Source organism: Ailuropoda melanoleuca, chromosome 6, assembly GCF_002007445.2.
Source record: "Ailuropoda melanoleuca isolate Jingjing chromosome 6, ASM200744v2, whole genome shotgun sequence".
NCBI lineage: Eukaryota > Metazoa > Chordata > Mammalia > Carnivora > Ursidae > Ailuropoda > Ailuropoda melanoleuca.
Window position 1 is genome coordinate 78449671 of NC_048223.1, and position 67665 is coordinate 78517335.

Sequence of the window (67665 nt, forward strand, 5' to 3'; positions counted from 1 at the left end):
TCCTAGTTCTTATGTTCCATAGATGAGAGAAATCATATGATAATTGTCTTTCTCTGCTTGACTTATTTCACTTAGCATTATCTCCTCCAGTGCCGTCCATGTTGCAGCAAATGTTGAGAATTCGTTCTTTCTGATAGCTGAGTAATATTCCATTGTATATATGGACCACAGCTTCTTAATCCAGTCATCTGTTGAAGGGCATCTCGGCTCCTTCCATGATTTGGCTATTGTGGACAATGCAGCTATGAACATTGGGGTGCATATGGCCCTTCTCTTTACTACGTCTGTATCTTTGGGGTAAACACCCAGTAGTGCAATGGCTGGGTCATAGGGTAGTTCAATTTTTAACTTTTTAAGGGACCTCCACACTGTTTTCCAGAGTGGCTGTACCAACTTGCATTCCCACCAACAATGTAGGAGGGATCCCCTTTCTCCACATCCTCTCCAACAATTGTTGTTTCTTGCCTTGTCTATCTTTGCCATTCTAACTGGCGTAAGGTGGTATCTCAGTGTGGTTTTGATTTGAATTTCCCTGATGGCTAATGATTTTGAACATTTTTTCATGTGTCTGTTAGCCATTTGTATGTCTTCATTGGAAAAGTGTCTGTTCATATCTTCTGCCCATTTTTTGATTTGTTTATTTGTTTCTCGTGTATTGAGTTTGAGAAGTTCTTTGTAGATCTTGGATACCAGTCTTTTATCTGTAGTGTCATTTGCAAATATATTCTTCCATTCTGTGGGCTGCCTCTTAGTTTTTTTTACTGTTATCTTGGCTGTGCAGAAGCTTTTTATCTTGATGAAGTCCCGTAAGTTCATTTTATCTTTTGTTTCTCTTGCTTTTGGAGATGTGTCATGAAAAAGGTTGCTTTGTTGCCCTCTAGAATCTTGTTCTACTGTAAATAAACTACCCTAAGTCTTCAGCTTCACCGCTAAATGCTCTTTCACTCTTCTCACCTTAGCAAAAAAGGACATTTACCCACAGATGTTCCGTCTTCCCGGAGGGAAGCCTGCTCATTCTCCCATGCCCTTTTGTACTCAAGGGCTGGACCTGGGGATGGGAAGGTGATCACTTTTCTTACTCCTCCACCCTCCTATAAAATCACCCTCCTATAAAATTACTTCCATCATCAGTTCTACCATCCTCTACTTGTTATCCTTTATGACCAGCTTCCTGGTTACTCCCCCGTATTCCCTGAGGACTTTGGCACCTGACTCCCAGTTTTCCTCTCTACCTCTTATCGTAGCAACATCCTGGTGACTTCAGTATCCCCGCCAGTAACTTGTGTCTATCCCACCATTGTGTACTGAATGTGTGCAGGGCAGTTAGCTCCAACATCCTAGCCTCACCTGTCATCTTGACCTCCTCAACTCCAGTGAACTTCACTTCCACTCCACCCTTTCATGGATATTCACTCATGGATGCTCAACTGCTATACCTCGCATCTCAATGCCCCACATTCTAACTATAACCACAGCTTACAGTCCTCTCTCTCTCATCTCAAGATGTGTTTGTTTCAATCACATGAAGATTCCTAGTCCTCAGCCCCAGCACTGTCCTTAGACCTGGGCAAGGGGGCCCTCCCACCCTGGGCCTCATACTTTAGAGGGCCCCACCCAAACCCTTCTCAGATTGTGCCTGTTCCAATGGGGTGAGGAGTCTGTAGGGCCAAAGAAACATGCCCACACGCTGACCCTCTCCATACCTGGCCCAAACTCTCGATATAGAAGATCTGTCTTCCCCACTGAAACAGTTCTGAGCTTGTTTCTGGGGCCTGCACAGATTTCCTTCCCAGAGTCCTTTCTCTTGAGCATGGATTGAACTGCCAGTGACACACCCCTAAGCCCACGCAGTGGTCAAGGAGTATGTGTATGTGAGGGGGGATGGAGTGGATGTGTGGGTCGGGATGTAGCCCTCGCATTGTAGGACAGAGCCTGGGGCAGGAAAAGAGGGAATGTGAATCTCGAGCTGTCTTGCCCTATGTGACCTCATCTGGCACAGGCAGCAAGAGGACTGAGTCCTAATAGGGAAACCTTCAAAATTTGCCTGGCTGGATTTCAGAACTGCTATGGACTATGGTGTATGTCCTGTTTCCCCCCTTTTTGACCAGGGGTGCCTTTAGCAGTTATCCTGTGCCTATCCTACCCCATGCGTGTTGGATGTATGTATGTGTTAGGGGACAGACAGCTTGTCTGTTTAGTTCATAGGTCTTCAGATCAAGAGGAACTGTACTGGAGTTGCTGTACTTAAGGAAATACACCCAAGAAGCCTCTTGCTGATACTATAAAGGCTGGAGGTTGGGGGGGGGTCTTGGGAGGGAATTAATATGTTTTCCATGTAGGATAAATGCAAATAATGTGACCAGATTGTGTAATTTAAAATATATCCACAAATTCTTTGACACTCCTTTCAAAACATGGAGCCTAATTTCTTTCCTCTTGAGCATGGACTGGTTTTAATAACTCCTAACAAACAGAATAGGGCAGAAATGACAGTGTGATTTCTTTCTTTTTTTTTTTTTTTTAAGATTTTATTTTTTTATTTGACAGAGAGAGAGCACAAGGAGGGGGAGCAGCAGGCAGAGGGAGAAGAGAAGCGGGGAGCCTGATGTGGGGCTCGATCCCAGGACTCTGGGATCATGACCTGAGCCGAAGGCAGACGCTTAACAAATGAGCCACCCAGGCGCCCCGACATTGTGATTTCTGAGCCTGGATCATATAAGAAATTGAGGCTTTGGTCTCTCTCTCTCGGATCACCTGCTCTGGGAGAAACCAACTGCCATGTCATGAGGACACTCAAGCAGCCATAGGGAGAGATGCACACGATGAAGAACTGAGGCCTCTTGCCAAGAGCCGCGTGAGGCAGCCATCTTGGAAGCTATCCTATAGCACAGCCAGCCGTGCAGACGACTGTCGCCCCAGCTAACATCTGGACTGCAACCTTGGTGGGAGGCCCTGAGCTACAGCCACCCCCTGGGCCAATTTTTAAGCCACAGAAACTTTCAGATAATAAAATGTTTGTTGTTTTAAGATATTAAAAGCTTCCACTCACGCTCTCCCCCTTTGGCTTCCAGGAAGGTGCTTCCTCCTGAATTTGCTTTTAGTCTCCCGGCCAGTTGGCTTGCCCCTGGAATACCAATACTCCTAAAGGCTTCTACTATTTTTACTGCTATCTCACCTTTTATTGACTTTAATCACACCCATGGATAGTCATAATTAAAACTTAAAATTTCATGCCAGTGTCTCCTGCCCTTTCCCGTAGGCTTTATAATTGTCCACTGGACAACTCCATTTAGATGTGGCCCCTGGCTCCTCATACTTATCTGAAATGGAATCATACTCTTTCCTCTGACTTCCTCATCCTCCATCCTCACACCTGTCCCTCTTCCTGTAGTCCTTAAAACACTGGGTGGAACCTCTGAACTTCCAGTTCCTCAGGTCAGAAATGTTGTTTCCAGCGTTCCTAGAGTCCTCTTCACTTGCTGCTTTTAGGACCTTCAGAATTTGACTCCACCCAACATCTTTAGACTAATCTCTCAACTTTTCCTACAGGTTTTTCCAGCTTTACTTAATTACTTGAAGTTTCCAAATGTTTCTTGCCCCTTGAACCATGTGTGGCTTTGCATATGCCTTTTTCTAGAATTTTGCTTTTCCAGCCCTTGACCTATTTGCTTTTTAATTTTGTAAGTCCTCCTTTCAGACTTTAGGGCAAGTGTCTTCTCAGTCTGACAATGCCCACAAATCTCTGTGTTTGCATTTAGCACTGTATTTGCAATTCCTGAATTCCCCATCTTTTGTTGTGGGACAGTTTTCCATGGAGTTTCTATGTGTCTTGTGACTGCTTTTATCCCAAACTATCTTTTCAAGATGTCTGCATAGCAAACAGCCTTGGAAGGCAGAGAAATGTCTTTCTCTGGGGGCAGAGGGCAGATTTTATTTACTGAGAAGTATGTCTCATACATATACACATAGTGTGCACAGCTTCTATATAGGATGCTCTGAATCACCCCTGTGGACAGAGAGGGCAAGGGGAACTAATTCAAACATGAACCTTATGTTGCCTGCCACGATACAAATAATAAAGTCCTTTGTCTCTGGCCTTCGAGTCTCATGTCTTCTGCCCGCATTTATGAGCCTATGAAATTATGGCAGACTAACCTGTTAGATTAACTTGGAAGAAGGGTAAAATCTTGGACCCTCCAGAGCTCTTGACACCTCTACACACACTGGACTGTAAGTGCCTTGAGAGAAGCAAGTGCTGTTGAGTGAACTCTGCTTTCCCCGTGGGTGACACAGGATAGTTAGTTGCTCTGTAAGTGCTGGCTGCTACTGATGTTGTTCTGAAGGGCTTTGATGTTTTGGGGGGTTTTGTTGTTGTTGTGTTTTTGTTTTTGAGAGAGAGAGCGTGCGCGCAAGCCAGTGCACATGCGAGCAGGGCAGGGGCAGAGGGTGAGGGAGAGGGAGAGGAAGAGAGAGAATCCTAAGCAGGCTCCATGCCCAGCTCGGAGTCCGGAGTCTGATGTGGGTCTCGATCTCACCACCCTGAGATCATGACCTGAGCCAAAATCAAGAGTCTAACGCTTAACCAAGTGGCCACCCAGGTGCCCCCAAAGGGCTGCTTAACTGAGCCTCCTAGGCACCTCAAAAGAGCTTTGAATGAAAGCACTAGAATATATTTACTGAATCCAACTTTGAAGTAAATTGCCATCATTCTCCTGGTTATTAGGTATTGTGTACATTCCTTGTGTTCCTAGAGGCTAAAGCCTCAGATCTGTGTTTTGTGGCAAAGTAAAATTCTCTGGGGGATAAAAATGCTACAGATAGTTCACAGTGTGAATAACCGCTAGGCAGGTAATGGAGGTAACTGAGCACAGACTAGGTTTTCCAGGAAGGTGGTGTGTTATGCTTTATCTAGGACGAGACATCAGTCTCTGCCATCAGCTTCACAAAAGCGAACACAGTCGGAGCCAACCAGTTCTAGCGCAGCGGGACTGATTTCAACTCAACCTGTCTGAGCTTGAATGAAGGAATTAATCAGTGTTTCTGTTGCCAGAGCAGAGACTCTTCCTTTGCTAATCCCTTGCAGGAGTAGTTCCTACAATGACCAGGCAAGATTGCTGGCTGGGTTTGCACATGGGAGGGAGTCCACCAGGATGCTCCTTTAATCTGGGTTCGCCTTGTGGAAGTCTATCTAGTTATCGTCTGGTTTAGGAGAAAGGTGGAAACGCCGCAGCATTTGAGTAGAGGTGGATTTCTGAGCCAGAGGAGATGGGGGTTGGGGTAGGTTTTGCTCATTGTGTGTGGCTGAATGGCTATTAAAAACCACTTCGTCTCATTTAAACGTGTCGTTTTATTGATGAGGGAACTGCGATACTGTGAAGATAAAATGCTGAGATTGGAGATTGATTCCGGAGCTTCAGTTGATCCTATTTCTCATTAGACGGCTCGTCCCCCCCCGCCCTTAGCTTCCTCACTTTTCGCGCACACTCAAGGAACTCGAGTGCAACATTCTAATGCCTGGTCAGCAAGACTCCTAAATTTTCTAGCAGGCTTGACTCATCAAGACAACTCCGGCTGGGCGAGCGTGCAAAGCGGCATGATCCTCTAAACCCGGAGGCGGCAGAAGAGGAGCCCTAAGGCGAGAAGCGAGGAAAAGGGGCGGGGCACCCCGAGGCAGGCTCAAGTTTGCTCTGGGAGAGGCACCCCAGGAGAGTCTCTCCGGCGGAATCGGGCTCAGCCTGGCAATTACACCTCGGTGGGAGGTGGACGAAGGAAGCAAGTGCGCGTGGGGCTGGAGGTGGCGCCCCCGTGCCGCGTTCGCTCTCCCTGGGCCTGCAGAGAGAGTCTTTCAGAAGCGCATGCTGCGCGTGCTCAGCGTACACCGGGTAACGCTCAGCTGACTCCTTCCAGATGCCCCGTACGAAGACTGTCTCCGCAGAGTACGATAGCCACAGCTGAGAAGGGTAGCCGGAGAGTTTACGTGACCCCTGTGGTGCGCAGCCGCGCCCAGTGGCGCCGGGCCCCGCTCGGGCACGCGCCTGACGCCCCACCCCACCCGTGAGGAGCGCGCGCGGGGGCCTCCGCCCCATCCCCCGCACGCGCAGTCCCTACCGCGCTGCCTCCGCCGTTCCCCGCCCCCTCGCCTCTGGGGCTGCCCTCATCGCTGCCTGACCCGAGGTCCAGCAGCTTCTGCCTTTCCGGCCCCCGCCGAAGAAGAATAGCAGCCCACGCCGGGGGTGGGGGTGCCTTCGGTCCTCGTGGCCGTTCTGAAGCAGGTTGGGGTGGGCAGCGGGCGGCGTTGCGGGGGCCGGCGCGGCGGACAGCCGCGGGGGCATCGGCGGGGTCCTGGCGGGGGGAGGACAGGGTTGCGGCGGGCGGAACGGTGTCTCCTTCACTTCGCCCTCCAGCCGGGGTAGCTACCGCCCGACCCTGAGCGAGCCCAGCGGCCTCAGCTGCGAGCCGAGCGGCGGTAGCGGCCCCTCTCAGGAGACCACCAGGTACGCTGCGCCCGCGTCCCTTGACTGCTTAGGCCCCGGCGGCCAAGCAGGACGCCTGAACCAGACTCGGGGTCGGCCCGGGCTCCCTAAGATGGCCGCGCTGCCCCGCGGCTCCTCGCCTGTCTGTGTGTGAGACCCCCTTCTGGTCCCTTGACCTGCTTCTCTCCCCCGCTGATCGCTCTTCTTGTCCCTTCCGCAGATCACCTCTTCCTGTGGCCTCGCCATGGCGACCTACGGACAGAGCTGCGCGCGGCGTAAGTAGAGCCGAGATCTTTGCGGGATGGGGCGGGGTTGGCTGGACAGTCGAAGACTGTCGACCAGAAAACCGCAACTTCTTTCCCCTAATCTTTCCAGGGACTTGGAAGTTCCCCCCTTTCGGTAGTCACTTTGCGGTCTGACCCTCTCCCTCTGCGGAGGAGGTGCTGGACTGCGGGTTTTCGGATGGAGGGTCTAGGCAAGGGGAGTTGGTCTTTGGCCTTATTCACCTTTAGTTCCAGGACGTGCTTTTGACGAACTCAGAAGCAAAAAGTTACCTCGGCCTTTGGAGGATTGGGTCACTCTTTTAGAGGAAGTAGTAACCCCCTTTGTGAGAGCGCAAGGTCATTACATGTGCTCCTAAGGGCGTGGACGTGCTCTGTAGAATGAATGAGCTGGTGTAACCACCTCAGATTGCTTGCCCTTAAGCCGAGTAGCATTGGCCGAGGACTTGAGAGTCATATTAATATGCTCGAAGTGCCATTTGATATTTAGTTGATGTAGACACTAGTGAAACCTAGATGATCGTGTTTTTTTCTAAGTTCCAGCATTTAAATGACCAGAGTGTTAATTACCTTTCTTTTTCCACTCCAGAATGTTGGTTTAAGAACTCATTGAGGATACTAAGAGTGGTATTAGGGGAGAGGGCCTTGTCTTAGGTGTTGCTTTTATGTCATTTGGTTAAATCAGCCCATTCCAGTGAATTTTGGATATTATCTGTGATATGTGTGTATAGATATATCTATGTGTATGTGTTTGATCCTTTGTACTAGTTGGGTCCTAAGAAGTGAGAGGCTGTTGGTAAATTTAGCAATAGAAAGTCTGTTTTTTGTGTTTTGGAAGGAATCTCCCAAGTTTGTGTAGCCACCTATGGTGTTTATACATTTTAGAAATAAATCTTTATTGGTAATATCTCACGGATCATTGAAGTATAGTTTTACTGTAGCTCCTGGTAGTATCAAAAATGTCTTAAACAAGTTGGACTGCTTGAATTTAAGGATAGCAGTGGGTCATAATCTAGTTCCTGGACAGAAAGTGGAAGAACAGGAAGGTTAACACTGGAATGTTTCTTCCCGCTAGCAATGTGTATTCCTCCATCGTATGCTGACCTTGGCAAAGCTGCCAGAGATATTTTCAACAAAGGATTTGGTAAGAATTTTTTTTTTCTTTCAGAACAAAAGTGAAAATGTGTTTGGATTGCTTGGGGAAATAAAAATTTTTTTCAAATTGTAAATATCTTGGTGTATTCATTTATGAGATACATTTTAGATAGAATTTCTGTTAAAATAGTACTGTAATAATCCACATCTCCCTTTAGCTCAGTTTCCTCCAGTTTTTTCAAACTGTATTTTAAGGATTTTACCTGTAAGAAAAAAACTGTGCTTTCATTTCCTTCAGATATAGCTTAGGCCTTGGTTGACTAGAATTACGTATTACTGTTTTGCTTTTGTGGTGACTCCTAGTGGGTTATGAGTTTTTTTAAATGAATTTGGGTTTTCTTCTTGCAGGTTTTATTCCATATAAACCTCCTCCACTTATGGTTATTTCCCTAGTTATTTAGATTATTAATCCCAAAGGAAGTTACCTTTGTGGGATAATTGTTTTAAATGGCTGTATTATAATAAACTATTGGCTGTTCTGAGATTTAAGTTGAGTTGATTTTCTGATCTGATATTTAGGTTTTAAAATGGCTTGAAAGCAAAATTTTTTGTGCCAGATATGCACCAGAACACTAGGCAAAGCTGCATAGAGATAGATGTTCTATGCTATGTATGTTAGTTTGTATAGGATAATTAAATTTTTTCCATTTAAATATGTTTATCAATCCACATTTTTATGCCCCTCTGAATATATGAAGTCTTACTGTTTTTTGTGTTTTTTTTTTTAATGTGTTGTCAGCTATTGGTATGCGTCTTTTATACAAAGGAATCATTCTGTTATTCTTTGCTCTCTACTTGAAGGTTTTGGGTTGGTGAAACTGGATGTGAAAACAAAGTCATGCAGTGGTGTGGTGAGTGTTAGATATCTCATAAATTCTGATGAGCCTTTACATAATTTTTCAACCCATAAAAGAGTCACCACTGAAAAATGTCTACTCATTTTATCTTGAAGAAGCAGAAGTTAATTTTATTTTAAGGGATTTGCATGAAACTTGATTTACTTGGGCTTTGGATATGATTTCTGATTTTCAGGTGGTCTTTTGCCATATTACTGTGTACACACAAGGAACGCAGAAAAGACTGGTTGTTTGGATTGTTTACTCTGTAAGATTACAAGCTTGAAATAAGGGAGCCTGTTACACTCTTTTGTAATCCTTACTTTTTATGCCTATTAAGCATTGTGAGTTCTTGGCATAAAAATACTCAGTAACTCTTAATTGGAGTGTCCTAATCATTTCTAGAAAGGGCATATTCTAGCCGCCTTCTCTGGAAGATTTCCATGTGAATTTTGTGAATTTAGAGAGTCCTGATTTGAGTATTTTTAAAGATGTTAATATTTTGGTATTCGGATGTCTTAATTCTGCCTAACTCAAAGGAAGTAAAATAAAATTTAATTTTGTGTAATTTTTTTTCTTCAAAAATTTTTTGAGACTGGGTATAGTGTGTGAATATTGAATATTGCTGGTTATATTTTGGTTCTTGCTGTAATTGTTAACTCCCTCAGTGCATATAACTGATACTTATTAAAATTATTCATGTTGTAGTTTTTTAATGCCCAGACTTGGATTTCTGGGGCTTTATATTGGTCATATCTGTCGTTTGGCTTCTTTGGTCTGGAAGGAAGCCTGAGTATATTCACTGTGGTTGAGCGACTTAATTGTACAAGGTACAGAGCAGTGACTTAGTGTTTGTTTTTTGTGTTCCCACTCTTAACCTCTTGAGGTCCCTTATAAACACTCGCTCTGCACTAGTTGAGACATGAAAGGCCTTCCAAAAAAAGGGATACTCAATCATTGTGTTTAAAAAGCTTATTACTTGCTGGTTGGAGATACAAAATAAATTTTAAACAGGGGAACACTGAAAGAAGCATATCTAGTACTAGTTTGGTTAATCAAAGTCTTTGTTGGAGAGAAAAGACTTTTTTTTTGTGGACAGGGTTAAAAGTTTTTTGGAATTAGGTTTAAGATCATGAAGGATGTATATGATCTGGATTCCATATAGTTTTTTTGATTTCTTTTTAATGTATATCTCAGCGTGGTACTGATCTTGAAGTATGTACCTGGCCCCAAATAAATCCTATTAACAGCCGGTTCTGTTTTCTCACCTAAACTGCAGAGTTGTCCAGTTCATTCCAGAATGTAGAAGCCAGAGTATTTGGTGATGGAGTGAAGGGTGTAAGCTTGGCCAGTGGTGTCATCTGGCCCAATTCTGGTCCCACTGTGTGATCTTGATTTTGTGTCTTGAGGATTCCTTGGGTGTATATAGGCTGGCTTATAATCTATAGGTGGTAGGGGGTTGGGCCTCAAGAGTCATTAATCATTGTCATTCAGGATTAAAAATACCTACTTCTACACATTTCCTATTCCAAGTATCTGCTAGAAGAACATGCTCCGTATGTATTGTTTTAATAATGCTTTTCTTTTGTATAGAGCACAGGAAAATGTACAGAGCTTTCACAGTGCCAGTCCAATTTAATCCTCCAGAGGTAGATTTTGTTATTACACTTGAGGAAACTGAGACCCAGAAGAGTTAAGCATCTTCCTCAGTGTTATTCATTTAGCAAATGACAGCCAGAACTGGATGCCAGGACTCCTCTAATTTTATATCCAGCATTTTTTCCTAACATAATCCGGTGCTTTTTAATATGGGCATTGAATGCCAAGCTTTGACTTGAAATTCCTGTTTAAGTGTCTTATTTCAGGAGATTGAGTCTGTCTCACTGCAGAGCAATAGTTATTCAAATGTTCTATTTTCTAAGTGAAGGATGATTGGCCTTTTCTCCTATTAATACAGTTTTTGATATTTTTTTCACTCTTGCAGGCATCACAATTTGAGGTTGAGTTCTCTTCTCTATTAGTTCGGATCAGCTGTCTGTTTAGATTTGCCTTATCAGTGGGCCAAAGTATGTGGCCATCATTATCAGACAAATTGTGAATCAGAATGCTCAAATGGTATTTTACTCTTTTGTCTTGGAAGTTTGCCTGTCTATCTACCAAGCTCTGAAAGGTTATTAGATTTCTAGATGTTCTGTAGCAGATTTTAAATTTCAGTAAGCCCTCCATGTTATGCCTTTTTCACTTGCTGTGCAATTAGGGACTGGCAAGTTACTTGTATTTGCTATAAACATAAGATTATATAATGTACTTCAAATTGATACCTGTATTAAATAGATTTTTTCCTACTGATATTATCTGTTGTACTTAATATAGTTTACATTATGCATCATATAAATCAGCTGTAGAGTAAATCTCCTATAATTCCCTTTCCCTACTTTTTTTCTTTTTAAATGAGAATGTGAAAGATGGTTGGGGAGGTATGAAATCTGGTGAAGACTCTTCTCTCAGAAAAACAGAATATTGGGGTTACCAAAGTTTGTAAATCTTTTTTCATGACATGAACTCCTATAGTGGGGTGCTTTCCCTTTTAAGAATTTTCAGGAAACGGATGCCTTGTGGCTCAGTGGGTTGAGCATCTGCCTTTGGCTCAGATCATGATCCTTGGGTCCTGGGCAGGGAAGCCTGCTTCTTCCTCTTCTCGCTCCCCACTCGTGCTCTCTCTTGCTCTCAGATAGATAGATAGATAGATAAATAAAGTCTAAAAAAAAAAATTTTTTTTCAGGAAACATTTCCTAATAGTGTGTCAGTTATTATGAATGCTCATTTTAGTGATGGGGGTCTGTGATTAACAATACTGACCTTTAACAGTGTTTTATTTAATATCAGGCAGATTGGATACAGTACTAAAATGTTCGTTCCTCCCCTCTCCCATCCTGATTCTGGAATTCCAAATAAAATCACCTTAGTGGAAGTTTCCTTAAAATAGTTTGTTGAGAATTAGATACAGATTAACTTGTCATTGATTGGTTGAAAATGTAAGTATGTGTAAATAAGGTAGCAGCTAGTAGTAACTGACAGGCTCATTTGTTGTTCTTGTACATACAGTAGCAGAGTGTATTAGTATTTGGGAAACTAGAAAAAAGGATTAGTAAAATTACTGTTTCAGTGGGTTTTTTGTGTAAGTTAGGCAGTGATTCTTCTAGGCTTACAAGAAAGTTCATGAAGTCATTTATTGTCTTATTAGGAATTCTCAACGTCTGGTTCATCTAATACGGACACTGGTAAAGTTACTGGAACCTTGGAGACCAAATATAAATGGTGTGAGTATGGTCTGACTTTCACAGAAAAATGGAACACTGATAACACCCTGGGAACAGAAATCGCAATTGAAGACCAGGTACCTTTTGAACATGTATTCTAGTATGAGTTTGTTTTTGTATTTCAGAAAGGAAATAAAGCTGAAAACAAATTCTTTTTCTTTCAAAATAGATTTGTCAAGGTTTGAAACTGACATTTGATACCACCTTTTCACCAAACACGGGGTAAGCATGGACAGACATTTTTGTTTGCTTTAAATTTCGTTTTTATCTTTAAGTAATCTCTACACCCAATATGCGGCTCGAACTCATGACCCTGAGATCAAGAGCCACATGCTCTGCCAACTGAGCCAGCCAGGTGCCCCTTTGTCTGCTTTAAGTTTAAAAGCATTTCTCTCGTTTCTTTAGGAAAGATGCACATTTACTGGTTGATAGCTTACTTAACTGCCTGTGGTGGTGAATTTCTCTTTCTGCCTTTGGAGTGTCATGAGTACTATGGTTGCTATTGTTGGCTTCCCTTCAGATACTTGTCTCTTTTCATTGTGGACTAACTTGGGTAACTAACATGTCTCTAATAGGCTTTTGTGACTGACGTCCTGCAAAAGCAGTCTTCTCATGGTGGTAGAAGTCCAGTAACCCCCTGTGCCCTTGTTTTTTAGCTCATTGAGCTATATTTTCTTTACTTTTTAGGATTATGCCACTGCTTTTACTCCCCCAGTTATACTGCAGTTCATAAATCTGTTTTGTGCCCTTTGTGCAGAAGTTATGTATGTAAATTTTTCCCACTGGCATCAGTTTTAAGTCAGTTTGTTCTTTTTCCAGAAAGAAAAGTGGTAAAATCAAGTCTTCTTACAAGAGGGAGTGTATAAACCTTGGTTGTGATGTTGACTTTGATTTTGCTGGACCTGCAATCCATGGTTCAGCTGTCTTTGGTTACGAGGGCTGGCTTGCTGGGTACCAGATGACTTTTGACAGTGCCAAATCAAAGCTGACAAGAAATAACTTTGCAGTGGGCTACAGGACTGGGGACTTCCAACTACACACTAATGTGTGAGTATTTCTTTTCTGGGATTATTGTGATGTATGACCTGGAGATGATATTGATGTCACCTGTCATCTCTTAGGAATCTAGGTACAATCTAAAGGATTTCTCTTAACACAAATAGATCATCATCCTTGGGCATTTCTGGGCACCTCTCAAATATATAGTAAAAAATGTTAGTCTGACTTTTGTTGCTGAGAGAGTAAATGTTTATTTTATATGAGGCTTGATGTGCTTTAGATTTTTAGTAAAGGCTAAGATGTTACCAAATTGCCAGTGTGTTTATTTGACTTAATTGTGATATGAGGTACTGAGTTGGTGGGATTGCCTAAAGTGTCTGGTGTTTTTACCTAACCCAAATTAGATGTATATGTGAAAATGACTTAAGAATTTTTTTCCCTTATAAAATAAAGGATTGGTAAATAACGAAGTACAAAGAAGAAAACCAAAATTTCTCATGATCCCACCACCTATATACTCTTTGTTGTTAATGTTTGGGAGTTTCATCTTTGTGTGTGTGTGTGTGTGTGTGTGTAAATAAAATACATACCAGTCTGGTTTATAACTCTTTCCTACCTTAATACATTTTAATAATTTTACTATAGCATTATGTATTCTACAACATGATTGTTAGTGGCTGTATGGTAATTCTACTGGATGGATGTATCATGATTTATATGACCTCTTATTTTGGGGCATAGGTTGGGATATAAAGACCTTTTAAAAGTTTTCAGTGGAATACTATGGCCCATGTGAGCAATGCCTTTTATTTAACTATAATGCTACAATATCAACCTAGTGCCATAGACATTACATTGTCTGTTCTAGATTTACAAATTTAAAATATCTTATAGGAATGATGGGACAGAATTTGGAGGGTCAATTTATCAAAAAGTATGTGAAGATCTTGACACTTCAGTAAACCTTGCTTGGACATCAGGTACCAACAGCACTCGCTTTGGCATTGCAGCCAAATACCAGTTGGATCCCACTGCTTCCATTTCTGTGAGTACTGCTGTGGGCTTACAATGGGGTTTCGTTGTGGGAATTCATCTTTTGGTATATTGAATTGTGCTGAAAATTTGAACTTTGGTTCACCCATTCCCTAGTTTACTCACAGATCGGGATTAGAATTTGTAAGGCTGCATGCATTTTCTGTGGAGGCAGTGTTTGATATCCAGGTCACAAGAGTTTGTTTAACCTTAAAAGCTACTCAATTAGTGTAGATAATAACCCTGAGCTCCAAGCCTGTCTAAGCCCAGGGAAGCCATTGTTTCAGGCCCTAGGCCAGGAGTAATGGTATTTTAATTGTTACTTTGTCTTTCTATGTGGAATAATAATACTTTGTTACTTTGACTTTGTCTTTAGGGTTTACAAAATATCTTTTAGATTTGATCTTAGAGGTTGGTGGTGCAAATGCCATTTTGCAGGTGGAGATACCAGAACTTGGAAGAAAAAGGACTTGGATCTCTGCTAGGGAAGGAGAGCGGGGGAAAGGGGGGAGAGCCAGGATTGGGCTTGCATGTCTTTTGATTTCCCTCCTGTCTAGGGTGACCAGCTAGTTCATCCTGCTTTGCCTGGGACTATTCCAGCCTTAGCATTAAAAGTCCTGCACCCCAGGGACTCCCTCCCACCCATCCTGGGTTCGTTGGGGCTGGATGGACACTCTACTCCTGTCCTTGGGTTTTTTTGCTACTTCTTCCTTCAGTCATAGTGGGTTTGGGGTAGGAGGGAGCACAGCCTCTGGCAGTGTGAGGCACTGGCTCTAGTTTCAGGCATAGCCACAGCTGTTCTGTGTGTCAGTCTTACAGGTCAGGCACTTGCCTGTACTGTATGTACTGGGAATGAAAGAAAGTTAAACCTTCCACAAGAGTTATTTCTGTTACATAAAGTGATTCATTCCTGAGAACAATGTTTTTGATAATTTGGGCAGTTAAGCTTTTAGCCCCATTCTTATTTTATGTTAGCATCTGTAATCAGAGAGCACGAGAGGCATCCGGAATGCTTTTCCCATTGGCAAGGCAGTGATTAATTTATTTTTCCCTTCTCTGTTTCTGATTGCATTGTTGCAGTGAAAACCTTAGGATTCATGCAGTACATTACTCCCTGGTAGCTACATCGCTGTTCTCTTCAAGTGTATGTCTACGGCAGCAGCACGGATTTCATGCCAGCCAGTGTAGTGCTCTCATAGCCTAAAATGGGAAGGCAACTTTGTATCTGTGTGCCATTGAGTGACTTCTGAGGATGTGTTTGGAAATGTATCTAGCATTTCCCGTCTAAGTTGTGCTGCTGTGCCCCCAATTAAGCATCACCCCCAAAGTATTGCTTAATGTCCCATCAGTTTTGTGGTTTATTTCTGTTCTAAAATAGGTGAAACTTGTATCCAGTTGTTTGAGGCTCTTAATCTGTTGGGCACAACGTGTTCACTAGTGGGGCATTTCTTCCTTAGACTAATAGCTCACGTGGTCATTGGTGGCTTCTGAAGACTTGGCTTTACTGCCATGTGAACACAGGTGCTGTTTATGTGACTCCTGCTTATAGTTACGTATTTCTCTCTCTGGACTGTTTCGATGTTACACATTGTAAAAGAGTGAAGGCATCAAATAATTTCCAAATCTGTTTTGATCCCAGAGGCTGTCACCTTTTTACTACCAAGAACATTGTGTCCTACTGACAGCATAATAGGGAAACCTGCAGGGGCTTTGTCTCTGCATTCAAAAAAATTTTTTACAGCTGTTATTGCATTTTATTTTAGGCAAAAGTCAACAACTCTAGTTTAATTGGAGTGGGCTACACTCAGACTCTGAGGCCTGGTGAGTATCTTGATAAGTAGGATTGGTGTTTTAAAAATTATTTTTCATTTCTCAGCTTCTTACTTTGTAAACCTTTCAGAGAGTACAATGAACACGTTTACCTTCTGCCACAATTTTTTAAATTCTTTTTTTCTTTTTCTGGGCTGTTTGGAAGTTGCAGCTATCCTGATACTTCCTTAAATGCTTCGGCATGTGTCTGCGTGGAAATAAGAACGTTCTGATCTCCTGCATAACCATAATAACATTATCACACCTAAGAAAGTTAATAACTTACTCCATATTATTTACTATCTATTCTGTCATCACTTTCCTCACTTGTACCTGAAATGCCTTGTAGTAATGTTTATTTCTCTAATCAAGGTTCACTGCTTTCATTGTTTGGTCTCTATAGTCTCATTTATTTTATGTGTATTTTGAGCCTTGTATTTTCTAGAGCAGTACTGATCAGAGTTCAGTGTATGTGAATCACCTGGGGACTCTTGCTAAAATGCACATTCTGATCCAGTAGATCTGGGGTGAAGAGTTCTGTCTTTCTAACGAGCTCTTAGGTGATGCCAGCATCAACTGGTTCTTGCCACCATTTGAATAGCAAGTTCTAAAGCACTTGGAACTCCCCCCCCCCCTTTCAAATAGGGATATTCCCCCAGACTTCTGTTTTGGCCTTTTTGAAACCTAAAGAAAAGACTGGTATGAAGAACACCTGTATACCCTTCCCCACATTCACTAACATCTACCACATTTGTTTTCTCTCTCCATGTCTGCATGCATAATTCCTTTTTCCATATTCCCCTTTCAGTTATTTAAATGTATGTTTTACGGACATGTAAACACATCTACCTAACACACACATCCCAAGAGTAAGACATTTTTCTTCACAACTATAGCACTGTCACAGCTAAGGAAATTACCATTAGTTGAGCAATACGAATATGTAGTCTGTTCAGTTTCCCCCACTTGTCTCTTCATTGTAGTTGTCATGGTCCAATTATGATTGTCTTTTAGTGTCTTATAGTCTGGATAGTGTTTTGAACGTTGCTATATTTTCTAGAGCACTTTGAACTTTATCAATAACATTTTTAATGCTCTGTGACTTGATCCCTTAATCTAGGATGGGACTACTTGAGTTCTCTCTGGTATCTCTGGGACTCCCAAGTGCCCTCTGGTGGCTGGCAGTAGTAGGTCGTCTGACATGCTGAGGGAGGGACAGGCAGGCTCTGGGGTGATTATTAAAGACTGCAGACTCTTGAGGTGTTTCAGGCAAATCATGGTTGCCTGCTTTTGTTCACAGGTGTCAAGCTAACACTGTCTGCTCTGGTAGACGGGAAGAGCATTAATGCTGGAGGCCACAAACTTGGGCTTGCCCTGGAGTTGGAAGCTTAATCCAGCTGAAAGAAACCTCTGGGAATGGATATCAGAAGATTTGGCCTTAATATATTTCCAGTGTGACCAGCAGGCTTTTTTTCCCCCCCAAGAAGGCGATCAAAACAGGATGATCTAAACAAGAGCTGTATTTTAAATATTTAGACAGTTACTTGTTAGCTGGTTTCTAGTTGAATTGGTTATCTATCTAGTTACCAATGCTGCAGTCATGCAGTCATCTATACATTATTTAAATGTATTTAACTGTTAAATGCGCTACCCACCAATAATGAAATAGACCTTTATGAAAACTGTGCAGTTGTGTGCATGTTTGTTTTTATGTTCCTATTAACACTGAAAATTGCCATTGAACAAGATGGATCAGTGGAAGTTTTAAGATGAGGTTAAAATTTTTTTGTTAAATTCAGCCATCATTAGAATTACTTTTGGTATCACCAAACATTACAGATTATGAATAAAAACAAGTATACATAACTAATGACTCCCAAGTATTTGCAGAGTTTAAACATTTGCCAGGGTCAGATCTCCCTTGTATCTAGCTAGTACATTACTTTTCTGGTGAGCATTTTGCTTTTTACCTAAATCTGTGCCATAAAGTCCTCTGTGTCCCTAAAGTAACTCCGTGAACTTTTTGGACTACAATAAAGAGGATATATGCCTTTATATCTTCAGTTTATAAATTTGTCCAGAATTCCATTGGCTCATTGTTGATCCCAAGAGGGGCTGGAGAGGAAGTAATGAAGAAAGGAAAATGAAGGGGTGATGCTGACGGCTGTATACACACACCATACCCCTGTGAGCTATTGCTGTGGGAAGTGAACGAGGCCCTAGGTGGGATGGGACGAGGTATAGGCAAATGGAGTGAGGTGTCAGGAACCAGAGGGACTGTGAGAAGGGAGTATATGTGCCTCCGTGAGAGGTCATTAGTGGTTCCTTTCTAGGCAGACACTGGCTGAAAGGGTTGGGTCTAAGTGTGAGACCAGAGCAGTGCCTTCAGGTTTTGTGGCCACGGGCCTTCATCTGCATTTGGGCTGAATGACAGAAATTAATAGATGATTCTGATTGGAAAAGTAGGAAAGAGCAAGTGTTTCTGATGGGAGAAGATAGTTTGAAGGATGTGATGAAAGGTTAGAAAAGGGAGAGCCTTGTTCAACACATTTATACTACTAGACCTGAGGTACCCGTTGGAAGCCTGAGAGAAGGAAATGTGGTACTTTGAGACTCATCACCCAAAAAAGTGATAACATGCTGAAAATTTCCAGGTCAGAAAGAATCTGATGAGAGATCAGAAAAGCAAGCTTTCCACACTGTGGCGATAAAAAGGCTCCTTATGATCTCACTGTTTGTGCTAAGGGGACTGGCAGGAATAGCCTCTGTGAGTAAGACACATGATTTAATGGCAGACAGTTGGAATTTGAGCCAGTTTGCTTGAGTCAGGATCTTTTGCTGGGTCAAACAGGGAAAGATGTCTGCAAGTTAGGTGTGAAAGCACATCTGCTTTTAGGATACTTAAGAGAGGTGTGAGGTAGACCAGTAGACATCTCTGAAACTCTGCTTGGTGGGGAGCAGCTGGTCATAGGCCTGTGACTCCTGAAGCCCCCTGGATGGCCTGCCTCACAGCTAACAGGTGGCCTTCCCTCAGTGTGGCTAGAGATTACCTGGTCAGGTTCTCAGGACTGGGGTGTGGCACAAGTGACTTACCAGTTGGTCAAAGATATATTTAAGAGTAAACTGAACGTATTTACCCAGGTGCATCCTAATAACGTTTTTAACATGTGGAAGAGAGAAGGTTGGTTCAAACCAGGGCCCTGAGGGTTGCATAAAATGCCAGGTATGTTTCAGGAGGTGTAGGAATGTGGAAGTTGCCAGTTGTGGCCGCCTCTGGCCTTGTTTCTAATAGTCTCCAGCCTTCTAGCACCCAGGCCTAGCCCAGTGGTGGAAATCTAATTGTATTCTAGGCCCATGCAGATAGTGGAAAAACACAATATTCGCACCTGATCTTCGTCTGTGGCGCGGCGATAGGATCTTCCTGTGGGATTGGGATTAGGGAGGCCCAAGTGAGAGAACTGAAGCACCTGGCTCCCTGTCCACCACCTCCCATAGATGCTGATGTGGGAAAGCCTAATTTTATATTCCTCTTCCCGTGCAGAGCTTTTTAAAAACTGCCATACTGATGGTCTTCTACCTCTAGGCCTACTTCACACGTTTCTGGCCAGTGATCACACCCAGTCCCTCACCTTCCTCCAGGACTTCAGGGGGAGGACAGGATATACACTCCAACCTTGAGGTCCTCAGGTCTAAGTCAAGTGGCCTGGTTCTCAGAGGTGATGTCCACTGAGCAGAGCCTCCACTGCAGAGGTGAGGTTGAGCTGCCAGTTCTGTGAAAACATGGGCAAACAGAACTGTCATAACCTATGAAAGTGCCCAGTGGCAAGCCTGGTCTGCTCCAAGGCCGGTTTCCTGTTGTCAGACTCCAGATAGGGTTTCCAGTCACAGCTTCACCAAACAAGACCTTCACTCGCCCCTCCTAGGAAGTGAAGTAGGAGGGAGACCAAGGGGTGGGCGCTGTATGCAGCAGCCAGCCCTCAGATCCTGTGGAGTGGAGGCAGACCTTAGGAGCTGGGGTCCTGTATGTGGCCAGGTCAATGAAAACTGTGGAGGCTCCTCCTCAGGCTATAGACCTGGTGCCAAGTGGCCCTTAGGACTGTGCCAGGGAGGGGATGACATCTGTGACCTCAAGGCCCCCTTCTGCTTTAGAACCTACCAGTGCAGGGCCTTCCCTCCCTCCCTCACTTTAGCACAACATACGGAGGCTCAGATGATTGTGTCCCAGGCCCCACTTTATTGTCGAATTTAAAACTCAGGGTTGATGTCTGAGGTTCCCAGGTCCCCTCCCTAGAGGCCATCCGCTGGAGGCCAGCCCTAGATCTTGAAGGCTAAGGTGAGGCCGTCGCCCAGAGGCAGGAGGCTGATGTGGACCCTGGCGTCCCGCAAGATGCGCTCGTTCAGGTTTCGCACGCACTGAGCCTCGGTGTCCCGAGGTTGAGGCTGTAACACCTCTCCGCGCCACAGGACCTGTGGAGGGGCGGGGCATCATGGGGGGTGCAGGGCCGAGGGGGAGGTGCCTAAGCAAGGGGCGGGGCGAGAGTGGGAGACCAAGGACCCCAGGTGGGGAAAGCCTAGGGGACTACATGCGTGCACTGGGCGGGGCTTTGTGGCATGGGGGCAGGGCAAAGGGAGGAGCCGAGTGAAAAGAACGGAGACCCAGCCCCGGCGGTTTTTTCTTCTCCCCCCTAGTCTATCCCTTACCCTGAGGACCGCGAGGACGCCTCCGGGGCGCAGCAGCTGCAGGCACCGCTCGTAGTAGGCGGTGCAGTTCTCCTTGTCTGCGTCCACCACCGCCACGTCGAAGGTGCCGGCCTCGCCCGCGGCCAGGAGCTCATCTTGCGGGGGAGGGGGGCAGATGCGTATGAGTTAGCTGCCCTAGTGGTCCGAAGCCCCTGCCCGGGCGCTGTGACCATTCAGGGACTTTGGCCTGGAGGGGCGCCCTGCCACCCAGCATGTGGCTGAATGGCCAGGAGGCCAGGAGGCAGGGGGCTGTCACTGCCCCAAGCCCACCCAGCGACCTGGTCACTAGCTCGCGCCCAGTGGCCCCACTTGGAAATGGCGCCAAGGCCCTTTCCACTCCGTTGCTCACCCAGGGTCTCCAGGGCGGGCTTCAACCGAAGGTCGATCTTGTGCTCCTCCTCAGCCTGCGGAAGGAGTGGGGTCAGAGCCAGCAAGGCCCTTCTGGAGCTGAGAATGGCCAGGCTCCAAGGGCCTGATGAGGGCCTCAACTGTTTGGGACGCTCACCTGCCTCCACAGGGGCCGCCCCAGCTCCGGGGGCCCCGGGTTCACCTCACAGGTTACCACGCGCCCGGCCGGGGGCAGCGCCAAGGCCAATGCTAGGGCTGAGTAGCCTGTGAAAGTACCTGGGGGCAAGGGACATGGACAGGCTCAGGCCAGAGTCGGGAGACATCCCGGTGACTTTGGTCCCCAGTGATCCCGGCCGTGCGCCCTACCCAGGTCCAGCGCCTTCTTGGCCTTAATGAGCCGCGCCAGGTTGGCCAGAAGCTGGGCCTGCTCACAGGTCATCATGGAATCTCCCTGCGGCTGCTCCAGGGTCAGCTGTGTCGCGGTGGTGGAGGGGAGAGGGTCGCGCCAGCACTGCCAGTCACCCAGCTCCTCCCCGGGTCTACAACCCCCTCCAGGTGCGCGGCCGTGGGCGTGGTCTCCGGGACGGGCCCTCAGGGAACGCCCTCCGCGCCCAGCCAGCTGTGTCCCGGAAGTCCCGAGAACGCCATGGCCCAGCCCAAGGTCACACAACCACGTGGGACCCGCTGGGTCCGAGGTGGGCGCCTTTCCCCGCCCCTGGCCCTGCTGACCAGCCGCAGGCTCCGCAGCGCCGGGTGCTCCCGCATGGAGCGGCTCAGCAGATACTGCCACAGGGGGCTGTCTTCAGGGGGCAGCAGGCGCTTCTCTCGCCGGGATCGCCAGGGATGGCACCGTCTCCCTGCCGGGGAGGGGTCATGGGTCAGGGCCTGGGACTCCGGGGCGCCAGGGCTGAGCTTCAGCCACACCCAGCCTCGCGGAGTTCCGGGCTCGACTCCCGCACCTGCCCCGCCTGCGGGGTTCTGCGAGGGGACCGCAGGCCCCGCCCTACTCACCCAGGAAGAGGCCGGTGGCGAAGGCGGCGCCCAGCGCGGCTGAGCCCAGGGCCAGCGCGGCGGGCACAGAGAGCCGGGGTGCGGGCTGGATCATGGTGCGGCCAGGAGGCAGCGACGTACAGGTCGCTTAGCTGGGGCTCCTGGGCCCGCACTGGGACCTGCCTGCTCTCTAGTCTCCGCCCTGTCCCGGCGCTGCCTGTGGAGGTGCGGTCTCGGACGCCATCTGGCGACCGCACAGCTTTACTGCAAGCCCCGCTAGAACGAGACTGGCGCCATCTGGTGGCTGCACTTGGAACTACGCCCGGAGAGGGGCGCTAGCCCTGCATGTGGTGTCCGGGGCTTCCCTGCCCGCTCCTGAGGTCTACGGTCCTGGGTCAGGGAGGAGGAATTTGATGCCCCTCCTGGGTATGCCTCTTACCGCTGCTGTTTCTGCTGGGACCCTGGGGCGTATGTGGGTGGGTCCTTGGTATAACAGGGTAGTAATGAGTACAACGTGATAGAAATGACAGGAGCTCTGAGAGGGACTGAGAGAATTAGGGGAGGCTTTTGGGGGGAGGTGAGTAAGGGTATCTGGTTGAAGGAACGAAGGACCTGGTTTGGGGACAAAACCAGAGGTGGGGCGTGGGAGTCCTGAGACTGGTCTCGTTGATGGAGCTCTGAGACAAGGTTCCTGAGACAAGGAGCCAGATATGGGTGTGAGCTCTTGGGGCCATCATTCTCAGCCTCAGTTTCCTTTGTGTAAAGCAGGAACCACATTCTTACCACAAATGGCACCAGATCCCACAACTTGGCACACAGTAGGTGCTCAAGAAACGGCAGCATTGGAGTGGAGACATTTGGGTAAGGAAAGTGATGGAAGGGCAGGCGAGGTCCGCTCGCAGGGCTGTTGCGCAGGGACACTATCCAGTGAGCATTGGTGGGACACTTACTGTGACACAAAGTGCGGAAGGGGAAAGAAACTGCTGGCGCCTATTCGTAGAGAAGCTGCATTCGGGGAGCATAGCACACACAAAAATGGGGCAACTCCACTTTCACAATTTCCTCTTCTGCAAAATGGGGTTATTAATGCCCTCCCCCCCGGGGGGGCATTAATGAATGAAATGAGAAAATCCAAGCGAAGGACTTACATAGAGCTGGCCCTTAGTGGGCTATACCTGTTACATTGCAAAGGAGTCAAAGTCCAAAGGGCAGACGGTCATCCGACTGCTGCTCAAGGTCCCACAATCCATCTAGTGTCCAGACCAGAGCACCCGGGCCTGCCCAGGGGAGGCCACGCGCGAGGCCCCCAGACTCTGAGGCCCGGAGACAGGTTTGTCGAGGTTTGGGGGTGGTCGGTGAGCCCGCGGCGCGTCTGAGGCCGAGGATCAGAGCGAGCTGGACAGAAACTGAAGCACAGCACTGACCCGCGCTGGGAGGCCCGCCGGAGGAGGCCCAGTCCGGCGGAGCCTCCGGGAGCCGAGAACGTCTAGAGTCAGACACACGGGCGGGACTAACCGGGGCGCGGGGTGGAGCCTGCCGTCCGGGGCTGGGCTGGGTGCTGCCGGGTGGGCCTGCGGCCGCGGTCCTAGCTCCTCCCAGTTCCCCGCGGCCCGGCCGGCGCCCTGCTCCGAGGAGAAGCGCCTGCTTCCTTACTGGGTGGCCCAGTAAATGTTTCTCTGACCTGTAAGTCTCATTCCCCAGAGTAAGGGCTGAGGCTGCTGGTCTCTCCCGGCGCTGAGCACACAGCAAACGCTAAATAATTGCTCTCTGAATAGTATGTTGGAGCTGCGTCGGGCTCCTTGCTGCCTGAGCTGCCGGTGCAGTCAACACAGTAACCGGAGGGGCCTTCTACTGAGCGCCCGGCGTTCTAGCCAGCCTGCCTGTGAGGCTGGGATAGGATTCCCATTTTCCAGAGGAGGAAACCAAAGCTCAGAGAGGCCCCCTCTGCACGCTGACTCCGTGCACCCGGACCCCGCGGGAGCCGGACTCCCGAGCAGCGCTTTCCCCGCAGCTCTGCTGGGCTCCCTGCGCAAGGCCCGCGGGCATGGGGGCCCTGGGTTCAGCTTGGGCCGCGGACCAGCCCTTTCTCCCCTGTCTGGGGGCCCGGATTCCGGCCGGCCCCCAGCTCACACCCGAACCTCCCTCCCCGAGCCCGGCTTCAGGCGAGAGCCCTGGAGAGGGGGTGGGGGCGGGGCGGGCAGGGAGGGGAGGCATGTCACCATATATCCCCGTCAGATTAAAAAACTAATTTGAAAAGATTAATGTATTCCATTCTTGTTACGCTGGCTCTGATACCTCTGGGCCCGCGGCCGCTCTGCCTCCTGATTATTGAATTTTTATGGCCTGGTAATTAATTGCAGATTCCCTGTTTTGTTCTATTTCTTTTTCTCTGACATTTTAATTTCAACAAAAAGCAGTGGTCTCCATGCAGGTTCTCTCTGGAGATCCTAATGGTCTATAAAACAGAATGACTTATAGACGTGGCACCCACTTCAGTTGGCGAGCGATTGTTTGAAACCTTGCTGATCACGCAAAATTTAATTTTTCCACCTCCCTCCCCCCTTTGCTACTCATTTCTTGTCTCTCGTGCTGCAGCACCAGTGTCTCCGCTCACAAGGAAGGGAGCAAAGCGTTGTCCCAGGATCCCACAGCGCCTTTTCCAGAGGGCTGAAAACAGTCGGTTCTGCTGCTTTTCCTCAGAGGTGCCCCTGTGGGGGTGGGGGAGGGGGGAGCTGGGCCTCCCCAAAGGGCCCTGTGGATGTGGGCAGCTTCCCCCAGGGGCAGGAGGAGCTGGGGAAGGGGAAGACCATTTCTACCTCTCTCAGTTGCCTTTTTGGTCAAATGTAGGTCAAATGCCCCACTAGGCACCGAGGAACCCTCAGGCTCAGGGGGGCAGAGACCATGGGAGCCCCTTCATGCCTTTAGGTCCATGCCGGGAAGGGAGGGCTGTGACTCCTGGCAAATTCTTAGCCAAACCAGGCCATTGGAAACAGCTGGCCACAAAATGGGTTTGGAAGAGGCCCCTGAATTTCTATCCTGGTACTCCCAAATTCTACTTCTCCTTCCTGCTAACATCGCAGAGGCTGGGTCTTCTCCCCCAGGGTCCCCCAGGGCTGCTGAGGGCAGGAGCAGAAGACTAGGGTCATAGAGTCCAGTGAGGCCTAAGGGATTAGAATGGGGAAGTGTTCACGGGCTGCACAGGTAGGTGAGGGGAGACAGTAGGGGGCAGTGGCGACTGTGGCGCTCCAAAGCTCACTCCCCATCCACAGGCATGGCAGCCGCTTGGCTGAGGCCTATGCCGCCATATGGGAAGATGGGTGCAGTGTGGCCAGAGCTGCAAGAAAGGTTGAAATCTGGCCGGTAATATGAAACCATAATTTTAAACATTTGGATGACTTTTTTTTTTTTTAGCCCTGCATCAGCCAAACTGACTAACTCTTTGATCTCTGTGCCCAAGGGACCACTGTTTCCTCTGAATGGGAGCATGGATCAGAGAAGTTAAGACATAGCTAGAGTGGAGTCTGTTGGGGCTGGCTGACTCTTCTGCCCTGCCCCCACCTCAGGAATCCTCTTCCTACCTGTGGGCCCTCCATCCCATTCCTACACTCCATGGGCTCTCCCAGAGACACCTTTGACTCTCTCCAGGTCTTGCCTCCGTAGGCCTCTCCAAACAGAAACTTGCTGCCTGAAGTCTGACCCCAGCTGGGGGAGAGGATGGCATCTGTTAACCTAAGCCTTCGGAGTGGGGGGCGGTTCCTGACTCCAAGGACTCTGGGGGGTGTTCTGGGCCGAGCAGGTGGATGCAGATAGACCATGAGTTAGGGGCTTCTGGGGCTCCTCAGACAAGCTGGGAGGCTGGAGAGCCATGGCCTGCCTGTGCCTCCACTGAGCTGAGAGGCTACAGAGCGGGTGCGGGCGAGGTCCCAGCCTCCGGTGCCCCTGCTCCCTTACCTGGACAGGCCGAGTGGCCACGTGACGGCATGGGCTCTAGAATCAGGCGGCCTTGGGGTCTGTCATCAGTCCCCCCACTCTGTGGCTGTGTGAGTTCAGAGTCTGGCACCTAGAAAATGGGGGTGATACCTCTGTCTTGACGTTTCTGTTGCTGTGCCCAGCTACCACAAATGGAGGGGCATAAAGCAGCCCCCATTTACTATCTCACAGTCCCGTGGGGTAGAGGTCTGGCAAGGTGTGGCCGCATTCTCTGCTCGAGGTGTCACCAGGCGAAGGTCACGGTGTCGCTGGGGCTGTAGTTCTGCTGTGGGTCTCTGGGCTCTTCCCTCAGCCCACTAGTTGTTGGTGGGCTTCACTCCCGTCTCAGGAAGCTGCTCCACCTGCAAGGCCAGCAACGACATCTTGGATCTTTTGGGGGCTTCAAGTCACTCTGCCTTTCTCTTCTGCTTTTCAGGGCTCACGTGCTTACACTGGCCTGCCCAGATAATCCAGGGTGATGTCCCTCTTCTAAGGAGAACTGGTTAGTAACCCTAGTTACATCTGTGAAGCCCCCTTGAAGATAGGAACCACAGGATTCACATCGATGGTGGAGGTCATGGCAGTAGTGGGGGCAAAATTCTGCCTGCCGTAGCCCCTGATGACCTAGGTGTGTGTCTCGTGGAGTCACCCGTTGTCACTTTCCTCCTTGTCTGAGTGGGGATGGCCAGGGTGGTCGTGGTGGACAGTGGTCGTGGTGACTCCTGGGTGTCATGGCTTCTGTGGGACACCTTGGCTGATACTCAGGAGTCTTCAAATGGTGAAGACTTCGTGGGGCCCTCTGAGAACCAGCAGAGAGCCTCCTGGCAGCTCTTACCTCTCCACATTGAGACACTGGCCTACATTGTGTGTTCTTCCTTCCCAAAAAGAAGACAAACACACACACTTCCCAGAGGCCCCTGCCAGCACGGGACGTAGCTTCCGCCGATCAGAGGTGCTGCCCAAGACTTGAGCGCCCGTGTGGGCAGTGTGCGTGGGCCGCGTGAAGGAAGTGGATCCCTGGCAAGCAAGTGTGAGAGCAGCGGCCGCGCCTGTTCTGCTGGGGTGGTTCGGGGAAGCCTCGACCCAGAGGTGGGCTGTGCTGGCAGCTGTGTTTTCGCTAGAACAGTCCCATGGGGGGAGTGGGTGGGCCTTCTGGCTGCCGCGGTCCGGGTCTAGTACAGCACCCAAGCCTGATTCTCTGGTCCTGCCAGCCAGCGGTTTGCAACAGGGTGCAATTTACTATTTGCAACTAAGTAGATTCTGTTTGCAACAAAGTGAAATCTGCTGTTTGTCACAGAGCAGCGTACAAGGTTCGCAGTTAAGAATCCTGCCTGGTACGCACTCTTCGGTGGGACTGATTCTCCCACCTCCAGTGGACACTGTTAATGGGCTACCTGGTCTCTCTTGAAGCCCTTCTGCTTCCTTGTGCCTTGCCAACAGGAGCCTGATTTTGTTCAGGCAATGTGCCCAACGTTGGCGGATGACTTGTAGTTTCAGGCTGTCATGACCAACACAGTCCTTTTTTGAAGATACGTGCTTTTTCACCCTCACCTGTGGTGAATTTCTGGCCAGTGGTAAAGAAGGGCTTCTAGGACTTTTTCCTCCCTTTTCTTGTTTAGCTGTTTCTTGCCTTGAATGGGGTTGTGTAAAGATGAAATGCTTGGGACCATAGCAGCTCTCTTGTGATTGTGAGGCAATAAGGTTAATGATTAAAAAAACCCAAAGAAACAGTAAAGACAGCAAGAGGAAAGATGGGATGTCAGTCCTTGAAGACATTATCTAACCACTGAACCAACGCCAGCAACTGTTTCCCTCCAGACTCCTTGTTCCAAGAGAAAATGGAACCCGTTGTATTTAAGCCATGATTAACTGTATATTGTACTTAAGGCTCAAAAGCATTCCTGATACAGGCCTGCGCTCACAGGCGTGGTTTAGAGTTAACCCCGTTTGCGTTTTCTTCAGTGTAGAGTATCAGATTCCCCACTGTCCTCAAAATCATGCCCTCCAAAAGTGAGTCCTCATTTTCCTCAGGGGTGAGCTTTCTCATAGGAGATGGCAATCCGCCTATGTGGCTGGCCCAGTCCCTCCCATCCTGATGAGTACAAACACCAGCACTGGCCACCCCCACAACTCCCCCCCCCCCCCCCCCCCGCAGACCTGTGGCGTATCACTGAGCTCTCCCAATCCCTGGTGAAGTAGGCGTGATCACCCACACCCTACAGGTGACTCTTACGGGAAGTGACTCATCCAAGATCTCGCAGCCTACAACCTGGGGGACTCCCCACTCCAGGGGGAGTCTCTGTGTTTGCCTCAGGGCAAGGGGTATAGCGGCTTCTGGGGCAGTGGATGATGACCGCACAAGGTGGGAGATTTTGTGCAGTAAGCTGGAGGTGGGGCTGAGGAAGCCCCGTCTTCCCGGCCTCACAGTCAGGTCTCTGCGGCAGAAGGGCCGGTAGCAGGCCCAAGCGGCCGAGGCTTCCAAAACAGCCGTGCGCTTTTCTCCCCTGGCTCAGCAGCGCGGCCGAGGGGCTCCTGCGGCAGCTGTGGCTTCAGAGCGTTGAGGCCAGGGCTGCCTGGGGAGGTGCGCGCCCCGCGGACAGCACGGGCGCAGGAGGCCGACCGCACTCGTGGGGTTAAAGCCTGTGCTCGGTGCTCAGCGTCAGCTCGCCCACTCCGGGGACTCCGGGGAGGCAGCCTGGGACTCAGGGGTTCAGACGGTGGCATAGGACGCCTCTCTGTGCTTGTGTACATCTAGCGGCCTGAAGCTGGCCCCGGGGACAGTGTGTGTGCCTTTATCAGAGTTTTGTGTGTTTGAATGGAGCCACACTAAACAATCAGAAAACTTCACAAGAATTCAGATTTGATTTCCATGTCTTTTGAAAAGGCGGAAGGTTCGAGAACGGTAGGCTCGTTTTGCAGCCTGGCAGGTTAACTGGCATTGGGTCATGCCTGCCCCCAGTGGATTGGTGCCCTTGCCCTGGTCTCCACCGCTCCCTACTGCTCCAGACCCAACACATTTCACCCGCATTTCATACTGGTCTCTGTCCTGCTGGCACATGAGCTGTGACCTCTGATTTAACGCACTCCCCGAAGGCCCAGAGAGGAGGGACATCTGTGCAGGGTACGTAGCCAGTAAGGGAGCCTTTTTTTCTCTGTCTCTCTTCCTAAGAACTTCATCTGCATCCTGGAGAGCGTCCCTCTTCTAGGGGCCACACCGGCAGCCCAGTCTCTGCCACCCGCTTCTGTTGGCTCAGATCGGGTCCTCTCCCTTAGAGCAAAGCTGTTCACGTCATGGCTGAAGCTCGGAACACAGTTGGCATTGGTGCCCTGAGAGCACAGTCTCCTGCAGGCGGAAAGCCAAGCTGAGATGAAGCTTTGGGAGATGCTGTGGGAACCCAGGTCCCTGAGCTACATAGGGAATCCCTCTTAGATGTGTAAAAATAGGATACTAACTGCTGATACTTATATAGCACTTACTGTGTTCCAGCCATTTCTTGTAACTTCATATTAACTCACTTAGTCCGCACATTAATCCTGTGAGGGGCAACGTATAATTTTTTATCCCCATCTTCAGTTGAGAAAGCTGAAGCACAGAGAGGTTAAGCAACTTCCCCAAAGTTGCACAGCCTGTAAGTGGTAGAGGTAGGATTTGATCTTTGATCCTAAGATTTCAAGGCTTACAGGTTTTTTTTTAAAAAGATTTTTATTTATTTATTTGTGAGAGAGAGAGAGAGAACGAGCAGGGAGGACGGACAGAGGGAGAGGGAGAAGCAGACTCCCTGCTGAGCAGGGAGCCCGATGGACTTGATCCCAGGACCCTGGGATCATGACTGAACTGAAGGCAGATGATTAACCAGCTGAGCCACCCAGGTGCCCAGGGCTTATAGTTCTTAATCACTGAAGTGGCCTACAGGAAATTCCTATGGAGGTGGCTGCTTTTCCTATCATGTCTTATTTCACCCTGAGACTTGCCCAACAAGGTAGGGTTGGGTTTTGTGGTGAGTGACAGAAAAATCCAAAAGGGTAGCAACTTAACCAAGAGAGAATTTGATTTCTATTTTATAGAGATGCAACTTGGAGGTAGTAAGGAGGCTCCAGGGCCAACAGGGATTCAGGCTTCTACCCTGTTGTGCTGCCATCCTCATCATGTGGCTTCTCTTCATTGAGCAATATGGCTGCTTGAGCTCCAGCCATCCCATCTTCACCCTAATTTTCAGGAGAAAGAAAGGGACAAAACAGGACTCACCCCCCTCCTTTAAGGACACTTCCTGAAAGTTTCGCAGGATACTCCTACTTGCATTATTTGATCAGCATTTAGTCATATGGCCACACTTCAGTTTAGAAATAGTCTTTCTTTTAGAGCATTATATTCTCAGAGAGAAATCAGTTCATTAAACTTAAAAGGGAGAATGGGTACTGGGAACATTTAGCTGCCTTTTACAGATAAAGAAACTGAGGCTCTGAGAGGCGAACAACCACGTCACACAGCCAGAAAAAAGATGAAGCCTGGACCTTCTGTCCCTGGGCCCTGTGGATCAGATAGGGCTTCGAGGACACACTCTGCCAATTTCCTGGGGTGAGGGTGTGTGCGGACAGTGGATATGTGCATTATCCCCTTCCTAGGCCCCAGAAACACCCGGGGCCCAGGTCCTGCTCGCCAGACACTTCCTTGTGCCTTCAAGCACTGGCAGCCTCTCTGGGCCCAGATCCGTCATCCTGGCACCAACCCTGCCCCGGGCCTGACTCCATCCATCCCACTAATGCCGGCATCGACTGTGCTCGGGCACGTTCCTGAGGCGGCCTCAAGAGCGCTGAATAATTCAGGCCTGTGTAATGGGATAATGAATTTACCGACAACCCAGTGTGGTCTCGGTACTTCCATTTCAAGAAATACTGACTCCCCAGGCCCACTCAGCAGGCTGGAGACGTACAGATGCCAAGAAACTCTTGGCTCTGCCCGCCTCATGGGGTTTAAGCCCGATTTGGTGGAGGCCCTACTTTGGTCTCACTGGTCCTTCCAGTGCCTGGGCAAGTGGCCAGTCTGGGGGCCAGGGCTGCCCGGTTGGAACTTTGGGGCGGGTGGAAGTGGAATCAAAGAATCTGGGAAGGAAGAGCTAGCAAGGAGTCTAGCAGTCCCTCGGTCCCACATGCCCGTCTTATGCACAGGGAAACTGAGGCAGCAGAGGGGTTGCGCCCGTTCTCTCGCACGCTGTGTCCTGTGGCTGGGAATGCCAGGGATGACTTAGGGCTCTGGGGAGGAGAGCTGCTTGTGTTCCTTCGGGCCGGCTGGCGGGCTCATCCCCCAGCTGCTGCAGCGTTGCTGCTAATGGCTCCCAGCTGCCCCTTCCCTGGAAGCGACTTCCCAGCAGACGATCCCCCCCGCCCCCCGAAGGCCGCACACAGGCTGGGCGGACTGCGGCCAATGGCTGGCTGACGCAGTACAACAGGCCATGCCACGCCTCAAGGTAGGACCAACTCTGTGAGGTCACTCAGGCTGCAGAGCCCTCAGTGGGACCAGGCTGTGGCTAGACCCCCGCTGAGACCACATTCTGACTTAGCTTTTACCCTTTCCCTCTGCTGTTCCCCTCACTCCCTTTCTCAGAGCCTCTCCCAGGAAACCATCTGAATAGGGGTCCCTGATTCAGGCTCTGCTCCTGGGGAATCCACCTAAGACACCCTGCATTTCCTGCTCCAAGCCCTCCCTTCTGAGGCTTCCCCCAGAGGGCTAAGAGGGGTTCAGAGCCAGGAATCCTTGGCCTTGACCCTGGCTCTGCTGTGTGACTATGAGGCAATCACTTCTGTGCCCTGGACCTCGGTTTCCTCATTTGTATGTTTGGGGTTGGGGGAGGCTCTCTCTGGTCCCTTCCAGCTCTGAAGGTCTGTGATATGACTTGAGATGCTAAGAAGGCTTCTCCTGCCCGTACCTATCCCCACATGTGCATGGAGCCCTACCTACCACTGGGGCGTCACCTTTTCTCTGAACTTGAGATGACGATGAGTTTCACATTGGGAGATCATGCTGCAGGTCAGAATTTCTCAAGGTGGGATCCTTAGTTCATCTGCAATAAAGTCCCGTGCCTGAACGGGTGTTTATTATTAATAAACTCCCTCCCCCAACCCCACTTTTTAAATGTGGTACGTGATGTCTGGAGCTGCAGCAGCTATCTTTGAACCATGAGGAAACAGCACGAAATGAAAACAGCAGGGTAATAAGGATGGTGAACAGAAATATAGAAAGAAACTAATTTTCAATGGTGTTCTCAATTATTGCATAAAACCTGAAAACACCTACCTCTAGAATCTCAGTGTGTGAAAGAATTATCTTCGTTGCTCAAGAAGTTTTGGTTGACTTTTCTGTTATTTGCTGTCCAACTCATTCCAAACAAATCAACACTAAATCGTAGTAACAATCCTCTAAATTAGGGATTACTACTAGCTCAGAGAGGTTGAGTGATACAACGACAGTCACGTAGCTGGCAAGTGGCAGCATTCTTTTGGGCTGGAGGTTTCAAGTTGGAGGAATTTTGATTATTGATAAAGAGTTTAATTCCTGTCTCCTCTGCCATATGTATCCTATTGTAGTCTGACCCCTGGGAATAATCCCCCTCCCGTACCATTCTGGTCTTTGGTCATTCCTTCCCCCATCCATCCCACCCTGGGTCTCAGCTTAGAGACCTGGGAAAGGTCCCTTGTGGGGTGGGGGAAGAAGGTGGCAGGTAGCCACCTTTCATTCCTTCCTGGAGTTTCCCTAATGAGTGTGGCCAAAATCTGGTACCAAAGACTGAAGAGAAGGTTGAACCCATTTTGGAGATAATTCTAGCTTCTAACCAGTCCTGGACCCTTGTCGGGGGTTAGAGCCGAGAGAGGGAAGGAGCCTAGAGACACAAAAATAGACAGATAGAGGTGGGGAAGAACAGGGTGAGAGAGGGAGAGGGAGAGTAGGAGGAGGGCAGGAGGAAGGGAGAAGAGAAGGGTCTAGGTTTTAGAGATAAATGTTCAGACAAACATGACGAAGAGTCTCAGCTCAGGCACAGACTAGAATGTTCCCTCCTCCTCCAGCTTCAGCTGCTTCATCCTGTGATGGAGTAGTCTAGAACGCTCCCTTGTAGGGAGCTTGGCAAGGACCGAGGGTGCAGTACCGACCTGCAGCAGATGCTCAGCTGAATGGGCGCTCTTGCCGGGCACGCGCTGCTCTGACGGTCTTGGTTGCCGCTCTGAGGGCAGAGGCAGGATTGGAGAGGCGGGGGATGCGACCTTGGACAAACCTTTGGTCGGCCTCCACTGGAGAGCAGAGGCCTGGGGGGGCGGGAAGGGCGTATGCTTGAGCTTGTACCCATCTCCCCGAGGCGGCCAGGTGACACCAATGCCCGAGGGGCCCCAGCGCATCCAGCCCCAGCTGTTTGAGTCTTCCCAGCCCAGATGCCAGCGCTTGAGATGGCCACAACCCCAGCCACCAACACATGCTTGACCGAGTGGGAACTGCCTGGAGTCCAGACTGCCTCCTGATTCAGGAGCAGAATAAATGATCACGTATAAGTTTCCCAGGACTGCCTAGGTTACAAATGACCACAGACTAGGTAAAAAACCAGAAACTTATACTCTCACAGTTCTGGAGGCTAGAGTCCAAAATCAAGGTGTTGGCAGGGTTGGTTCCTTCCCAGGGCTCTGAGGAAGAATCTGTTCCCTGCCTCTCTCCTAGCTCTGGCAATGGTAGGCAATGCTTGGCTTTCCTTGGCTTGCAGATACATCTCTCCAATCTCTGCCTCCATCTCTGCGTTGGGTTCTCCCCGTGTCTCTGGTCCAGATTTCCCTCTTTCTATACAGACACCAGTCGTATTTGATTAGAGGCCCACCTTACCTCAGTACGACCTCATCTTAACTGATTACATGTGCAATGATTCTGTTTCTCAAATAACATCATATTCTGAAGGTTAGGACTTCAACATATCTTTGTCGGGGACATAATTCAACCCTCTATACCATAGGGTTGTTTTGAGCCACTGTTTAGAGTGATACGTTATACAGCAGCAGTTCTCAGAACACCAGAATTAAGGGATGGCTGGGGAAGCAATAGAAACACCAGTAGACATGTAAGGAGATGGAAAAATTTCCGAGACCATCCTTCCAAGAGGAATGTGGTTGGAGTAAATGATTTTCTAAGTAGGTTGGGGTTGGAGTGGGGCTAGATCCTTTCCCCTAAAGACTCATGTTCCAGTAACAACATGGGCTTTGATGATAATAGACAGCTTCCCTAACGCCTTCCAATGCAGGAATAGAGCTTGGATTTTGCTTTGTAAGGTGTTTCCAGTCCCTTAAATAAGTGTTGAATATTTACTTAAAGAGAATCAACTTGATTATTAGAGTATTTCTGGCCTCCGCGTATCTCGGCATGGCCTTCTTTCCTAAGGCCTCCCCCATCAGAGCACGCAGATTAACGGTGGGGTGCAGATGTCTGGTTAAGTATTTGGCTTCTCTCTAGACCATAAGCAGCCCTGAGGGCAGGGACAGTCTCTTCCTTGTTCTCCTCTGAATTCCCAGCATGGTTCTTGGCATACAGTAGGTGCTTAATAGTTGTTTTCTGAAAACATGGGTGTTGGAAAAGGAACAAAGGGATTTAAAATCTGTATGAGGACTAAAGGCTTACAAATATGTCAGCTACAAAACATCTAATGATGCTGGGAAATATGTTTTGAAATTCCCTTTAGTAAACAAAAGAGCCTGTAAGAAAATAAGGGATTTTTGAGAGGCCAGGAACAAGTTGGAAATGTCAGCCCAGAGAAGAAAGTGGTTGCTGGGGCTGCTGCACCCCCTAGGGGCACTTACCTCGCTGGGCAGCTGACAGCTTCCACACCCTGAGCTTCTGTGGCACAGGAAAGAAGCAAGGGATTCAAAAAACTGACCAGGCAGGTTTGAAAAAAAAAGTCTCTAGAAGTTTAAGTGTATCACATTTGAAATGAAAAACTCAATGGATCAGTTAAATAGACCAGACACAGCTGGAGAGGGAATTAGTACACTGGAAGACAGACCTGAAAATACCACACATCATTCAGCACAGAAAGAAAAATGGAAATGGAAAAGAGGTTAAGAGACATGGAAGACGGAATGAAAAGCTCTAAGATATGTCTAGTCAGCTTTTTGGAAAGCAATTATAGGGATAATGGGAGAGAGGCAATGTTCAAAGAGATAGTAGCTGAGAATTTTCTATGATTATTAAAAAAACATGAATCCTGGGGGAGTGAGGTGACCTGGAAGTCCCTCCAGCCATGGTGTTATGCTGTGCGGAAGAGAGGCGGATTTGTAAACCCTGGAGTGAGCTTCTGGCTCCCCGAGCCCACTACCATGCAGAGACCGTGGGTGAAGCCACCATCACCATGTTTGACCAGGAAGCAAAACCTTCCACTGAGGACCTGGGGGATAAGAAGGAAGGAGAATACATCAAACTCAGTCATTGGACAGGAGAGCAGTGAGATTCACTTCCAATTGAAAATGGCAACACATCTCCAGAAACTCAAAGAATCGTGCTGTCAAAGACATGGAGTGCCAATGAATGCACTCAGGTTTCTCTTTGAAGGTCAGAGAACTGCTGATAATCACACTGCAAAAAACTGGGAATGGAGGAAGAGATGTGATTGAAGTTTATCAGGATTAAAAAGGGGGTCATGCAGTGATTTAGTTATTTGTATTTTTTTTCTTTACCCTCAATCCTTTTTTTATTTTTAAAAATAGTTCTTTTGTAATATGGTATTCAGTATGGATTTGAAAACTGGCACCCCATCCCCTTAAAACATCTGGTAATTTGAATTCTCGGGCCTGTTATTCATTATCACTTGTTTTTGTTGTGCTCGTTTTTGGTGGTCAAACCTCAGCCCCCTTCATATGGCCCTCTCCTTTTTTAAAAAAAAAAAAAAGATTTTATTTATTTATTTGACACAGAGAGAGACAACCAGCGAGAGAGGGAACACAAGCAGGGAGTGGGAGAGGAAGAAGCAGGCTCATAGCGGAGGAGCCTGATGTGGGGCTTGATCCCAGAACCCTGGGATCATGACCTGAGCTGAAGGCAGACACTTAACGACTGAGCCACCCAGGTGCCCCCTTGCCCTCTCCTTTTTAAAAAATAACATGTGTGCACAGAGAGGCTGCCTTTTCCAGGATTGCATTTTCAGGCTTGTGATAAATAAGATTGACCAATGCAAGTGTCCATAATGACTTTCTCGTTGGCCCTGAAGTTCTGGTACGTGATTGCTTCATTCCTGGACTATAACTTCCAGTGGGAGATGAACGTTTTTCAGAGAACTGAACTGTGAAAAAAATGACCTTTCCTTAACTTGAAGGTACTTACCAAATTTGAGGGTCTGGACCAAAAGATGAGAAATATCAGGCTGGAGTCGAGATGACAGAGATGGTGAGAGTAATGACTAATTACAAAGATGGCTTCACTGAAGAGAAAGTATTTCAAGATAAAAGAAAAGTCTTGTCAGTAGATTGAGAAAAGTTCTAATTTTCATTAGCAGTTAATAAAGTTATTCATGCAGAAGTGTATTCAACAGAACACTGCTCTTTTTAATTTTATCTGTACTTTTTAGCCTGGGATATGGGTTTTAAATGGACATTGTATCAGCTTCATTAAAATAAGCAAAATATTTGTAAAAAAAATAATTAAAAAAAACCTCCGTGAATCCTCAAATTCAAGAATTCCAGTGAATCCCAAACAGGATAAATAAAAACAAGTCCATACAAAGATACATTATAGTCAAATTGTGGAATGCCAAGGACAAGGAGAAGATCTTCAAAGTACTAGAAAGAAAAATTTTTGTGGGTCACAACTGCTATAGTTAGAAGAAATTAGACTAATGGCTGATTAGTTATAATAGTATTAAAAGTAACAATGAAAGAAGAGAAGTAGATTTAAAGGGCTTTTAAAAAGTTATACCAACCAAAAATTGTATACCTGAATTCCCAATAAGACTGAAATGATTTCTTAAATGATAATTTATCTTTTAAGAATAAGTGTCGGGGCGCCTGGGTGGCTCAGTCGGTTAAGCATCCGACTCTTGGTTTCGGCTCAGGTCATGATCTCAAGGTTGTGAGTTCAAGCCCTGCATTAGTTTCCATGCTCAGTGTTGAGTCTACATTTAAAAAAAAAAAAAAAGTTGACCACAGATATATGGGTATTTATTTACTCTCACTTCTAGGTTATTGATCTACATATCTTTGTGTCAGTACCGCATTACCTTGATTACTGTTACTTTGTGACAAGTTTCGAAGTCAGGAAGTATGAGTCTTCCTACTCTGTTCTTTTTCAGTATTGTTTTGGCTGTTCCTGCTCACTTGGAATTCCATATGAATTTTAGAATCAGTCCATCCATTTTTTAAAAAAGATTTATTTATTTATTTATTTTAGAAAGGGGGTGCAGAGGGAGAGAGAGAATCCCAAGCAGACTCCCCACTGAATGCAGAGTCTGATGGTGGGGGCTTAATCTCACGACCCTGAGATCATGACCTGAACTGAAATCAAGAGTCTGACGTTTAACTGACTGGGCCATGAAGACGTCCCTCATCCGTTTCTATAAAGAAGTCAGCTGAGGTTCTGGTAGGGGTTATATTGAATTGGTACTCAAGTCTTATGTCACTTTTCAGGGTAAACACAGCTTCAATCACCTTGTCCACCTGGATAGGACCAAAGGGCCTCCTGGCCAGGCTGGTCTGACGTGCCCCCATATGTGGGTCCTTAAGTGGCCACGTCAGTGTGGGTGTCACTGGGACTGAATATGCATGGTAAGAGTGTAGATGGCTGAAATAGGAACCCAGGTCTTTGAGAACCTTCCAAGGTTGTTGCTATGACTGTAGTAATGGCTGGTCTTAGGTTGGGTCCCCAAGAAGCACACCTTGAGATGAGGATTTGAGTAAAAGTAGTTATGTGAGAGGTGGTCCTAGGAAGTGCTGAAAGGAGAGTGGGTAAGTGGGCCAGGGGAGGGAAAGAAGTCAGGACAGTGTGCCTTAGTGCGCAGGTTATTGATATGGGCATCTGAGGCTCAGTCCTACTGGGAACCTCTGGGAGAGGGTATAGAATAGGGTTTCTCAGCATCCACACTACTGATATTTTGGGCTGAAAAACTATTGGCTGGGGGGCTGTCCTGTGCTCTGTAGGAGGTTTATTGACCTCCTGGCCTCTACCAACTAGATGCAGGTAGCAAACGTTCCACCAGGATATCTCCAGACATTGTCAATGTCCCTTGGGGGCAAGATCATACCTGGTTGAGAACCAGGTGTATAGAACATGTCTCAGAATTGTCCCATCCAAGAGGGGAGGGAGCTGGGATATTTGCACACCAACTCCCATTCATCATTGTTTTAGGGTTGTCCTTGGGGGTGTCAAGTCCCTGGTCCCTCTGGCCTGTCGTGAGGGTCTACTGAGCATGATCCCAGGCCAGAGAAGGCTCTCAGGCAGTGTCGTAGATGCCCATAGTAGGAAGTCACTAGCAAGCGTGGATTTAATGAGGGCTCAGGGGATGTGGGCGCCCAGATCCCACACCATGCGTCTTGGGAGACCCTGATTCCTCCTCAGATCTGCAGCCTGGCCTGGAAGTCCATGTTCCTGAGCTCCGCAGTTCCCAGTGTGTACTTAGTGCTGAAACTAACCCATCCTGGAGCAAGGCTTCAGCCCCTCACCCCGCTTCCTGCGGGCCTGGCCCAACTCCTGCGGGATGAGGAAAGATGGAATAGAAAAGCTCCATGTTTTTTTTTCTTTTGAAGATTTTGTCCATTTATTTGACAGAGAAAAAGAGAGAGAGAAAGAGAGAGGGAGAGAACAGAAGCAGAGGGAGTGGCAGGCAGAGGGAGAGGGAGAAGCAGGGTCCCCACCCAGCAGGGAGCCCAATGTGGGGCTGGATCCCAGGACCCCAAGATCATGACCCGAGCCGAAAGCAGATGCTCAACTGACTGAGCCACCCAGGTGCCCGCAATAGAAAAGTTTTAGACTGGAAAGGCCCTCAGTGATCTTGTTTTCCTGGGTAGAAGGCACTGGGGGGGGAAAAGTGTGCTCGCAGAATCCCCCTCCTGTCCATATTTCAGCTCCACAAAATGGGTCTCAGCTCACTTGCAGGGTCTCCTGAACCATCGGATTGGCCTAAAAGGATGTTGTCCTTTTTCAGGATGCTGTGTGGTTTGGGGCAAGACATGTTTCTTCTCTGGGCCTCGGTGTCCCTTATGTAAAAAACAGGAGGGTGGTGGAGTGGACCAGGTGACCTTGAAATGTCCTTCTATCTTGAGTGACTGCTCAGAGCCCAGGGAGGCAGCGAGGAGTCACCGCACAGCCAGAGCCTGGGGCAGCCAGAAAATATGACTCTGTGACAGCTCGGGCCCCCAGTGACGTTTCTGGCCTCTGATCTCTGAGCATTTCCACTGTGTGCCTGACACTCTGGGCCTGGTCACAGCCCAGCTCGGCCCCTCGCTCACTCAGGAACATCTGCTATAGCATTTACCACGTTAATAGATTAGCTTTGAGAATCGGGCAGGTGTTTTCCACCCAAGCCAAAAAACATCAAAATCAGATTGCTCTCCAAACCTTTCCACACAGGCAATCGAGTTAGAATGACTCATACGGTCTAACAGATAATAAAACACACATAACATTTGCTTTAAGGTACAGGCGGGGGTATTTTGTCCCGCGCTTAGGAGAAACAAAAACTCACTCTATTTGGGAATAGGGTAATTGAATACAGATGGGAGGAGGTAAATGAAAGAATTTAGCAAATATCTCAGTGGAATAGCTAATGGGAATGAGACAGAATAGGAAATTAAAAATTATTCGAAGCAGATGGACCATTCTTTGAGTTTTTAAAAATTTATTAGGGCTGTGAAAAAATGTGTCTGTTTATTTTCTATGGCCATGAAATTAATGACTTGGTGAGTTTTGCTTGTGCAATTTTATGACTGCCGTGTCATCTGTCATAATTTGGGGACTGTTTGATATGGATTTATGAATGTCCCCACCCCCCTACCCCTCCCTGATTTATTGGTGTGGGTCATGCATGAATTAGGCTGTCCCCTATGGAAGGTGTGAGACCAATGGCAGCATAACCCCCGCAGGCCCTGGGCAGGGGACCTTGGGAGATTCTCAGCCCAGAGGTGAGTGGAAAAGCTGTGGAGGGTCACTCCGGGGCTGTGGGAAAGGGGCAGGCCTGACCTAGCTGAACTTCCTCTGCGGGGGTGAGCCCAGCCTGATCCCCGCTGGGGAGGGGGTGTTGGGGAAGGAGCTTCTTGCCACCTGCTGGAAGCTTGAAGCCAACCCAGGCTGCTAGTGCTTGGCTGGGGGTGGGGGCTGCTGCCACGGCCTCAAACCAGCCGGTAAGGGCCACCTGGCTCTCGGTGCCTTTAGCCCCTGGAGTGGGGCTCATCTGCCCCCAGAGCTGAGGCTCAGGGAAGAAGAAAATTCACCTTGCCTGGCACTCTGTGCCTGGCCAGGTGCTTCAGTGCGTCCTGCAGGTGGTGGTGAATACAGGGCTTTCCAACCAGCACACTTGTGTCCAGCTTTGCCCTGATTCTTCCCGGCTCTGTGGTTTGGGGCTGGTCACTACCCTCTCTGAACCTGTTTCTTCCTCTGTAAAGTAGGAATAGAAATGTCTAACATTAGGGATGTTTAAAGGAGATAATGCAATGCCGCTGGCACATAGCAAAGTAAACGTTAGCTAGTATTATTCTTAATAATCATCCGGTCAACATCTTGAGATAGATATTATTATTTCTACCTGACAGATGGGGAAGCTGAGGCTCAGAGAGTTTAAGTGATTTGCCTGAGGTCACACAGTCCAAGTGGTGGAGCTGGGCTTTCTGCACGGATTTGCTCTTTCCTCTGTAACTGTGGGGCCCAGCCTCTTCTGAAGTGGGAAAATCCAGATTTCTGGAGGTACATTTCTTGTACATTCACGACTTTGTTCTCTGGTTCCTCTGACTGGACCTGGCCTAATTCCTCACCTGGCCTGGGGCGAGGAGGTCACAAATTCGGTCCTGGTGGCCAGTCCCTTCTGTTGCTTGGATTCCCTATGGGGACAAAGAGCCTCATATTAACCCATTGCTGGGGCTAACTGGACACCTACAAGGTGTGGGTGGGAGGTGTCCAGCCTCAGGACATTCCAATCTCCTACTACCCCAGACTAAGCTCCCAGATGATACTGGGGAAAAGGGCTTGCTGTGATTGGAGCTCGACGTCTGCCCCAGGCCAGGGAGTTTTCTGAGTTCTTCTCTTTAGCTCCACCCATTCTGAAAAATTCAACTCCCTGGGGGCCCCTCTGAGCGCCTCTGAATTAGTAACAATAATAACTCCTATTTACTGAGCACCTGTGATGGTCCTGCTACTGTGCAATGTGTTCCTGCAATCCACCATTTTTTCTCCACTGGTTAAGTAGTTGCTGAGTGCTTTCTGTGTGCCTGCTACTGTCCCAGCACTGGGGATTCAGTGGGGAACAAAACATACATGGTCTTTGTCTTCACTGAACTTGCATTCTAGTGAGGAGGATAGGCAGTCAGTAAACACTTCTCTCTCTAATGCCTTAGGTGTATTAAGGGGCTTTGAAGAAAATTAAAACAGGGTAAAGGAGAGAGAGGGATGGAGGTGGTGGGGGTGGGAGTAGAGTCTATTTTAGAAAGTCTGGTCAAGGAAGGCCTCTCTGGCAACGTAATATTTTGAGCTGAGACCTACAGGCCGTGGGCTGTGCATATGGCTATCAGAAAAAAAGCTTTCAAGTATAGGGAACAAGTGCAAAGGCCCTGAGGTAGGAGGCTGGTTGGCAAATTCAAGGAATAGCAAGCAGGCTTGAGCAGGATAAATGAAGAGGAGAATAATTTTAAAGAACATTATCTGATTTGATCTTTACCATTACTGGTGAGGACACAGAGGCTCAGAGAGGTCAGGTCATTTGGCCAAGGTCACACAGCAGAGAAAGGTTCTAGCCCCAGGTCTCTCTTCTTCCCACTCTACCACACCGTTTCTCTGAATATTATAACTGGGTGATGTAGTGGAGTGGGATCAAGGGTCTAGCAAGGGCTGGAGAAGACGCAAGGCAGTTTGCAGTCCTGAGTTGTCTGGAAGGCTCCCAGAGTGCAGGAGGCCGATGGTGGCCTCAGCTGTAAAGATTCTTTAAGGCCAGGATGCTGGGCTCTGACAGGGCAAGATGGATGAGAGCTCTAGGCTTAGTACCCAGCCACGTTTCCTGAATGGTTTTCATCCAGATGGTCTCTGGGAGGATAAAGTTTAAGAAGATTGATACCTTGGGAAGGAAGGACAGGAAGGAGAAAGGGCTCCTAGCCAGCCTGCCCACAGTGGAAATGTCTCTTGTCCTCAAATAAAGGAAACTACTGCTTTGAAAGGTGTGACTGCCCAGGTTTAGTGGCCTGCGTGATTTGCAGGCCTTGGGAGTGGGGTGGGAGAGCAGGAAACGAGTGGTGAGGGCACAGGGTTTTCCTGCCTGGGAGGAGGGCAGAGGGGAGCAACCCCCACCCCTGTGGGCAGGGGCACCTGTGGCCCCTCGTGGCTAGGGGCCCACCCTAGTCTCCTCCGCCCGGCCAGGATTTCTCCATCTCCTGCTTCTTTCACCTCTCAATGACCTAGTAGTTGCTACGGATCCCTTGTGCTCACAGCCGCATGCCTCCTGGCCTCTGCTCATCCTGAGACTGGGCTTGGAAGACCATCATTCTGTGGTGGGGTGGCCAGTGAGGTGGCACGGTGTGTGTGTGTGTGTGTGTGTTAACATAAAGGATACATGGGACTTGTATCATTGCAGGAAAACTGGCATACATGCGGAAGCCTCCTGGAAGAGAAAGGACCAAGACTCTCACTCTTTCTGTGTAAGATTTGAAAGTATGAAGAACTTTTGGAATGTGTGTATGATAAAGACCCAGTGGCAATGTTCGGAAACTGACTATGGTGATGCTTGCACATTTCTGTGACTATACCAAAAACCACTGAACCGTACATTTTAAATGGGTGAATTGTATGATGCGTGAACTATATTTCAATAAGGTGGTTACTAAAACAACAAAAAGACCCAGTGGCAGGCAAGATTATTGAGGTCCCCGAAATAAAATCATCATGGGACAGGCTTGGGACCAGTGGGCTGGCTGGTAGAGAGGGGGGTGGCTCCGGGTGGGGTGGGGAAGGCAGCAGAAACCATATTCTGCCTTGGTCCAGTCATCTTCGTCTGTGCCTTGCAATTTTGTGTGTGGTAAATTATTGAAGAATATATACATTTTTAGAAAATTTCAAACAGATAAAGATACCAAAGGGGTCTTTAAGAAGATGTCAAACAGAAAATTTCATATCCAAGCGGAAAGATAAGAGTATAATGAACCCCTGTGCACCCATCACCCAACTTCAACAATTATCAATGCATGGCTGTTTAATTTCATCCACATCCCCATATACTTCTGTCCTTTCCAGATTATATTGAAGGAAATCCCACCTAGCACATCACTTCATCTGATAATACCATTATTACACCTAGAAGAACAGTAATTCCTTAAGACCATCAAATATCTGATCATTTCTGAATTTCCAAATGTCTCATTAATGTCATACTTTTAAAAAAATTCTGGTTTGACAGAGTCAGGACCTAAATAAGGTCTGCACATTGTGATTCAGTAATGATATATTTCTAAGTCTTTTTCCAATCCCATAAGTGCCTCCTCTATTTTTTTTCCTGGGGTTGATCTGTTGAAGAAACCAGAATGTTGTTCAGAAGAGTTTCTCATAGCCTGAATTTTCTAATTGTATGTTTACCAAACCTCTTCTGGACTCTGAATTTCCTATAAATTGGGTGTTGGAGCTAGAGGTTTGATAAGATTTAGGGGTTTTTGGGGGGTTTTTAGGTTTTTTTTTTTTTTTTTTTTAGTTTTTTTTGTTTGTTTTTAGCAAGCCTATTCTGTGGTGATATAGTCTTTCTTCAGGAGACACATAAGGTCTGGTTGTCTTTTCCTGTGTGTGTGATAACAGGGACCACTGATTCTATACCTAGATCCATAAATTCACAAGGGGCTGCAAAAACTATCATTCCTTCTTCATTTGCTAGCAAAGAGAAACTTCTTTGTCTGCCATTTGGTTACTGAGTACAATTGATATGGAAAAGGTAGAATAAGGCTGGATTTGTCCTTTTATTTCCCAGTCTTCAAAAGAACAAGTTAGTTTCCTATCATCTTTCTGGGTATGTTTGCTTTTAGTATCATTATGAATGTATAGATTTATACATATTGATGCATTTCAAATGCATTGCAGTTAGTTTTATTATTGATGCCCAACTTGTCCCATCTTTGTCCAAAGGGAGCACTTCAGTTGGGTCCTGAGTCCTTTGGACACTAACCCTTGTGGCCTTTGGAGAGTCCTTGCTAACTGGTATAACATGGCCCATCTTACACATTTTCTGCCTCAGAACCAGGATCTGCCATTTTCCGTGGGTGAATAAATCTAGGTCTATCTGGGGGGAGGGTCATCTTCTCTCACATTGCGTACCCCACTTTGGCCTGGGCACTGTATGACCCAAAGAGTTAAACCCAGTTTCATTGCTGTGGACAGAGCAAGTGGCAATGCTCTTGGCATAAATAGCATTTTTCCAAGAAAACCCTCCCTGCTCCCCCAGACCACATCAGCAGCCCCTCTTTTTTCCTTTCTTGTTTTACTTGTTTTTGTAACAGTCAACATTATTAGTTGCAAGCAATAGAAACTGTCTCTGGTAACTTAAATGATTTTTTTAAAAAAAGATTTATTTATTTATTTATTTGAGAGAGAGAAAGAGAGAGAGAGTGCCCAAGCAAGGGGAGGGGGAGGGGGAGAGAGAGAATCTCAAAGAGACTTCCGCTGAATGTGGAGCCTGACTCAGGGCTCAATCCTATGACCCTTAGATCATGACATGAGCTGAAATCAAGAGTTGGATCCTTAACCGACTGAGCCATGAAGGTGCCCCTAAATGATTTTTTAAAAGTGTTTATTTGGATATTGGTTTGGCTGCATTGACAAATAGATAAAGGCAGGTTTATTTCTCTCTTGCAAAAATATATGGTGATGGGCAGTCAGGGAGGGGAGCCTGTAGGGTGACTCTGCTCTTCTAAGTTGTCAAGGACCCAGGTTCCTTCTGTCTGGTTGCTCCACATCCTCCGAACAGTGCTGTCCAGTAGAACTTTCGGTGATGATGAAAGTCTTCTCAGTGTGTGCACTGGCCACCTGTGCCTGTTGAGCACTTGAAAGGGAGCTAGAGTGACTGACAAACTGAGTTTTACATTTTATTTAATTTTAATTAATTTAAATAGGCACATGTGGCTAATGGCTCCAGTGCTGAACCATATCTCTAGACTATTGTCCTTACCTGCCTGGCTGAAAAGGACTCCACCAGACCCCCTGGAAGATTTCAGGAAGGGGAGGAGAAATGGGAAGGCAAGCGGCTTCCTTCTCAGGACACACCTCACTTCCTCTCACATCCCATTGGTGGGATGCCCAGCTGCAAGGGAGTCTGGGAAATGAAGTCTCTAGTGGAGAGCCACGTGTTCAGTGGAAGCTCAGCAGTTGCTGCTACTAAAAGGAAGAAGGGGGTGAATAGATAATGGGGGTCAATTAGAGATAAGCAAACTGGGTAGCTCTAGACTATTGCTGGGAGTCAGGAGGTGAGGAACAGGCTTTGAGGCCTCCAAAGCAGACATAAAACTCAAAATTCTCACTGCGATACCGATCCCATGGCTTAGTAACCATGTGTCCCCAGCAATGAGTGCTCTGGGCCACAACTGAGGGGACACAATTCCAGGGACGCGGTGTTGAGCACAGCGGCCCTACTGGTGACGGCAGAGCTGGAACTTGAATCCAGGCCAGGCTGGTTCCAAAGCCCCCGATTTTCAGCTGGAATCTAACCTTGAAGGTTTGAGAGTTAGGGCAGTTCAAGACCAGAGGGCTTGGTTAGCCCCTATGAACACAGAAGGCCGGACCTGAGGTTCACATCCTGGATGAACTGCTCAGCTCCAAACCACAGGTTTCTTTTTGGTCTTTCTTTTCCCCCTTCTCAGGTCCTCCCCCACCCTAGTTCCTCTCAAAGAGAAGACTTCCTCACATCTGTAAAGTGCTTTATCCTTTATAAAGCAATTTCACATAATATGAAATTGAAGACTTGTTTTTTAGAACTGGCGCCACTTACTGTTCTTGATTTAAAAACCAGAGGAGTTGAGTTCCTTTGTTATTTTTCAAGGAAAAACAGCCCCCAGATTAAGTTGATTTTTGTATGTGACCCTTGCTTGATTTCTTTTTGGGGTCAGTGACCTTTGATAGAAGAAAGTACCCATGATCCTCCAGCCTGAGGAAATGTAAGGACAACAGGAGGCTTGAATAGTCCAAGGCAGGAAGAAGCCAGGCTTGTGCAGGACCTGCTCCCTGGGGCCCAGAGCTGTGGAGAAGGAAGCTGCCCGAAGGCCTTGCTTGCCTCCACAGGGAGGCTGGGCCCAGGGCTCTTAAGGGCTGGCTGCCAGGCTGGGAAAGCTCCCTGGGGGCTGGCCCTTGGCTGGTTACGGCTGCTCTTTCCCGAATCCCGGCACATGAGCCCTCGAGAGCATTCGTGCTCATTCACTGCAAAGCTGCTCACATTTCCACACTCAGAACCCATGCAGACACACACTTGTGTGCACACACACACACGGGTACACTTATGAATAACTGCTAGCACTTATTAGGCACTTACTATGTACCAGTGCCATTTCATCTAGTGCTTTTTATTCATGAATTCATGTCAGTCCTTTCCACAGCCCTGTGAGATTGGTAATCTTATTTTTCCCATTTAACAGATACAAAACCTGAGGCACAGAGGGGCTAAGTAACTCGCATGAGTTTGGATTCGAACCCAGTATGTCTGAGGCTAGAGTCCACACTGTCTTGCCCAGGCCGCCACCTACTCTGTCCGGTGTGACGCGTTTATGTGCGCGTGCATGCGTGCACACGCACACTCGTTAACATGTATCAGCTTTCCCACGTACACACGGACCCACTTGTGTGCATGTGTGCAAACATGCCCGCACACACATCTTTTGCCCATCACGATGCTGCCAGACCTGCTTGTGTGCCCATGCACTCTGACACGCACAGTCACCCTCCAACCCTATGTGTGCTGCCCCTCCTGCCTGCTTTCCCCTCCCAGGGACCCGTTATCTTCTGAAGCCAATGACTGAGGCCAGGCTGGGCCAGGTGTCAGGGTCACAATAGGGGCAGGGTGGCTGCTGACAGGGTGATGGAAAGCAGGAAAGTCACAAATAAGCAAACAGCCCTGCCTGGACACAGCCTTGGCGAGTGTTTCCTGAATGTCCAGGGACATGTTTATTTTTCCACGACTTTCCAGAGCCGATCCCAAGTCTTTCCCTTCCCGAATGGCTGTCCTGATGGAGCCATGGCGCTTTGGGTCTGGCTCCCTCAGGGCTGATGTTTACAAATGTCTCTTCTCTAACAGAGGCTGAGAGGCTCTTGTGGCGTGGTTCCAGTCAACTTCTCAGCCTTGCCCCCCGCCCCCCCAGCCCCAGGTGCCCCGCTGCCTGCCGGCTCTCTGACCCCATGTCCTGCAGCCCGTCTCGGCCTCCTGCCTTTGCTCAAGCTGTGCCCTGCCTGGGATGCCCAAGTCCTCTTCTCCATGTAAATCCTATTTTCCTCCTGGATCCCACTCAAATGCCACCTCCTTCAGGAAGCTGTCTGGGAGACTTTCAAGGAATCTCTTTCTTTCCCTGGTATTAAAAAAAAAAAAAGTTAAAAAAATTGAATTGTGAAAAAATACACATAACATAAGATTGACCACCTTAACCATTTTTAAGTGTAGACGGTTCAGTGGCGTCAAGTACACTCCCCCCACCCCCTCCGTGGGGCAGTGTCACCACCCTCCAGCCACGGAACTCTTTTCATCTTGCAAAACTGAAACTTTGTACCCATTAAACAGTAACTCCTTATTCTCCCCGCCCCCACCGCCTGACAGCCCCCTCCTACTATCTGTCTCTAGGAATCTGACAACTTTAGCAACTTTAGAGCTGTCATAATAAGAGGAATTGGACAGTATTTGTCTTTTTATGTCTGGTTTATTTCACTGAGCATAATGTTCTCGGGGTTCATCCATGTTGTAGCAAATGTCGGAATTTCCTTTCTTTTAGAGGCTGAATGATATTCCATTGCACGTGTAGACCCCATTTTGTCTATGCCGTCATTCGTCGGTGGACACTTGGATTGCTTCCACCTTTTGGCTGTTGTGAATACTGCTGCTGTGGATACGGGTGCACAAGCAGCGCCTTGGCACTCTGTTCTTTCAGTACAGCCCTTGTTTGTCCGTTCGCCGGGGGACGGGTATTTGGGTTGTTTCCGGTTTGGGGCTGTTACAAATAAAACTGCTACAACATTGGTCTACAGGTCTTCCTGTGGCTCTATGCTTTCGTTTCTTCTGGGCACGTATCTGGGAACAAGCTGGGTCATAGGCTAGGTAGATATTTAACTTCCAGGAGAGACTGTCAAACTGTTTTCCAAAGTGATGGAACCATTTTGCATTCCTAGCCACAGTGTATGAAAGGTCCAATTCTGCCACATCCTTACCAACACTTGGTATGGTCAGTCTTTTAGATTTCAACTATGTATTCTAGTAGCTGTGCTGTGGTGTCCTAATATGGCTTTCCTTTGCATTTCCCTATTGATTATTATTTGCCATATGTAGATCTTCCTGGGGAAAGTGTCTGTTCAAATATTGTGCTGATTACTTTAATATTGAGTTGTTTTCTTATTTTTTTAAAAAGATTTTATTTATTTATTTGACAGAGATAGAGACAGCCAGTGAGAGCAGGAACACAAGCAGGGGGAGTGGGAGAGGAAGAAGCAGGCTCCTAGCGGAGGAGCCTGATGTGGGGCTCGATCCCATAACGCCGGGATCGCGCCCTGAGCCGAAGGCAGACGCTTAACCGCTGTGTCACCCAGGCGCCCCTGTTTTCTTATTTTTGAATTTTGAGAGTTCTTCATGTTTCTGAGATACAAGTCCTCTGTCAGATGTGTGATTTGCCCGTATTCCTCCAAATGTATGACTTGTCTTTTCATTCTCTCAACAGTGCTTTTTGAAGAGTAGACAACTTTAATTTCGATCAAGTCCAATTCATCATTTTTTCCTTTATGTCCTTTATTTCCTTGTGCTTTTGATGTCATATCTAAGAAATTTTTGCTTAACTCAAGGTACAAAGATTTCTAGAAATTTCCAGTTTTAGGTTTTACGTGGTATGTCTATGATCCATTTTGATCTAATGTTTTGCATATGGTACGAGGTAGAGCTCAAACTGCATTTTTTCAACATATACACGTCCAATTGTTTCAGCACCTTTGCTGAAAAGACTAGCCTTTCTTCACTGAATTGACTTTGCATCTTTGTTGAAAATTTATTGTCCACATATGTGTGAGTCTCTTTTTGTTCCACTGATCTGTTTGTCTCTCTTGATGCCAGTTCCACACTATCTTGCTAGAACTGCAGCTTTCCAACAGGTCTTGAGATCTGGTGCTTCTAGACCCCCACCTTTGCTGCTTTTCAAAGTTGTTTTGGCTATTTTAAGTTTTTTTGTATTTCCGTATGAACTTTAGAATCAGTTTAGAATTTGTCAGGTTCTGCCAAAATCCTGTTAGGATTTTGATTAGGATTGCTTTGATGCTGTCCATGAATTTGGGGGAGAGGTGACCTCCTAACCGTCTCTTGACCTATGAACCTGGTATATCTCTCCATTCATTTAGGTCTTCTTTATTTTCTCTCAGAAATGGTTTGTAGTTTTCAGTATGTAATTCTTATACATCTTTTGTCAGATTTACCCCTAAATAGTTCATATTTTTGATGGTATTATATGATTTTTTAAAAACATTTAAGGCTTTATTGAGGTATAATTGACAAAATTGTAAGAGATATTAAGATTATTTATTTATTTATTTATTTTAGAGAGAGAGAGAGGGCATGAGTGCGGGGAGGAGCAGAGGGAGAAGGACAAGCAGACTCCACGCTGAGCATGGAGCCGACGCTGGGCTCAGTCCCATGACTGTGAGATCATGACCTGAGCCAAAAACAAGAGTCGGAAGCTTTAACCGACTGCACCACCCAGGCACCCCAAAATTGTAAGGTATTTAAAGTGGACATTACCGCAATTTGGTACACATATACACTGTGAAAGGAGTCCCCTCCCCCACCATCTAGTTAATTGACATCTATCACTTCATGCATTTATCTTTTTTGGGGTGAGTGAGAATATTTAATCTCTATGCTCTTAGCAAATGTCATTTATGCGACACAGTGTTACCAACCATACCCACCATGTTGTACATATAGATCCTCAGACTTGACTTATAGCTGAAAATTTGTACCCCTTTACCAACCTCTTCCTATATTCCCAACCCCAATCCCTAACAACTACTTTTCTACTGTTTCTATGAGTTTGACCTTTTTTAGATTCCATATGTAAGTGTTACCATGCACTATTTCCCTTTTTCTGCCTGGCTTATTTCACTTAGCATAATGCCTTCAAGTTCTGTCCATGTTGTTGCAAATGGCAGGATCTCCTTCCTTCTCTTGGCTGAGTAATATTCCATTGTTTATATATATGTCCCATCTCCTTTATCCACTCATCCATTGATGGACACTTAGGTTGTTTCTGTATCTTGGCTGTTGTGAATAATGCTACAATGAACATGGGAGTACAGATATCTCTTTGTTCTGTTTTCATTTCCTTCGGTTATATACCTAGAAGTAAGTATATACTGGATATTGCTGGTAGTTCTATTTTGTAAGGTTTTGAGGACCTTCCATTCTGTTTTCTGTAGTGGCTGCACCAAATTACATTCCAACCAACAGTGCGTAAGTGTTCTCTTTTCTCTGCTTTTTGCCAATACTTGTTATCTCTTATCTTTTTGATTGATGATAGTCATTCTAATTTCTACTACAATGGAGTGTGAATTTCTGTTTAAATTTCCAATTGTTCATTGCTAGATAGAAATACAGTTGATTTTTGGACATTGATCTCGTATCCTGCAATATAGCTAAACTCAGTTTCAGTAGGTTTTTGTAGATACCAATGGATTTTCTACATAGATGATCATTTCACATGCAAATAAAGATTATTTGTTTCTTCTTTTACAATCTGGATGCCTTCTTAAAAATCTTTTCTTGCCTTGGGACACCTTGGTGGCTCAGTCGATTAAAGCATCTGACTCTTGATTTCAGATCAGGTCATGATTTCAGTCAGGGTCTTGAGATGGAGCCCTGCATTCATGCTGAGCATGGAGCTGCTTACAATTCTCTCTCTCCCTCTGACCCCCCACACGCATGCTCTCTCTCTCTCCTAAAAAAAATCTTTTCTGGCTTTACTGGACTGTCTAGAACCTCTAATACCATGTTGACTAAGAGTGACAAGAGTGACATTACTCTCTTGTTCCTGATCTTAAGGAAAAAGCATTAGGTCTCTCATCATTAAGTGTGATGCTAGCTGTGAACTTTCTGTAGTGCCCTTTATCAGGTCAAGGATATTTCCTTCTATTTCTAGTTTCTGAGAATTTTCATCATGAACGGGTGCTGGATTTTGTCAAGTTCTTTTTCTGTATCAACCGATAATCAACTGATTTTTATCACCTTCATTCTATTAATATAGTGTATCATATTAATTGATTTTTGTATGTTAAGTCAATCTTGCATCCCTGGGATAAACCCTACCTGGTCATAATGTATTACTTTTTTTATATATTGTTGGACTCAATTTGCTAAAATTGTGTTAAGAATTTTTACATCAAGGGATGTTGGTCAACAGTTTTCTTTTTTAGTAGTGTCTTTGTCTAATTTGGTATAGTAAGGTGAGCCTCATAGAATGAGTTTAGGAGTATTCTATCCTCTTCAACTTTCTGGAAGAGTGTGTAGAATTGATGGATGCTATTTCTAACTTAAATGTTTGATAGAATTCACCAGTAAAGTCATCTGAGACTGGGAAGGTTTATGACTATGAACTTGATTTCTGTAAGAGATACAGGAATGTCCAGGATATCTATTTCTTCTTGAGTAAGCTTTAGTAGTAGTTTGCTGAAAAACTGTGGCCATTATTTCTTCTTTCTCTTTTCCTTTGGGGGTTCATGTTGTATGTGTGTATTTGTATTATATCTAATATATATTACATAATATTGTATAATTATATACTTATGTATGAGGATTCTTGAGTTGTTCTACGGTTAGCTGATGATGTGGTCAATTTTATTTCTCTAGAAGTTGATATGGGTCTTTTTTGTGTCTTCCATTTCTCTTTTTACCATGTTTGCTCTCTCCTCCAGCTTTTGGAAATATAGATACAGTTGCAATAACTGTTCTAATGTTCTTGTCTGCTACTTCTAATGTCTGTGTCAGTTCTGGGTTTTTATTGATTGATTTTTCTCCTCTTTATGTGTTGCATGTTCTTACTTCTTTACATGGTGGTAATTTTTGTTGAATGCCAGACACTTTGAATTTTACTTTGTTGAGTACTTTGTATTTGTGTAAATCTTTTTGAGCTTTGTTCTGGATGCCATTGAGTTACTTGAAACAGTTTGATCCTTTTGCGTCTTGCTTTTACATTTTGCTAGTGGAACCAGAGTAGTGTTTGTCTAGGGCTAATTTTTCAAGACTCTTCTAAGTACTCTACCCAATGCCCAAAGAAAAATGAGGGTTTCCAGTTTGGCTGGTGGAAACAGGAAATATTCTTGGCCCTCTAATCTTTTCTGACAGTTCTTTCAGTAGCCTTGGGTAGCATCCTCATAAACCATGCACTGACCAGTACTTTGCTGAGTATTTACGGGAGAACTGCGCATCTCTGAGGTTGTCTGTCTGTCTAGCTCTCTCCTTTCCAGGATATCTATCCTGCAAATGCCAGATACCTTGGTTTTCTCAGAGGTCATCTTAGCTGCATCTCCTTAATTTATCTCCTTAACTAAGATCTGCCTGGAATTCTTCCTCCCTTTGCCGCATCCTGGAAACTCTCAAAGCAGTAAGTTGGGAAAAGTGTATGGCTCACCTTGTTGATTTCCCAAGCTTCATTTTCAGTGTCTCAAAAATCGTCTCATATATTTTGTACTATGTTTTAATTGTTTCAGGTGGGAGAATAAATCCAGTCTCTGTAACTCCATCTTGGCTGGAAGTGAAAGTGCTCAATGCTCTTTTGCTTTCAAAACACTGCCATTAAACTGGGAGGCTAGCAGTTCTGGAAAATACTGAGGTGGGTTATGGGATTGGCTGGAAGAAGAGAGAGTCTATATGACAGGATGTGCATCTCTGCACCCACAGCTGTATATCTGTCATCCCTGAGTGCACATCTGTCTGTATGTCTGTCTGCAAATCTGAATGCATTCTACCAGAGTTTGGGAAGCCGTCTGTAGCTGCTCCCCTGGGACAGGGTTCTTCCTTCTGTCTGTTCAGGTGAAATTCCAGGCTGCTCATATAGTCATCCTGCCAAATTTCTGGATGTCCCACGCCAGAGTTCATCAGGCCTGGGCTGGCCTGTGGACAGGCTGCAGACGAGCCAAGCAGGCATTTGTCTTATGACTGGGGATACAGGATGGGAGCAGAATGGCTTTTCTGTTTTGAGTCTGCTGGGGCTAATCTGGGGACCCTCCCTCTCCTTTCCCTTCCCACAGGCCCCCAGGCTGACCCTTCTGTGGCTCCTAGCTTGCATGCTGGTCTCTCTAGGCATAGGAGGGCTCTGGTTGTTGCTATCAGTCCAGCCTAGGTCTCAGAGCAATGCACCCAGTGTTCTGTATAATGGATTTTCCCGTGGGTTTCCAGGACAATGAATGCCATTATACTTCCAGGAGAGCCAGCCCTTAGCAGAGCTTTCTCTTTTTCTTCTCTTGCTCCTCACCTATGCCAGGGGCTGGACAAGGATTCACACTGCCCAGGCCACCTCCATAGCATCCAGCTCATTCTGATGCCTTTTCCCAAGGGTAGAGAATATCACATAAGGCTGTATCTAGAGCAGGTAGCAAATTTTCCATGATACTTGGAATAGAAGAATAGTGTATATTTTTTATCAAATTAAATTTGGCTCAAGGCCCCACTTAAGCCAAATGGATCAAGATGGATAATTGGCCCAAGAATTCTAGAACTTACACAGACCAAAAAAAGCAGGGGTTAAGTCCATTTAAGTATATTCAGTATGTGTATCTCTGATGAACTACTGATTCAGCTACCTGGGTAATCTAGATTCCGGGGAAATGTTCTCACAGGTCCATAAGGTGATGTGTATACATTCACTATGACATTGTATATGGCGATGTGGATTTGGAGACAGATTGGCTGATCTCCCTCCTGGAGTAAGATGAGAACCAGGTGCAGGGAAGGCCTTATGGTACAGTGTCTCTCATTCCATAACAGCCTTTATTTGACATCCTACTGTGATAGGCTGCTCCGAGTGATGTGTTATGTTGTTGGGAAGCTCAAATTGTGCTAGAATCACATCTCCTTGCAGATAACTATAGAGACTTCGTTATCTTGGGAGTGGGCGTATGCATTAGGGAGAAACCATTCATTCATTCATTCATTCATTCATTCATTCATTCATTCATAAAACAGTTACAGGGCAATAGCCTCTGCTAGGTTTTGGAGATACAGGGGTGGCTGCTTACAATTCAGTGGAGGAAACAGGTATTAAACGAATAAACATGTCATCAAATTGATGATTCTGGCAATAAAGGAAAATAATATCATTGGTATGATAGAACTAAGGTTCATAGGGGATAAAGGAAGACCTCTCTGAAAAAAAGGAACATTGAAATGAGACCCGAGAGCTGAGTAGAACTAGGTATGTTCCAGGTGGGGTAATGTGGGCATGAGGATCCTGAGGTAGGCAAGAGCTAGGTCCCTTCAAAGAATGGCTCTGCCTGGGGTGCCTGGGTGGCTCAGTTGGTTAAGCATCCGACTTTTGATCCCAGCTAAGATCTCAGGGTTTTGAGTTCAAGCCCCAAGCTGGGCTCCGTGCTTGACTCCTTGCTGGGTTGGAGCGTACTTAAAAAAAAAAAAAAATGGCTCTGCCTGGCTACCGTGAAGTGTGCAAGCTGGAGTGAGCCAGGAGGAGTTGCCTGGGGGCAGAGGCAGGGCTGGGAACATGCAGAACCTACTGCTTGATAAGGTGGCCACATAATTTATCATCTAGACTAGTACACATCTGAGACTGAAAGGGGTGCTACTAATAATAATGTTGGGATAACAGGTCACCCTACTTGTAGGTCAAGGTAAAGAGTCTGAGTTTCATTCTCAAGGACATGAGAAGCCATTGGGATCCTGAGGAAAGAGAGATGTGACCTGGTTTGCACCTGGAGCCTGAAATGGGCCATAGCCCTCAGAAACCTCCTGTCATCCTTCCAATCTGCGTGGAGGAGCCTTTTGGGAAAGTTCTGGGCCATATCTGAAATCTGGGAGTGAGAGAGGCAAGCAGGAGCCCAGAAAAGGCCTGTGGAGTCCTGCAGGCTGGGAAGTGAGCTGGTTACTGGTGCTGTGTAGTACCCTAACCCCCAGCCCAGTGGCTCTGTTGGAATGTGCCTCTTATCTCCACCCTGCTTCCGGACAGACGCCTCTCCCAGCTAGTAAATCTGCCCCCAGTTGGAGAGAGTGATGAACACTTTCCCCTAGGTGCTATAGACTCGGTGGGGAGGGAATGCTCGGTCCTACCCCAGCTGCCGGTGGAGGTGGGAAGAGAACAACCCTCTTAATAACAGCCTTCATCAACTTGACTGTCAATGATTTTACAAAACTGGAGTGTGAAGTTTCTCAGTAAGATGACAGGGTCTCTAGCAGGCTGATTTTACCTTCCTGTGGTACTTAACCCTCACTCCACTCACTCATTACACTGTCTGCCTTAAGCGGAGTGCACAGCTGGCTCTGGGGCTCACACATAGAAGAGTGGTCATGGTGTCACCCCTCCCCATGCACACATATAGATCCCAGACCCAAGTCCAAAGGGCAGAACACAGACTCCTACCCCCGGGAGCTCAGGGTGGATAAAACCCAGGGAATATGGTAGCTTCAGAGGGAACCACATTTCAAAACTCCCCCAAAGCTGTCTGTGCACATATCCAGCAAATCAGAACTTCTCCAGCTGGGCCCTGGGTCTCTTCCTTGAGAACAAGAGGTGGCCAAGGGTAAGGACTAGGTGCGGCAGACACCGTCCATTGCATACCCAACAGTCATCCCCTCTCCTTCCCTGTTAACAGTGTGATTTTTGGAACTAGCAACTGGAGGGTCTTGATCTTTGGGAAGCTGGGACTCTGGGGCCTCCCTCCAGCCCCAGGAGATGAATCATGATTGGTTTAAATGAACTGTGGCAACTCATTCCCCTGGCTTATGATTGGTCTAGATGCAGGGAGAAGGTGGGAGTTATGGGATCCAGTTCTGGTAAATGAGATGCTGGGAAGTCTGCTGGGGAAGGCTCCTCTTCCCCAAAAGAAAGACAAAGTCTTGGGGTGCCTGGGTGGCACAGCAGTTAAGCGTCTGCCTTTGGCTCAGGGCGTGATCCCAGCGTTCTGGGATCGAGCCCCACATCAGGCTCTTCTGCTGTGAGCCTGCTTCTTCCTCTCCCACTCCCCCTGCTTGTGTTCCCTCTCTCACTGGCTGTCTCTATCTCTGTCAAATAAATAAAAAATCTTTATTAAAAAAAAGATTTAAAGAAAGACAAAGTCTTGGCTGGAGAATTCTTTCTCACCCCTTTTCCATCCCTGGACTGTGACACGGTGCTTGGTAGTACACCAGCCACTTTGTCACCAGAATGCAAGGAGCTAGCGTGCAAGGATGATGGCGTGCAAAGACAGAGTTTGGGTTCTTGAAGTCGCTGTTGGCTGCACCAGTCCTGGATGACCTGCCTCTGGCCTCCTTCTTACGGGAGACAAATAACCTCTACTTGTTTAGGCTGCCGCAGCCCAGCCTTCTGCAACCCGTAGCCCAAGTCTGGCCCTTACTCTCCCCCCTGGTAGAGCAGCTGAGGCTTCCAATTTGGGGAAATTCTGCCCCCATCCTTAAAGGAGGACTTGAATGACACAAAGTAGGAGGCTTCGAAGATCATGAACACCGGCTTGGCTTCCTCCCTGACGGGATGACCTTGGTGAATGAACCTTGCTGGGTCTTGGTCTCATCTGCACAAGGGAGGCAATAACTAGCACTTTGCCTCCCAGGCTTGTTGGGAAGGAAGTGAAGAAAGAAATGGGGTAATGAGAAAGAAAGCAAGACATCCAGGAAATGCCTGGCTGTAAAGTAGCTGTTCACTAAAAGTCGGCTCCCTTCTCTCTTAGGGAGTTACAGAGCCGCCCCTCCGACCCTGGCTGTCAAGTGACACACGCACTCATTGTGCCTGTCACCCTTATTACCAGGAGAGGATTTTGCATTATGGAACCCTGAGTTTTAAATTAAGTGTCAAATATAATTTGGCCACACTAAGAATTAATTATATGACTGCCCTTAGAAAAGTCAGGAAGCTCAGCTCTGAGTGTGAAATTGGTGTCTGCCCGCAAGGGAGGGAACCCCCCCCAACCCCTAAGAATGACTGGAAGGGGACGGGGCTGGTGCTTGGCGTGGTCAGGGCATTTCCCACCCCGGACCCTCAGAAGCAGGGATCCTTGAGGAGTGGCCGAGGGGTAGGGCTGAGGCGCAGATATGAAAAGTTTTCTAGGAGGTGTCCCCCTGTGGCAGCCAGTCCGTCACAGCCAGCTCCGCCCTCTGTGGCTTGTGCACATCTGTCAGCTGCAGACACACATGTGGCTGGTGTCAGTCCTTCCCCTTTAAGGGAAGGGAAACATTTCCTGAGAGGGTGGCGGGGGAAGAGGGAGCCATGTGGCCAGAAGAGAGGCCACATTTGTCTCGATGACAAACCAAGGACAAAAGCTCAGTCTGGAGCATTCCAGGAGGGGCCTGCCTCCTCTGGAGGATGGAGGGAGCCCTCCTCCCCTGGCCTCGGGGCTCAGGGCATGTTTTGAGGAGGGGGAGGCCGAGTGCAGGGTGTGACTAGCCAGGCACGGGCATCCAGAGCCCAACCCAAGTCAACAGCTGCCATCCCCACCCGGCCTCCCCTCTCTGAGGAGTCTGGGTTTAATTTTCTGGTCCGTGCCAAAAGGAGGAGGAAGGGGACAGAGGAGGAGAAGAAAGGAGTGAGCTGAAGCTCACATGCAGTCGGCTGGGATCTGTCACTCAGCGCACAGCCCGCTGACGACTCAGGGCAGCCCCAGCTGTAAGCAGCCCATGATTTATGGACACCGAGTGAACTCCTGCGGCAGAAACCAGCCTTGAGATCAGAGCGGCAATAGGGCTCTTTTTTTGGCAGGAGACAGGGCTTGCATTTTTCTCATTCATGCCAAACTGCTTTGCACGGCAATTAGCTCTGTCCTCATTTAGTCTCCAGTCCCAAAGGGTAATGAAAGTCATATATCATCTTCAAGACTGCTAATTATTGAGCTCGCTTACAGGTAGGCTTTGTAACTGTGAGAAGGGCCTGTCGGCCCAATATTTATTACTCTTCCAATAAGTAAGCAAAGTGGGGCGGGGGCACTGGACGGAGAGGGGAAAGAAGGCGGAGGGAAGATGGGGGGAAAACAACTTTCTTGAGAGACCGCCCAACCCCAGCCCCAGGATCTCTGACATACCTTCTGCAAATGTGCTCATCAGAGGGAAAACATCTTTATTCTACGGAGCCATTTCTCATGCCCTAACAAACCTGTCTGGGAGAGCAGAGTGGTGAGGAGAGGCCGGCGGAGGGATGAGCTGGGGTCCGCTCTGGAGGGCAGGGAAGGGGACTGAGGGGCAGGGTGGAGGAGAGCACAGAAAGAGAGCAGGGTAGAAACAAGACAGAATTTCCCCAGCACCCCCATCCAGCCTCAGGTTCAGAGCATTCCCCTGTCCTTCTTGGGCCTGCTGGATGGATGGAGATGGTCTGGAGTCAGGACCCAGGCCTAGGATTAACTCTTTCACGTCAAGGCATCGAGTGTGTGAAGCTAATGCTGGAAAGGTTTTCGTCTGAGCCCTTTGACTTTATTTGGTCGTCCTGCCACCAAGCGGATGTATTATCTGGATTATGATTTATGCAAGCAGATTTCCACGGGTGTGGTTAACTAAGGAGAAGGTAGGCTCTTATTTCCATGTAAACGGACTTAAAAAATAACGATGTTTTAGAAAAACTGGGCATAAATATTAGCCAGGATTACCAATTTTTATTTTATTTATTTATTTAATTAATTAATTAATTAATTTNTTAAAAAATAACGATGTTTTAGAAAAACTGGGCATAAATATTAGCCAGGATTACCAATTTTTATTTTATTTAATTAATTAATTAATTAATTAATTTTAATTTATTTATTCGACAGAGATAGAGACAGCCAGCGAGAGAGGGAACACAAGCAGGGGGAGTGGGAGAGGAAGAAGCAGGCTCATAGCAGAGGAGCCTGATGTGGGGCTCGATCCTGTAACGCCGGGATCACGCCCTGAGCCGAAGGCAGACGCTTAAGGACTGCGCCACCCAGGCGCCCCAGGATTACCAATTTTTAAACAGAGGGTGCAATTAAAGCAAGAGCTAAAGAAATATAAATACAGTTCGATGCCATACTCAATGTGCAATCAATACTTATTGAGTGTTTATTATGTGCCAGGAGCTGCACGGAGAGCTTTGGGGTCACATTCTTCATTGAGTCCTCATAACCCCCATAACTCCCCTGGCCCTAGTGCTATCCCCACTTTACAGGTAGGTTAAGTTACATGTCCAAGGTTGCATGGCTAGTTAGAATTGGACCCAATACCATCTGGCTCCGGACTCCATTCTCTAAACCATGACACTATATTTTCCTTATTTCATGCTCTTCCCTTGTTTGTGGGGGAAAGAGTGTTGTGCTGGAGTCCTCCCCAACTCCATTCAGGGCCATCATGTTGGCAGCTTGGAATTGACCGGGGTAGGAATGTTTTCACTATAGAAAATGGCAAATGTGACGATTTTAGGTTTTTTGTCGGTTTGTTGGTTGGTTTCCTGAAGAGCTGGTTATTCAACTTTCACCAGCACACACTGGGAAGGACCCGAGGGGAAAGGGAAAACATTACACTGCAGTTCATGGCAATTTCTCTCCATCAGAGGAAAGGACAGAGAGCACTGGAGAGGGAGTCTAGAGACCTGAGTTCTAGACCTGGCTTTGCCAGTAAGGGATCCTGACTTGAGAGATTTGTTCTCATTTGTTTCGGGTGGTCTTTTAGGTGCCACCATAGCCACAGGGTTAGGTATAAAACTATTTTCATAAAGAGCCTGGAGCCACAAAGTCAAGTTTAATCGCCTTTCAGTTTTTGCTCACAAACATAAGACGGCTCCCCCACGCGTGTGCAGAGTAGGACCAGGGCTGTAGGTGTGTGTGCACAGCACATGTTGCTGTATGAGCTGCTTGGGCGCAGAGAACATTCCTTCTGCTTATTCTTGCATTCTTCACCATTTTTGGAGCCAGACAGACTAGGGTAGAAAGCCATCTCTTCCCACCTCTGTGACCTTAGACAGATTGTTTAGCTTCTCTGTGTTTCCATTTTCTCTACTGGGACACGAGCATAATGAGTAGTGTCTATTCACAGGTGCCGTGAGGATTGAATGAGATAATGCACATCAATGTGGGCTACTAACTTGGCACAGAGGAAGTGCCCAGTACCTCCGTAGTGTTGCTGTGTTCCACCCCCCCACCGCCCGCCGCGGGCGATGGTGGGGGGGAGGGGGGGAGGTGCACCCCCCAACTACCAGGGCCCGTGTACAGGTGGCCAGGGCTGAGAAAGAGAGGCTCCTCTCACCTGCCTCCCCCTGCTGGAGCCTTCCAGCCCCCCAGCAAGTATGCAAATCTTTTTGTGTTCCTTAAGCTCCTATTGCTGGGAGAATGGTGGGATCCTGAGTCTCTTGCTCCCAGGGGAGGAGGCTCTGGCCACAGGCACGACCCTGGACTCTGCAGGCAGGTCAGCTGGAAGGATGCCAAACAGGCTGTGGGACCCCCCACCCAGTCCACTGACCCTGAGCCAGTGTGCCCTCTGCCCACGTGGTTCAGAAATGCCTTTCCGTATGGGCCACTTCTGGTCCTTGCAGGAGGCAGGGCTGGCCCTCTCCCTGTACATCTGGCGTTGAGCATCCTGGGGTGGCTTCCGCCTGCCTGCTGTGCCCTGGCCTTGGTTCTGGGAGACCCTGGTTCTCTACCATCACACCTCTCTGCATGCTCCAGGCCACTCCCCCACAGTGGCTGAATACAGCCACAGGGTGTTCTCTTTTTCCCTGTTCCCTGATCCTGGGGGACAGCCAGATCTACCAGCTTGGATGCATGCCCCACCCCCCTCATCCTCTCTCCTGACCCTCCGTCTACAGCACACTCTGCAATCCACCTTTCACTCCTCCCTGTCCTGGATTTGTTTCTCTTGACTTTCTTGGTCTCCCATTCTTGTTACCTATTGTCCCATCCCCCCCTCACTATGGTATGGCCTCGTAATACTCTCTGGACCTTTGATTTCAGGCTTCCTGAAAGTAGGTTGAACACACGAAGGCTTGAGCAGGGCAGTGATGAGTGGAACCAGGACCCCCAACGAAGTCAGGATGCAAGGTTTGCTCCCTAGGTTCTGCTGCTCTCCGGTCATCGCCTCCCCCACAGCTTCTCCTCACAGCGGGGTCATGGCTGCCAAAGCTGTGGCCTCACATCAATGCCCTAGAGGACGAAGGATATCTATCCCTGGTCTAGATTTAAAAAAAAAAAACCGCTGAGAAGGACCGGATCATCCAAGCTTGGGACATGTGCTCAACTCTGGCTGCGTCACTGTGCTGACCAGATGGGGTTCTGGGGCGGCTCAGGCATGGGCCACCCGCCTGCTCGTGTGCATGGTCAGATGAAGTGTTGTCCAGAAGAAGGCAGATGCTATGCTGAGCCAGGAAGCATGGCTCCGCTGCAGGCGTAGGTGGTCTGCTCCCACATTCCAGCACAGCACAGCCAGGGCAAGCGAAGTTGCCTGGGGGCGCTAAGTTCGCACCCAGACCATGCTCCCCATCGGGGATTCGTCTCAGGAGAGCCACAGTCATGTGTGGGGCTAGAGGACAAATTCATTCATTCATTCATTCATTCATTCATTCATTCATTCATTCATGAACCAGAAGTGCTTAATGCAGAAATTTGGCCAAGGTTCTAGTTGGGGGGCTGCAGTTGAGGCTGGGCCAGTGGTCCCTGCCAGGCCGGGGCAGGTGGGGCAAGAAGCGAACAGAGGGAGTGTGTCTGGGCCTGAGGCCTCAGAGCTGCAGGCTGATGTAGGCAGCTGGGCTGCAAGAGAGGCCTGTGCCCTTGGGCTCCACGGTTAGGGCCTTTACCACACCTTCCCCCATCACCACAAAGAACCTGTTGAATTGTTAATTCCCAAGGAGTGACACCATTGAATCATCTATTAACAAATCTGTCTCCTTCCCAAAGGCCCCAGTGGGGGCGGAGCCAAACCTCGCTTTCTGAGTTGTGGGCTGTCCCTGCCTCACCAGTCGCAGACATCATGGACACTCAGGCTACCACCAGGACCCTCTTGGCCTGAAGAGCCCCAGCCTGCTTTGTACACCCTGGCAGGTGGGCCCTGGGACAGCGCAGGATACAGGAGTGATTTGAGACCTGGAATAGTATAGAATGCTTGCCCAGAGTAAATTGGGGTCAAGATAAAGAGGGGATATTCACTCAAATTTTGAATTCATGTGTAGAGGTCTAAATGGGAGTCATAGAACAAAAAGCACTTTCCCCTAGACTTAGCTGTGCCAGGGCTGTAGAAAGAGGGTGTGGGTAGAGGGCCTTGTGGGGATAGGCACAACTCCTATACTCTTAATACTTCTTGCTCCCTGGTGGGCCTGAGTGGATTTCTGAGGCCAGGACGAGTGGGAACAAGGACTGTTTATGTTAGGGGCAAAGCCTAGGTTTTGAATTGGGATAAAACCTGGCTGGAGAGAGGGGAAGAGAGTTTGGGGAAGGGGGTTGAGGCACAATAGAGGGTAATAACCAAGTCATCCGTGGGTCCCAGCCCTAGACGTGTCTCACGCCCACAAGCCTCTGAGAGCCTCCCGGCCATCTTGCCTCTACTGTGTGCGTACAGTTGCTACATAACAAACCACTCCAAACCCATTTCTTTGTGTCACAGATTCTGTGGGCCAGGAATTTGGAGAGGGCCCAGTGAGAATGGTGTGTCTCTGGGGACCTCAGCTGGCTTGACTCAAAGCCTGGGGGAATCATCTGGAAAAGTCTTCACTGACACGTTTGGTGGTTGAGGCTTGCTGTGAGCTGAAAGGTGGCTTGGCGGTGGGTCAGAATCCTCCACGAGCCTCTCCATAGGAACTCTCTGCAAGGGCCACTTTGGGCTTCCTCACAGCATGGCAGCTGGATTCCAGGACAAGCACCCTCAGAGAGCCAACAGAAGCTGTGTGGCCTTTTCTAGTCTAGCTGTGGAAGTCATGCAGTGTCACTTCTGCCACATTCTATTCAGGGAAGCAGTCACAAGCCAGCACAGATTGAATGGGAAACGAATGAGCTGCTTCTTCACGGGGAGAGGCAAGGTGATACATAAAGAGAGTTTATAGGATAGAAGATGTTGTCGAGGTTGTTACTGAAAGTACGATCAGCCACACCTTTGGAAAATCCAACTGGCACGCCCATGAATTTAGGAAGACTAGAGGGTCCAGTGGCAAACAGGGCCTCATACCCCCTTCACAGAGGGAACAACTGAGGCTACAAAAGTCATTGAATTGAAAAAGGGCCCTAAAAGCCCAACATATACTCAGTTTAGGGATTCTTTCTATGGCATCCCATGGAGCTAATGATCTAGTCTCTTCTTAAATACCTGTAATGATGTGGAGATCATTACCTAAAAGGTGCCCATTCTAATTGCTGCCTATTAGGAATTGTCAGAAAGTTCTTAGATTGTGATAAAAGCTGCGTCCCTGTAAGATCTGCTCATCGGCTCTGGTTCTGCCCCTGGTGAATGGGACTGAAGAAGAAAGAAGGAAACTGACATTCCTGAGCGCTAACTATGCGTCTGGCCTGTGCCTGGGCCCTTCACAGCCCTTTCCTGGAGAACAAGCGTGTGTCAACCCCTTCACCGTTGATGGAGTTGTCACTTTTCCATCCTGAGGTCTTTCCCCTGTGCCACAATGACTGGGTTTCCTGACTGCTCGTCACCTTTGCTTATGTTCCAGTTTTTTCTGGCTCATTTTTTTTTTTTTTTAAAGTAGCCACATCACACAAGATTGGCTTACCTTCAGCTTGCAGTCAGCTGAACACCTCCAATCATTTTTTCACTTCGACTGCTGGTGCCCCTGATCTCTCCCACGCCACCTTCCATCCAATCTTCTCATCAGACCAGGATAAGAATGAGGATGAGCATCCAGGGGTCCATGGCTAGCCCCAAAAGACCTCTGAGTAAAAAGGGTGTCTGAAGAGTGGGACCTGCAAGCTGGCTTCCTTCCTTCCAGCCAAACAGGTTTATTCAGAGGCTGGGAGGACCACCGCTTACCGCTCACCATGCCTGTCCCCTTCCTGCTTGGGGGTGGAGACTGGCCACAGGGATAGCAAAGTACCAGTCCTGACAGGCTTAGAAGTACCTCACCTGGGCCTGGCCTGGGAACAGACTTACAGCCTGGGAGGCAGGATGAGGTCACAGGGAAGACTGCAGAGGACAGGGTCGGAAAAGGCTCACTGCAGCCCTCCTTCGTAAGGGTCTCAGCAGAGTCTTAGTCACGTACAAACATGTGAAAAAAGAGTAGAAGCATGTATTGATTTTAGTTGAATTCTTCTAAATTGACATGTCCCCTGAGCACCAATATGAGGACTCTCTGGAATGCACGTGGCAAAGACAAAACTACAACTAGTTTCAGTAAGAAAGGGAATGTATTGGCTCACCTGATGTGAAGGCCAAGGGTAGAGTGGGCTTCAGGCTTGACTGGATCCAGGGACCTGAAGAAGTCATCAGATTTGTCATCAGCGGCCTCCACTGCTCTGGCTGCATCATTTGCTTCTCCAGAAAGTTGTTCTTCAGGTAGCAGTAGCCAAGGCACTAAGAACTTTGGGGCCTTAGCCTGATAATTCTCAATCTAAAAGGAATGGACACTCTTTCAGATTCAGTGTATAAAATCCCAGGGAAGGATTCTGATTGCCCTGACCTAGGTTGCATGCCTCTCCTGGGCCAGTCTTCATAGGCAGAAAGATAGGATAGAAGGATCGGTCAGGTCTGGGTCATATATCTGTTCTAATCGCCAACTACCTCACAGGCATCCAAGGGCAGGAAACAGTATAACAAGGCCTTAGAGGACAGGAATGAGCAAGTCAGGAATTGAAGCCATGCTGTCTTCTGGATCTATCTGGTATTTCATATCTGCTGCTTTTTGCCCACTTCCTCGTTCTCCAGTTTTCCTTTGAAGATCAGCTTTTTTTTTTCTTCCTTCCTTTCTCCTCAGCCTCTACCGTGATTTAAAATGGCTGCCTCAACCCTGAACATTAGTGACTTTAAGGAGCCTAACACCACCTGTGGCTGAGTTCTAATTTTCAAGGAAGAGAAGATCCGGTTGGTTGCAGGAATAGGTGTTCATTACTGGACCATTCCGCTGTGGTGAACATTCAGTATGAACGTGGCCTCTGAGGTCTTCCCTTTGAGCAGGCCTGGTAGGAGCAGTTCCTTAGAGAAGGGAGCTGTGGGTGGGGCAGGAATTTTAGAATAAGATGTTGTGCTAGTTCCAGGTAACCCAGGGAAGGGCAGAGCATGGCACCATCCCTGCCCTCAAGTGGCTTCAGGTATAGCTAGGCAGGCAAGACACTCATTTGGGCCAGGGGTCATAGGCCCTTGGAGAAGGGCAAGGTCATTGTGGGCCAGGACAAGCAGAACAAACTTGTCCTAGAGGTGGTGAGAACAGAGCTGGCCTTGCCAGGTGGGCAGAAAGGAAAGGACAAGAGCATGGAGCAGATGTTGTCTTCTTCACACCTGGGCTAGCTGACGTAAACCAATTTGCAAATCATCTGAAGTGTCACAGTTGAGTTTTTCCTCAAAGCTCAGGCTCTACAGAGGAGACTTCTATGTGCCTCTCTCTCCTCCCCCAGGTTCCCGCCAGACTCCTTATAACACCCTTGGTCCCTGGATGCCCAGGAAGTGACCCTCCCCCTCTGCCACTCACCATCTCTGGACACGTGTGTGGAGGTTGCCGGGAGTTTTTCATGACTTTTTGTAAAGTCAAGGAATGTCTCTCCCCAAAAGCCAAGGGAGGGAGGGAAAGAAGGAGGGAGGGAGGGAGGGAAGGAGGGAGGGAGGGAAGAAAGGAAGGAAGGCAGGCAGGCCCAAGAATAAAAGGAGGAAAATAACTGTTTGTATCTGGAGAAGTTAAAGATCCCTGAGGTAGGGGTTTCTACTCCCTTGCTGTGGATGAAGAAAGAGAGGTCCAGGGCGATTCTGGCCTTGTTCGAGTTCTCATGGTGGGACTAGAACCCTGGCTTCTCACTGCTCCTGGCCCAGGGGTCTTTCCATGAGGCCTTGCTGGCTAGTGGGGTGTGGGTCTGGCAGGGATAATCTGGGGGTTGGGGGGACCATGGGGAAATGCCTCACCTTCATGAGGTGGGAGTAGAGGCTCAGTCCAAGAAAATGTGGCCAAAACCAAATTCTCTTGGGAGCCCTGCGGGATCCAGAAAGTGGCTAAGAGGTCGCCAGTGTCTCCTTGGGGAACTGGGGCAAAGTCCCTCGAATAGGCTTTATCTGGGCAGATTCCATTTCCTGTTGGAGGAAAAGGAAGAGATCTTTGTGTTTCTCTGCTGTTTCCCCCTTTCTGGCAGACCAGCAACCAGATCCCGTCAGATACAACCAGTTGAGAAGAAAGAGGCCATGGCTGGCTGGGAGCAGAGGGGTCCCCTGCCAAAGTCACGCAGGAAGACACCCGGGGAGACCCTTCCCCTGCAGGCGAGGGAGAAGGGGTTCATATAGGTCTCGCTTTAGACTCGTAATAATATTTCCAAATGAGGTTTTAGCTACAGTGACTGTATTATTCTTTTGCGTCTGGTTAAGAGCGACAGATTGTTAACCGTGAACTTAAAGACTTCACACTTCTTCATTGTTTCAGCAGGGGCAGCCTAACAAAATGCAAGTGGCCCCGGCCTCACTTGACCTCCGCGGGGCTCCTCGGAAGGCAGTCTCGGAGGGCAGGGGGCGGCGAGGAGGAGGAGGCGGCAGCGGGGGTGCGGAAGGGAGAGCGGCGAGAGGGAGGGGAGAGGAGCAGGGAGAAGCGGAGAGGAGGGGTGCGGGGAGCCGGGAGGGCAAGAAAGGGGAAAACCGGAGGGAGGCCGAGGAGGGAGCCCGGCGAGAGCGCGCGAGGGGAGAGGGCAAGGTGACCGCGGGTATCAGTGAGGGGCCAGTTGTCAGGGTTCTATCTGCGCCGTGATTGATGGGAGCCTGGGTTTTTCTGTCAGCCTGTCACGGCGCAGGAATGTTTAATGTTCTCATTATTGGTTACGCTGTTGTGTATATTTCTCTGTCAGCACCGCGGACCCAGCTGAACTGGCAGAGCACTTCAAAGGCCTGCGGGTCATTCATCATCCCCATGACGCTCGGGCAAATGCTCAGCTTCAGCTCCGCGCCAGGGATTTGTTATGACTTGCGAGCCGGCTGACAGACAGGACGGTGGCGGCCGCGGGAGGGGGACGCGCGGGAGGGAGGCTCGCAGCCCTTTTGTCACT

General features: G+C 47.8%; 2 protein-coding genes, 1 long non-coding RNA gene and 1 pseudogene across 9 annotated transcripts; 3 read left to right on the forward strand and 1 right to left on the reverse strand.

Moving 5' to 3' along the window:
* Window positions 1–6333: 6333 nt before the first annotated feature.
* On the forward strand, window positions 6334–17592 carry VDAC2 (voltage dependent anion channel 2). The gene is made up of 10 exons (XM_002921973.4): window positions 6334–6494; window positions 6694–6748; window positions 7830–7898; window positions 8711–8760; window positions 11990–12142; window positions 12235–12287; window positions 12885–13112; window positions 13959–14109; window positions 15860–15917; window positions 17206–17592. Exons 2-10 carry the CDS (start codon window positions 6718–6720, stop codon window positions 17295–17297), a joined length of 885 nt encoding a protein of 294 aa, XP_002922019.1. The 5' UTR covers window positions 6334–6494; window positions 6694–6717; the 3' UTR covers window positions 17298–17592.
* Window positions 17593–17886: 294 nt separating this feature from the next.
* On the reverse strand, window positions 17887–22684 carry COMTD1 (catechol-O-methyltransferase domain containing 1). Of its 6 annotated transcripts, XR_002143252.2 has the most exons (9): window positions 22005–22684; window positions 21723–21850; window positions 21360–21465; window positions 21151–21269; window positions 20995–21049; window positions 20607–20740; window positions 19535–19675; window positions 19292–19326; window positions 17887–18020 (listed from the first exon to the last, which is right to left on the reverse strand). XR_002143252.2 is itself a non-coding variant. In XM_011228389.3 (7 exons), the coding sequence occupies exons 1-7, from the start codon at window positions 22096–22098 to the stop codon at window positions 19616–19618; spliced, it is 696 nt and encodes a 231-aa protein (XP_011226691.1). In that variant the 5' UTR covers window positions 22099–22684; the 3' UTR covers window positions 17919–19615. The 6 variants fall into 6 exon arrangements, 2 of the variants coding, with proteins under 2 accessions (XP_011226691.1, XP_002922018.1); XR_004626176.1 differs by having other exon boundaries at window positions 19292–19675; XR_002143253.2 differs by lacking the exon at window positions 19292–19326 and having other exon boundaries at window positions 17888–18020.
* Window positions 22685–23114: 430 nt separating this feature from the next.
* Window positions 23115–43130, forward strand: LOC117802704. 2 transcript variants are annotated; one of them, XR_004626178.1, is made up of 4 exons: window positions 23115–23666; window positions 24579–24685; window positions 26389–26454; window positions 42731–43130. It is a non-coding gene; the product is annotated as an uncharacterized LOC117802704 (long non-coding RNA). The 2 variants fall into 2 exon arrangements; XR_004626177.1 differs by lacking the exon at window positions 42731–43130 and having other exon boundaries at window positions 26389–28084.
* Window positions 32259–35625, forward strand: LOC109490062 (annotated as a pseudogene).
* Window positions 43131–67665: the final 24535 nt, after the last annotated feature.

Bases quoted from the DNA above. Each gene is read 5' to 3' on its own strand.
- VDAC2 (XM_002921973.4), top strand. From the start codon at position 6,718: ATGGCGACCTACGGACAGAGCTGCGCGCGGC. The intron at 12,143-12,234 runs GTACCTTTTGAA...CTTTCAAAATAG, and splicing joins AAATCGCAATTGAAGACCAG to ATTTGTCAAGGTTTGAAACT. The intron at 12,288-12,884 runs GTAAGCATGGAC...TTCTTTTTCCAG, and splicing joins ACCTTTTCACCAAACACGGG to AAAGAAAAGTGGTAAAATCA.
- COMTD1 (XM_002921972.4), bottom strand. From the start codon at position 22,098: ATGATCCAGCCCGCACCCCGGCTCTCTGTGCCCGCCGCGCTGGCCCTG. The intron at 21,050-21,150 runs GTGAGCGTCCCA...CTCCTTCCGCAG, and splicing joins GGCGGCCCCTGTGGAGGCAG to GCTGAGGAGGAGCACAAGAT. The intron at 20,741-20,994 runs GTGAGCAACGGA...CTCCCCCGCAAG, and splicing joins GCCCGCCCTGGAGACCCTGG to ATGAGCTCCTGGCCGCGGGC.